Raw genomic sequence first — 71070 nt, forward strand, 5'->3', positions numbered from 1 at the left:
ATGTTTGGATATTTGCTAATTACACAACACATTATTGCTCCTTATTTCAAGCTTAAGACATTCCATCCTTATTTTTATCTATTTCTTAAAATTCGGTTTTTAAAATTTTCGAGTCATTTTATGGGAGTTTAGTGTTTGCATCGTTCAAGTTTGAGACTTGAGTTTTTCGGGTTTGGATTATTTTGATTACTTGCATGAGTCATCTTAAATATAGATTCGAGTTAAATAAATCGGGTTTGTAGACTTTTTATGTTCAAGTTTGGGTTAACTAGGTTAAGTTCTAGTTATTAAGTTCTAGGTTAAGATTTTACTATCTTTTTGAGGGTGGAGAAAAATAAAAATAATTGATAATTGATTTGAATAATATTTTTTTAAAAAAAGTTATAAAATAGTTATTGAATTATTCAAAAGTTTTCATTTAAGTTATTGGGTTATCAAAATCGCTACTACGTGGCCTCTTCTGTTCACATTGCCAACACCAATCAAAAGCTTTCCTTATTATTCTCTTTTACAGTTCAATTTTTTTTTTATGAAATAAATTTAAACGATATGAAACTTGAACTAAAATCTAAACAACTTTCTTTTTCAATCTTCAACATTGACCGTCAGATAAACTTAAGGTATGTTCTTTCACTCGTTGATAGGTACTGATTCACTGTACTAACTATCGAGTTTTTACTTGAGCTTACTAGCTAAACTTTAGAAAAAAAATTAACTACCTAGTGACTTAAATAAATTTTTTTGAATAATTCAATAAATTAAATGAAAACTTTTGAATAATTTAGTAACTATTTTGTAATTTTTTGAAGTTGAGTAACCAAAACATAAACTTATAGTTTATGAGTTTGACTGTAGTTTACCAATAGCTTAATTACGATAATAACAACCGAACTAAAACTCAATTTACGAATATTTCAATAAAAAAATTGGATAAGATAATATATTAATTTAAAGAAGTACAGCTATTAGAATAATGATGGAAAAAGAGAAGAGCACTTGGGGATTTCAAAATCTTCAGCTTTTTGGTTCTATAAACAAAAAATTCTTTTACACAAAAGCATGGTGTTCCACCCTCAACAATCCCAAAACAGATCACTTGTTTCCTTCTCAAAGCAATGCCTTCAACTCTAAACACTCTCTTTTTTCTTATTTCAATTACCTTCCTTTTCTTCCACCACCATTGTTACTCCATTGATGAACAAGGCCAAGCTTTGTTAACATGGAAGAACAGCTTAAACGCCACCAAACCTGCATTAAAATCATGGGATTCATCAGACACTACACCATGCAACTGGTTTGGTGTTCATTGCAATTCCAATGGAGATGTTGTGGAGATAAGCTTGAAATCAATGGAGTTACAAGGCTCATTGCCTTCAAATTTCCAATCTTTGAAATCCTTGAAGACCCTCATACTTTCATCAAACAATCTCAGTGGTGTGATTCCTAAAGAGTTTGGTGATTATAATGAACTCAACCTTATTGATCTTAGTGGGAATTTTCTCACTGGTGAAATCCCAACGGAAATTTGTAAGCTGAAGAAATTGAAGACCTTGGCTTTGGACAGTAACTATCTTGGAGGTAAAATCCCATCAATGATGGGTAATCTTAGTGGTCTTGTTTATTTAACGCTTTATGATAATCAACTCAATGGTGAAATACCAAAGAGTATTGGTGAATTGAAAATGCTTCAAGTGTTTAGAGGTGGTGGGAATAAGGATCTTAATGGTGAATTGCCATTAGAGATTGGGAACTGCACCAGCTTACTGATGTTAGGCCTAGCTGAAACCAGCATTACAGGCAACCTTCCTTCATCAATTGGGATGTTGAAAAGGGTCCAAACTATAGCTATTTATACATCTTTATTATCGGGTTCAATCCCTGAAGAGATTAGTAATTGTAGTGAGCTCCAAAATCTTTACTTGTATCAGAATTCTATATCTGGTTCAATCCCAAGGGGCATTGGTCAGCTTAACAAGCTTCAGAGTTTACTATTATGGCAGAACAGCTTAGTTGGTACCATCCCGGATGAGCTCGGTACCTGTTCGGAGCTGACGGTGGTCGATTTATCTGAGAATCTACTTACAGGTAGCATACCAAGAAGCATTGGGAAACTATTTAAGCTTCAAGAGCTTCAATTGAGTGTTAACCAGTTATCAGGTACAATTCCTTTGGAAATCTTGAACTGTTCGGAGTTGATTAATCTCGAGATAGATAATAATGCATTATCCGGCGAGATTCCGGTCAATATTGGCAAGCTAAAGAGTTTGTCTATATTCTTTGCTTGGCAAAATAAGTTGACCGGTAATGTTCCTGATAGTCTTTCTCAATGCAAAGATCTTCAAGCTCTTGATTTGTCTTATAATAGTCTATCAGGTTCAATCCCAAAAGACATTTTTGGGTTGAAAAACTTCACCAAGTTACTGCTGCTGGCCAACGATTTATCTGGTTTTATTCCACCGGAAATTGGAAACTGTACCAATTTGTATAGGTTGAGGTTAAACGGTAATAGACTTGCAGGGACCATTCCATCAGAGATTGGAAACCTGAAGGGCTTGAACTTTGTTGATTTAAGCGAGAATCGGTTCGTTGGAGGGATTCCTCTGTCGATATCTGGATGTCGAAACCTCGAGTTTCTTGACCTCCATTCGAATGAACTTGCAGGTTCCTTGCCAGATACTCTTCCTACAAGCCTCCAGTATGTTGACATTTCAGACAACAGTCTTACAGGTCAACTGAGTCATAGTATTGGGTCCTTGAGTGAATTGACTAAGCTTAACTTGGGAAAGAATCGACTTGCGGGTCAAATTCCGGCCGAGATATCATCTTGCAGTAAGCTCCAGTTGGTAAACCTGGGTGACAATGGTTTCTTTGGTGAACTCCCAAAGGAGCTAGGCCAGATTCCGGCACTCGAAATCTCTCTGAACCTTAGTTGGAATCGGTTTTCGGGCAAAATCCCATCCGAGTTCTCTGGTCTTACAAAGCTAGCAATACTTGACTTGTCCCATAACAAGTTCTCTGGCAAGTTAGATGTTCTTACAAGTCTTCAAAACCTTGTTTCACTTAATGTCTCCTTCAATGACTTCTCAGGTGAGTTGCCGAATTCATCTTTTTTCCGGAAACTCCCATTAAGTGACCTTGAATCAAACAAAGGCCTATATATCTCCAATGGTGTTGTATCTTCTTCTGATCTTGAACATTCGAGGCATGTTGGACCAGCAGTGAAGCTAGTGATGTCGATCCTCATAAGTGCCAGTGTGATCCTAGTACTACTTGCTATCTTCGCGTTAATCCGTGCTCGATTTTTCAACAATGGCCTTATGGAAGATTATACTTGGGAAGTGACTCTGTATCAGAAACTCGACTTCTCGATCGATGACATAGTCCACAACTTGACATCATCTAACGTGATCGGCACTGGGAGCTCCGGGGTTGTATACAGGGTAACGATTCCGAATGGCGAAACGTTGGCAGTTAAGAAAATGTGGTCATCAGAAGAGTATGGGGCCTTCACTTCTGAAATCGAGACTCTAGGCTCGATCAGGCATAGGAACATTGTAAGGCTTCTCGGTTGGGGTTCGAACACGAATTTGAAGCTACTGTTTTACAATTATCTGCCGAACGGAAGCTTGAGTTCGCTCATTCACAGTGGCGGTAAGGGAGGAGCTGATTGGGAGGCACGTTTTGACATCGTGCTAGGCATAGCACATGCCCTCGCGTATTTGCACCATGATTGTGTGCCTTCAATCTTGCATGGTGACGTTAAAGCCATGAATGTCTTATTAGGTCCTTGCTATGAGCCTTACTTGGCTGACTTTGGGTTAGCTAGAGTTTTGAATAACAATGGTGACGATAATGATAAAGTTTCAAAATCAAGTCCGAGGCCACATTTAGCTGGTTCATATGGATATATGGCTCCAGGTATTTGTTTAAATTTTTTTTTCAATTTTTTCGATCTTTTCGATTAAGCTTTAATTTTTTTTTTATATACAATGGTTACCTTTCAGAACATGCAACAATGCGACGTATTACAGAAAAAAGTGATGTCTATAGTTTTGGTGTCGTTCTATTAGAGGTGTTAACCGGAAGGCACCCACTTGACCCAACTTTACCAGGTGGTGCACACTTGGTTCAATGGGTTCGAGATCATTTGGCTAGCAAGGGAGACCCGAGTGAAATCCTAGACCCAAAGCTCAAAGGAAGGACTGATCCTGCCATGCATGAAACGTTGCAGACATTAGCTGTATCGTTCCTTTGTGTTAGCACCCGACCTGAAGATCGACCGATAATGAAAGATGTCGTTGCAATGCTCAAAGAAATCCGTCATCTTGAAGCATTAAGGTTTGAAACTGACGTTTCAAAGGGAGCCTTAACACAATCACCACCATCCAAAATAGTGGTTGCAGATGGATCATCGAACTGCTCGTTTACTTTCTCCGATGATTCGCTCCAATTTTGAAGATGGGGTTTTCGAGTTGCAGCTATGTTTGTAGATTGTAATAATTAAGTACTTAGCTTTCACCTTATGTAGAATATTAGCATATGTAACCAACAGTAAAACCAAAAACCTATTTGGTTTAATTTGAATTCGATTGTTAGTGTTGGATTTAAGCAATTAGAATTTTATTACAAGAATGAGATTCTGTGTCTCCAAACCTAGCTCAACTCACGTGGTCCCATCTTCCCTACATCACATGTCCATGTGCTGTCTGAAAATGACATTACTTTCAGCAATGCAAAAGCCTAACCTAAGTTTGGAACACTCTGTATGTCCTAATCTGCACAGCACATGCTACTAACAAACTTCAAACTCGGATATAAGAATCGAATACGGGTTATATCATATCTCATACCCGAATAAAAACGTCAAACATAAATGTCGGATATAAAGTCGAACATAAGTGGCAAGATAATTATACATCGAATATACATAGAAAAACAAAATAAGTGTCCCATAATGATATAATGCTCCAACCTGCAAAAGAATTATGATCCACAGATGTTAAAGATAATGCAGCTCCACTAGCAACGGCTACTGTCATTGTCTCAATATTTTGATGTTTTTGTCTCAAGATTTCAAAAAACAACAAACAGACAGATGAAACACATCCACTAATTGCTCAAATTCTTACAAGCTTTTTAATCAAGAATTCATCTATAAGCTAACGACACGGCTGTAAAAAAAAAATGGTCAATCTAATCAATGTCAAGACTCGAGATGGTATCAACAGGTTAGAAATGGCCTATGTTAATTGGAAATGGGTGTGAGCATCAAATACGAGTATTCAAGCATGGATTTTTTTTTTTTTTTTACAAGACATGGGTGTCAGACACGAGTACTCGGAGCAATATAGGTAATCACATCCGGATTAGAGTCTATGGGGCACTATGGTAAGGTTTATGTTAGGAGTTAAGATGAGCTGTTTATCAGGGTTGGCATTTCAAAGAAGTGATCCTATCTATATTTTCCCTGAGATACATTTCAAAATTCAAACAACGGGTATCAAAATCTAAAGTCAAAACCTGGGTGCTGAACCATAACTGAGTAGCTTTTGGTGCCTTTAGGAAGGATACTGAGATTCCAACTTCTTTAAAACAGAACCAATAACACCCCAGTTGAAACCGCGATACTGAAGCCACCGAACAATCCTTGACTTCCGTGTCTCTTTGGGAACATCTCGACCTCGAAGCCATTGCTTCGAGGCCTGAATTAATAGGTGATCCATTGAAAGCTTTGAAAAGCCAAGTCGGGATTCCTGATCATCATTTGAGTCACTATCCCGGCCCTCGAAAACTAGTTTTAACGCATTTTCTGCATCAGCTTCACTTATACCCTTCTTGAACAATGCCTGATTCAACATTTTCATGAGAATTCAAAATTTTTGCTTGAAAACAAAAAAATGCGAGAAATCAACAAGTCATTTTACTTCTTTACCTTAGTTATTTCCGTTTCTTTTATTACAAATAAAACAGTGAATGTACCTGAGAGGTCCTTGTATTCTAGGGGCCTAATCAAATTAGTCCCTCTACTATTAAGTGGATCAATTTAGTCCCTGTAATACTAAAAAGAATCAACTAAGATCAAATTGGAATAGAGTTAATATTTTATTGTTTAAAAGATATCATTTACTGTTTAATAGAGTAACTATCTTTTTAAAGTTTTTGTGGTTCTGTAAATGAAATCTTTTGTTTGGAATTGAACTGCGACTGAAACAAATAACTTTCAAGACATTTTTTTATACAGTAAATGTTAACTGTGCTACTATTTGGACTTATTTGATTCTTTTTAATAGTATAGGGACTAAATTGATCCATTTAATAATAGGACTAATTTGATCCAATCCCTATAATATAAGGACCTCCTAGGTACTTTAACCCAAATGAAACCTAGAGGCTAAATATTATGATCAATTATAAAAACAGCAAGTTCATTGTACATATAGGACTAAAATGGTCAAATTATAGTTTTGGTCTCTCTACTATATTAAAATTTAAGATCTTGTCCCTTATACTTTAATTTTGCATAATTTTGTACTCTTACTTTTGTAATATTATTAGTTAGCCCAAATTATGCCAAATAAATTTAGTACCAGGACTAAATCCCAAATTTTAGTATAGTAGAGGGATCAAAACCAACTTTCTGAGAAACTTAGTACTAGCAACCAAACAAAGCCTTATTTGTCAATATGGTTTTAACATAATTACGAAACAAAAGAAGTTACTCCAAAATTTTAATTCGAAAGAGGAGTGCTTACTTGCTTGATTCTCCTTGGTCCCCAGGTTGATGAAGACCATCTAGATCGAGAAAATGCTTCCGCATACAAACTATCATTGATCAACCCTCTACAATAGGCCAAAATAGTCGAATTAGTTGTTTAACATGCGATAAAATCAAAAGGAATATAATGTAGAAAAAGTTAACTGAATAAATTACATATAGAACCAAATACGACACCCTCGAAAAAGTCAATACGATATCTTTCCTTATAATCCACACACCTATTTTGTAAATCAGTAATCAATGTCTCGACAATATCCAGATCAAATCTCTTGCCAAGCAGTTTCTTTCTCAGTTCAACTGCGGTAAATGCTCTGCAGAAAATGAAGATTGCATTCAGTGAAGAACTAGTGAAAATGAATACACTACATAGGGTAAAAGTACCATGGAGGCCCTTATATTAGGAGTTGGATTATATTTTACCCCCTTTACTAAAAAAAATAGCAAATTAATTCCTGTACATTAAATCAAAGAGCAACTGGTCATTATTTTCATCTATTTTTATTGTTAAAAACTGACCTGACTGATGGAATAACCAGACAATTACACATGGCACACCACGTATACCTTATGCTGACGTACAAGGACCAGTTTTCAACAGTAAAAATAGATGAAAGTTTTAATAAAAGGATCGGTTTGCTCTTTGATCTAACGTACAAGGACTAATTTGCCCATTTTTTTTAATAGAGGGAGCAAAATGCAATATGACCTTTAGTAGAAGGGCCTCCATTATACTTTTAGCGCTACATAGTGAAATAATTAGTGAATTTCATATCCAAGAAATAGCGTGTTAACCTTGCTGCAAGTAATTCAATTGCCGACTTCTCAGCATCTGACATTCTCTTGCAAACTTGTAACGAATTCTTTCTGTTCATGTTTTGTCCTTGAGGCACCTCCTCAACCACCTCTACAGGTTTCACCATTATTTCATCACCTACAAATAGGAGCAATTTAATTTTCCCAAATCAATGTGTAATAACAATTTAAGCCGTATGAATCTAAAAATACTAAGAAGACTAAACTTGGTAATGTGTTTGTGTTTCCATCTTAAAGGCCATCACTAGCCCAAACTAACATATATTACCGTCTGAGCTTCTACAAATGGACATAAAAACAATTCGAGAAGAAAAAGAAAAATCATTACATCCACAAAGCCAGAAACAATAATTTTATTGATGTTCGCACGCACGAGTCAAAGTAAGCCATCAAGAAGTGCAAACTTTATTACCAATGTAAACTTATATAAACTGACATAAATACGACTCGGGAAACCATTCCATCCACAATGCTGTGAGTTTGAAACCCACAATTCTAGCGATGTTTGCATACACCAATCTCGTAAACCATCAATTCTCATGCACAAAACTTGTAAACTATATTACCAGTATAAACTTCTATACATGGACATAAATACAATCCAAAAAGACCATTACATCCGTAATGCTGTGAGTTCAAAATCAACAATTTTATCAGTGTTCACAAACAAGAGTCTCATAAACCATCAATTCCCAATAGCAATCCACTAGGATTAGACACTACAACATGTTCACTATCATTCATACCTTGTTGAACATCATCATGTAATGCAATTTTCTTGAACATTCCGCTTTGTGTTTGTGACTTTTTATCAATAACACTGTCTTCATTGTTTGTAAACTTTCTACCAAATACATTCGAAGCAGCGCTTTTACGAGATTCATTCTTACTCAAACCCTTTGAATGTGAAGAAGTTTCGGGCTCTTCAGTTTCCAAAGATTTCTTTGGTATATACCTTACTGGAACTGATGAACTATATTCCTTCTCTTTCAAACAAAAGATTGCCTTGTTGCCATTCACCCTGAAAAGTCAAAGCTTTAGAACTAGGCAAGTCGGGTCAATCTAGATTGGGCCAAATCGAGTTTTAATATTTTCGGATCATTTCAGTTTGAGTCAGTTTAAGTTATTCGAGTTTTTGGGTTGGGTCATCACGGTTGGGATTATTTCGGGTTCAGGCGACTTCGGATTACACTGACGTTTAATGATCAAATTGGATTAGGTCAACTTAGGGTTCGGATTGATCAAACGTGAAACAGGTGAATCAAAGTACCAATTTTCCTTCACTCACTTTCATTTTCCTACGAAACAAACAGAGAATAGAAAAATAAAAAAAAAAAACCAAAATTTGGAGTGAGAGAGCTTACCAGGGAAAGGAGAAAACTCGAAACTGAAGTGTGGATGAGATTTTGAAGCTAAAATTACCCGCAAAAATCGACATTTTGAGAATCTTCAATTTCAAGTTCAGAGATTTTAGTTCTGTTAAAACTTTAAAATACCTAACCTGAAGTTTGTGTCCGAACGACAGCGAACTGACTGGTAATTTAAACGCGCCCATTTTTATCAACTACGCCTATTATTGGTAAATTTATGATTTGGTTATAAAACTTTAAAAAGTTATAAAATAGTCTCTAAATTATTCACTCGACTATTAAAATTATTGTTGTATTGCCTTTTTTATTCCTATCGTCAGCAATAATCGAAAGCTCTTATTTCCTTTTGTTTTACAATTCATTTTCTATTATGAAACAATTTTAAACATCAATAATCTTTAGACCAAAAGCCAACAACTTTCTTCTTTTATTTTGATACTAACCATCAAAGCAATATAAATCTAACCTGCCAATTCTCGTGGGAAATTCATTGGGTATTTGTTTGTGAAGTAATTGCAAGTAAAGTCATTCATTGTTTTGGATGTTTGTAATTGGGTCCTTGAAGTCCAGTTTTCAATTTTGATAATTTGTCTATTGCTACCAGTTTCGTTCAATCATGTTTTAAAGAGATAATTTATTATTAGTATTTGTTTTATTCATTTATTATTGACTATTACCCTTAATCTGAACGAGAATGTATTGTATAAAATTATGATTATACGTCATCCCTATCACTTTCAAATAGTAGAATAACAAATTTATAGAAAAAATATGAAATCATAGTTTGATACGATCCCTTCTCTAACCTGAACAAAAACAGAGGACTTATAGTGATATATATTTGTAGTAAAACACTATATTGATGCTACAAATGTTTATGCTTTTTCTAGATAGCATGTTATTTGTAAGATATAGAGATCACAGTGCCATACAATAAACTGAAAATAGAACAACAAGGATGTTTAATTTCATGTCTCTGAAACTGTTATCTGCTTTATTAACCCATTGAAAGAACTTGTAGAACCGTCTTCCATAAGACAAAGAGCAGCTTTCTTCTTCAAATCCATAGCTCTCTTTCTGATATCCTTTCCTTCCATATCCACCATTAGTCTTTTTATTGTTCTTTCTATATTCCCTCTTTCTAGATTCTGCAATTCCAGGCCTATTTTCCAAACATTACATATGTAACTTGTGTTCAAGAGTTGGTCGCCAAAGAAAGGTCTGCATAGCATTGGTACCCCTTCACAAATGCTCTCAATGGTTGAATTCCACCCACAGTGGCTCCAAAATCCACCCACTGCACCATGAGCCAACACTTCCTTTTGAGGTGCCCATTTCACAATGCAACCTCTTTCTCCCACACTCTCCTCAAACCCATTTGGCAAAGATTCAATCCATTCTGAGCCACAAACCATACCAGGTCTAACCACCCACAGGAAGGGTTGTTTACTGTTGGATAATCCCCAAGCTGTCTCAATTAGTTCTTGCTTATCAATGTTGGCAATGCTACCAAAGCTCACATAGATGACAGATTTGGGGGCTTGTTTATTAAGCCAAGAGATGCATTTATCATCTTCAGTCAATAATGAGCCGCAAATGGCTGGAGCTAATTTGTGTAATGGTCCTACAATGAAAATTGGAGTAGGAAAGTATTGTCTTACCTTTGACAGTGCTTCTAGTTCCAAAAATTCCATTGAGTTCACAATTATAGCTGATGAGAACTTCATCGCATTTGTGAATGCAGCTCTCACCTCCATGATCGCTTGAGTCGGATTCTGTACTATTAATGCTCGTAAGCGTTGAAGCTGCAGAGCTTGAAGCTCTGGTGATTCAATTCCAGACATTAATTCTGCAACACAAATTTAACCCAGACCAAAATTACGTATGATCATCATGTATACAACTTGTTGCAACCAAATATTAAAGTGGTATGTATACCTTTCTCACCAAGTTGAGGAAGTACCGGAAATAATAGCAATGTTGTAGCCGAACCTGTACGCAAAGTTATCCCGGGTAGCCCCAGATCGTTGACTATAGTTTGAGCACAAAACATGAGTGTATCATAGATGACTGCAGCAATATGGTGATGAGAGTGCAAAATGTTTTCGAGGCATTTTTTTAATGGTGCTGCACAGTTTTTGTTGAGACTCTGCACGGAACCTGCAGCATCTACAGTTGACACTAGAGATTTTTTGAGCTTATCTGCAAGGTCTTCATCTGAGAGTTGAGATTCCTTGATCTTATCTGGTATGGGTACGAAGGTGAATTCGGGGTGGTTTGAAGGGTTAAGAGAGTTCAATTCAGGGTGAACTATAGTAATTGAGAAGCCCTTTGAGTGCAAGATAGTAGCCAGCTGGAGCATGGGAGTTAAGTGGCCTTGGAAGGGTGACATAACAAGCACCAAATGACCGGATTTCTGTTGTTTCTCCATTTTTGTTCTCTCTTTCTCTGGACTTACTGGTGGAAGACTCGAAGGCTAATGGGATCAATAAATAACAAGAAATTAGATATTAAAAACTAATTTTTCCTATATTGGTTTGCTTCTGGAAAAAGTGTCAATCAGCACATCAAATTTGACCCTTGCTCTTTTCAAAAAAGGCCTGCTTTAGTCTTTGTTTGAGTGGAAAATAAACCCAGCATTCGTATGATACGTCCAAAATCAACCCCACATCAATTCTATTAAAAAATTTATGAAAATATTTTTATAAATTTTTTATTTTTAAATCAAAACTTTATTTTAATATAATATTTATATTTTAATTTTGTTATTCTGTTATATATATTGATAATATTATTGATTGAGTTCGTATTACAAGTAAACTTGTTTATGGGTCGGGCCGGGTTGTCTACCTAAAAAATGGAAGGATTTAATTCTAAACTAATTTTGGTGCAATTAGAATTTTTGATATGATATATTAACGTCTTTAAATTTTATTTTACTCACTATTTAATTTATTTAAATTTAATTATAAAATATAAAAAATTATATTTAAATAATAGAATGAATAATCAAGTTGTTTTAAATTAAAGAACAAACAATATCTAAGTTTTGACCCAATTCATTAACAAAAATTATAGATAAGATAAAATAATCATTGAAAATTTGTGTCACTTTGGATTTTTATTTTATTTAAATTATCAGTGATTTTATGTTCAACATATTTTTAGACATAATCGAGATATGATCTTCTAAATATATATACATATAAAACTTAAAGGTACACTCTTTAGGTTTATATTGAGTTCACCTACAAATCCGGACAACATAGATGTAACATACAATTACCAAACTAGACCAAATCAAAACAAATGTTTATAGTTTCCACCGTGAAAGAGAATGATGCCTACTCAGTTTTCCAAGCATATAAAACATAACAAAACTTTGGAACATTTATGTTGCAATCATCATCACTGTTTATGATAGAATTCGAACCTGGTTCACCTGGTATGAAAATAAATAATCCATGGCTTGAACTGGATTTATTATATAACCAGTCATGTACATCCCAGAAAACTTGTATGGATGTTTTGTTAACTGTGACTATTTCATTTCCTCTGAACCTCCAATGAAGGTTCATAACTCGAATAATGGTGGTACCGTCTATGGTAACCCACATTTCGGGATCATCGGGATCGGATAGACAGTTCTCGATTATAATGTCGTGTTCTTGTATCCCTTCACCTAGTTTGGTCTTGGAACAAAAGAGTCTTTTCCCACAAATATGCTCTTGCTTGCACAACAAGGTAGGGTCTATCAAGGAAAGTTTTTTCTTGGTTCTTTTTAAAGCATCTTTTGTCATGTCACCTATAACTAATACCACTTTTTCATCACACACCATTGCTACATAATAGTCTGAGCAAGGCTCGGGGCTAGCATTGAACTTCGTTTCTCGAAAATCCCAGTAAATATCGACCCTTTCGCCATCTATTTCGATGTTTTTCAGACCTTTTTTTCCCCAAAATTGCCATCCATTTAAATCAATCTTGCAGGTATTATGGCTTTGATCATCACAAGGACTTTCTACACTTATAGTAAACGAATGGCTAACTGGGCTTTTGCACCATTTAGCCGTTACTTTGCGGTACAAGTCCCCAATATTGGCACCGTAGATAGAGGTGACTGAACATTGTGCAGCATTATCCGTTGTTACCTGATTCTCCTTCTGTTTCCCCGTTGATGGCGGTGGCCTTGGAATATTAGGTAATGCAGCTCCCTCGAGATTTTTTAACATTGTTGAGGCCCTTGGGACAATAGTGTTTCAAACTTGCAGCTGTTACCAAATGCTCTGGCTATATCCGATATGATCCAAATCTACTTTCTTTTCTGCATGAAGTGGATGAGACATTAGCCTCAAATGTTGCATGAATGTAAGATTTGCATCTAAAATAAGCTATTCTGAGAAAGCTGAAAGCCTGAAACTGACCATATACTAGTAGATAATATATTGAAACCGGTACGTATTAGTGGAATGAAAATTTGCAGATATATGAGTTGAAGAAATGGTTCCATGCTAATGGTTTCGGAGTTAGTAACAATGGAAGTTTAACTTTGCAAATTTTACATCTAAACTGAGGTTGTCAATGTTTATCAATCTTAAACAGAAAATTTTCTGGTTTTTCTCTACCATTACTATTTATAGACCTTTGAACAAGTTTTTTAAAAGCCATCTAAATCAATGTCTAAATTTAGGCAATACTTAAAAACAGTAGTGTACAAGATTGTCTGCAAAAAAACAATGGATGAAAAATAAGTTATCTGGTATTTGGTTTGAAAAACATATGGATGCAATTATTCACTCATAACCGAGTCCGGTTAACATTTTATTCATATAACTTGTGTTTGAAGGTATCCTTGATTATATTTAATGAAATATAGACCTTCTCTCAAGTAAAACAAATCATATATAGATATGTATGTTTTTAAGTGTACATATAATCAGCTTCAATGACATATCTTGATCAGCAAATGCAACCTGGAATTTGGAAACACCAACCTCAGTACTTACTGTACAAAACCTTTAAAAATATATCGAAGTCCAAGAATTTAATTCCCCTATATACTGTAGTATCATCAAGGCAAAACCAAAAATTTCCCACGAGGTGATGACCGGCTCCTTCGAAATTCAGGCATCAAAGTTTTACTTCCATCCTTTGCTTGTCGGTTTTTCTCTCCCAAAAAAGGTTCTACTGCTTGCACTGAGCCCCTGCACATGGTAATACAATGTACGTTATGACTAAATTGATGGTATATCATAACTTACAAATGGAAATTGGTAAAAGAACGCATTGAAAGTACACCTTGGTTCAACATTCTGTGAATTCCTGGTGATGTTCTGTCGAAACCTCTTCGTCTTCAACGCGCTGGATGTAAGAGAGCCAATGAGTGTATTCTCATTTTCTGTCTCGGAGAAGTCGCTTTTTCGAGGCTCCTCTATTTTCTCACCTGTATCTATTTCAGAAAGCAATGTGACTGCTGCATCGGTTTTATGAAGTCTTGTAGGCAGTTGGTGCTTCATTTTAGCTTTGCTCTCAGCCTTGCTTTTCCTAATTCCACCTTGTCTAACATTAAGGGCTTGCCTAAACTGCTCTTCTTCGTGTTCCTGATGCAGTTTCTTCATGCTAAGTTTATCAGAGATGCTATCTTGTTTGGAAATCTCTTGAGAACTTACATGAACCCTGGAGGAGTTGCTATCTGCTGATGGGGTCACGGTTGTACTGGCTAAGGATTTGTTAACCGGTACTCTAGCCGGAAATGGTACTTTTGAGACTGGTTGATTTTCAACTGTGTCAGCCTTGATCCTGCTTCTAATTAAGGCTCCTCTATCAGTGGATAAGGACCTCCGAACAGGAGGAGACGGTGACCTTGCATTTACTACACTCGGTAATCTCTCTTCAGCTAGAATAGGCATCTTAGGAAACGTCTCCTTGTCTGCAAACACGGATGGAAATCTTGACCTCCTTTGCTTACCCAAAGAACAGCTTCTAGCCTGAAAAGGATCCAATATAGCCATAAAATAGATGTAAACAGTTTCATTATTCAACAAACTCCAGTCGAACTTTGAATGTCCAATATTTCTTCAGTTACCTCTGTGATTCTATTATCATCACCACGTCTCGGAGATGATTCAGGCTTACGTCTTGGAATATGGAAAGGTGAAACCGCTCTTGCTCGTTGAGATTCAGTCGCGCTTCGAGCATTTCCACCTTTCAGTTGTTCTACTTCTGCTTCTTTCTTTTCCAATGCAAGTTTAAGATTTGATATCTATAACAATTAAATAAGGTATAAGACAATTTTGCATCCAAACTATATATAACAATGGCACTTAAAAATTTTAATAACTTGCCTCTTCTTTAAGTTCTCGGATTTCACTGGTTTCCTTGTTCGATTTAGCTGCCCCGAGTTCTATGGAAGCAACCCTCTCAGCAAACTTCAGTGTGCTTACTGTCTCTCCAATGGAATTGACTTCAGGACTTATGTGTACAAACATTAATGTTTTAGCTTGACCACCTATCACACAAAAAGAAGATATGAACAACTAAAGAACATAAATTGAAACATATGTATATATATGTGTGTATATATATACCTAAAGAATATTGTAATACTTGAGTAAGCTTGCTATTTCTGTAAGGAATATGTGCACTCTTTTGTGCAAGTGCTGAGATGACATCTCCTAGTGCCGAGAGTGATTTATTTATGTGTTGAGCTTCCTTCAATCTGTCACCTACTGCCTCAGACTTATCCACTCTCTCGCTCCCAGCCAAATCCACCAAATGCAGGCAACCTTTGAGAATAGATCCAGAAACCAACTCTTTACCATACACATGAATAGTCAAAACACTGTGAGAACGGCTACTTCGCTCGTTTAAAGCCGTAGCACCTACAGCACGATTCTTTTGACCTGTTCTCATCAGTTCAAGAACATCTTGAGTACTTGAAACTGGAACCCAACTTGCATCAGGCACATTTAGGCCATTCAACTGAGAATTGTTCCGAATATCCAATGTATGGGTTGTTAAGGTGAACCGTGTGCCAGATTCAATAAAGTTATACAGTTCAACTATATAAACAAGAAGTAAATGTGAAAGGATATCTTCTATTCGAGCCATCCATGACTAATAAATCTCTCACTTGTTCATTGTATATTTCAATCATTTGCACACCAACTTCATATTTAACAAAATCTGCTCTCTCCTTGGATATTTGAAACAGGTCATTTAGAGCACGGTAGTTTACACCCCACGTTTGCTCGGTAGTCAAATCCGGTCCACTCTACAAAGAACAAAGAAAATGAATTGCAATTAAAGCTAGATGAAAGGAAAGAAGACTGTGTGCAGTTGGATACACAAGTACGGTTGACGAATATACCATTGTATATGTCTTTCCTGAGCCAGTTTGTCCGTATGCAAAGATGCAAACGTTAAAGCCGTCTAATACAGATCTGACCAGCGATTGAGTGTCGACATATATTTGTTCTGAGAATAATGCCATCACGATATGAATGTAAGAAGAAAGACGTGATGGATAACAAAGACTTAACCATATTGTATAGGAAAATACCTTGTGAGATGGTTGGTCCAAACACTTTGTTAAAAGAGAATACTTTTCTTGCATCTTTGCCCTGCTTTAAAGGATTGACAATCATGATGTTTCCATTTTCTCCTATGTAATCCACAGTTGATTGTCCGTTTGTTTGGCCTTGCAAAAAGGGCCTCACTCGACAGTAAACTCGTATCGTTCCTGTTTGAACATCATAAAAAGGATTTAAGTCAATAACCATTCATAACAAGAATAGATTCAGCTCATGTATCCAACATCGATGCAAACCTTTGAGGTCTTGGACTTGATTGTAAAGCATACGATTTTCTTCTAATACCTTGTGATAAGAAGAGGATGCCACTTCGAGACCCTTGATATGATGCACTAAAAAAGGAAAAATATACAGTTTCATAATTTTATTCAAAAACATGTTAAAATGAATATGTAATGTCTTTGGTTGTAAGATTCTTACCTAGTCTCTTAAGTTCTTCCTCCCAATTTGAATGAATCTGTTTGACTTCAAGCTTTGTTTGTTGAAAATCTAACTTGATGTCCTAAAATGATATAAAACATAAGGCAACAGGATGTCAGTTGTCTAAGGTATGTTTAGAAGTATTCACGAGCTAATGAATGATAGCAGATCAGTTACTAAGGGAAAAAAGTTTCTAACCTGTATTTCTCTCTGCTGAAGATCAAGAAGGTCTGCATTAACAGCAGAATGACTAACGCTATGGCGAACAATGTCTCGTTTCCCACCACAGATGCAGAACTTGGAGACATCATTTGATGCCAGGCTAGTCTTTTGACCGAGATATAGTGAGATGGCTTCTATAAAATTGGATTTCGATAGAGAATTCATGTCAGCTTTCAAGAGTTTCTTCAGAAACAGCCCAAGCTGGAAAAGAAGCAACAAAAGAAACTATTAGATCATTTCAGCTCAGGGAGAATGAAAATAAGGTATTTGTCTTGTAACTAAAAGCATAGTTACTTGCTTTCCAAGGCATAAATACTAATCGGGACAGTGGCATACTGGCAGTTTAAGTTCGTATTACCTGTGTTCCTTGGTAAACAAGCAATGTTGAGAAGTCCTTCACGATCTTACTGATTAATGTATCTACTAACTGCAAATTTGATCAATAAATCATACCGGACTACATGATAAAACAAAGAACCGACTCGGTTTAGACAGATCGATAATTTGGCAAGGATCTTACCTACCATTGCATTCAAGGGGAATTCTTCAATCCCATTGCTGTCTCTAAGGTAAGCTTGTAGAAGCCAAAGACCAAAGCGATCAAAAAGAAAAGCTAGAGCATTGGCAGTTTTGGACTCCTCAATTGTGACTTCATTAGAGAGATGGAGAAACTCCAATAATTGTTCATATTGCGATGATTCTGACCCATCCAGAGAATCATCGGCACTTTCACTTCCAATCAAGGAAGGTAGTGACCCTTTTGGGAAGGCCGTAATCTTTACAGTTCCTCCATATCTCCAAACTCCAATTCCTCCTGCTTGCTTCCATTCATAATATCCTTTCAGACATAGAATGCAGTCCACAACTTTAGTCATTGAACCACCCTGAAGATTCAAGTTTTCTATATTCATTAAACAGCATACTTGAAGCAAATAGAACCATCAAGATAACAATGCAGAAAGCCGGGAAATTTCGAATCAATCAGAAAAAACATGCTTCTTAAAGAAATAATTGATGGAGCTTGAACTACTTGGATTGCAAAGTAGACCAGGTAGAGAAGTATGCTACGAAGGCTGAAGGACTGAAAGCAGTACATAAGTTTAATACATATCTAAGTTCTAATTTCAAACCTTTTCAACATCAGAAGCTTCAAAGGTCAAGAGCTGCATATCTTTCACAGCTACCAAGAAATTCCTCATGTTTTCAAAATACTGAATAGCAGATTGTGCTGCTCCTTCTGTTGACTGGTCTGGGATTATTGGATTTTCCACTATCTGTATACAAACAAGTTTCATAATCAGAAGCAGTTCAATTTTTTATTTCGAACAATGATAGAACATAATAAAGTTTGTGAAAGAAATGTGACAGCGTTCCATTTGAGAACCTTAAGAACAGCTCCAGGATTGACTTTGTTAAGGACATTGCAAAGGATGAGCCCATTTCGAAGTGCAAGGCAAAATTCTTCTTCAGAGGGTTCTTTGGGCAGGGTTTCTGATGCACCTTGGTCCATCTGTCTCAACCATTCTGCTGCTTGGTACCTCCTTGAAGCTGATTGACATAAAGGATTAATGCAGTTAGTTTTTTTCCTCTGTTACTGGGTCTCAGGTTTGAGTATCCTATACTGATATGTGTCTAACAAGGGTATGTCAGTTTTTTCTATGTGTTTGGAGGATCTTTAAAGCTCATATCCTCATATGTATGTGTTAGATAGGAATATCAGGTATGGATACTAAAAAAACAATGAAGAGCCAGAGAACATAAGTTTTTAGACTCCAAATTTCATTAATCTCCCACAAGCAATATGATCCTAAACCCTAATCACAATTTGGAACAACAATTAAAATACTTTGAGCTATTGCTCCTTTGTTATAGCCTTAAAAGTATTAGAACAATGTGATCCTATGTTACTCGGTCTCGAGAGTATGTGCCCGAACATGGATATGTTTAGAATTTTCCAAGTTGTTTCCATGTATTTAGAGGATCATGAAGACTCATATTTCAAAAACTTTTTTGAAAGTGTTACAAATACAATCAAAGTATCAAAACAAATATATGTCCGAAGAACCATAAGTATCAAACTATTACAACTCGGATTGTCTGACAAATCACAAAGTAGAACCAAACTATTACAACACAACTAGAATAAGAACTGGTACAGTTCAGATTAAAGCCAACAAACTAGACTAACTAGACTAGAACTCGCATATGGAAACTGCACGTGATGGGACTTGGAGACCCACTCATATAATTGCACATGACGGATCTCGAACCTAAATGCACAAGACCCAAAGCCTCCGCCTTTGCCAACCGAGCCATGGCCTCATTGGCAAGATCTTAAAAACTAAACTCTACTCATCTATCATTTCATCTGTAAAATATCATATTATTAACATCAAATACTTCACATGCACTTCTCAATTTACCCTTTGTTCCTTTTGTTTTTACCATCATAATTTTTATTAACTGCTTAATTGATGCTCATCATCTATTTAGCCCCAAAAATAAGGAAAAGAAAAAGATGAAAAAGAGAAAGAGACACACTGATAATAATGAGTTGGAATGTCCCAATACCCTACACCAAAACTAAAGTAACATGCAGAAGTGGGTTTTCTTTTATTTTTTACAAAAGATTTTTAAAAACAAGATCCTAGTTCAAGGATAAGGAAAGGGTTAAAACCACTGAAAAATTCTAACTTCAAACATGTTAGAATGTCACTATTGAACCTAAAACTTTAAGACAATACCTTCATGCAACCCCTTTTCTACTTAAAAATTAAATATACACCTAAAAATCCAATTGATGTGGGTCTAAATCAGCACTATGATGGTATCAACAAGTAATAATACTAATGATAATACCAGAAGCAACTTTCTCAGAGAAAGATATATATTATATATGGATGGATGGAATGCATGGATGGATGTGTGTGTATATGTAGAATATACCTGCTTCTTCAGCTTTTCTTTGAGCTAATTCATTTTCATTGAAGACATCATCAGTGTTTGAAGGCTCAACATTGTTAGAGAGTAAAGCCTTTAAACCTTTGAGATTCTTGGAAGGAGAAGTGAAAATTGAATTAGAGTTGATTAGCTGAGGCATTTTATCAGTCACTTTTTCCCCCAAGAAGAGTTCTTGTGAAAGATTTTGATCACTGGACAAAAAAAAAAAGAAAAAGAAACAACAATGTTGGTAAACAACTTAAAAGATGGTAAGAAAAAAAAATGGAAGAAACCATTTTTCTTAAGTTCTGCTAATAATATATGCTTCAAAGAAAACAAGCAGTTTCAGACAAGACACATAAGAAAGAACACTAACCCTTTGGGAGGTACTGAAACAATGGCAGAAACCCAGAAATCTTGGAGAGAATCACAAGTTGAAGGGTTGAAGCTAATTAGTTTAATTACTTTGAACGATCCAATATATAATATTTTATATATAGATATAGATATAGATATAGATATCTGACAACTGATATATGTATGTATGTGAGGGAGAGTGGAAAAGAACAGAGAGAACAAAGAAAAGAACTCCTCAAATTCAAAGTTCAAACGTTGGTGTCTTCATTTTATTAAAGACGACAAAAAGAAGATTGAATATATATATATATATATATATATATATATATGGTGTTTGTTTAATGTTTTGTGATTATTTAAGCATGTATCAACACCGTTGATTACATTTCTTGATTAATGTTTTGTGATGATTAAGTTTGCCATTGATTTCAAAGCATGAAACAGTAATCCATACAGATGCCAACGTGCATTCAACAAACATAGCTATATGTATTGGATTTAGAAACATCACAAATATTGGACCCTTTAATTTTCTGGATCAAAGGATTATATTTATTTTTGTGAACCAAAAATGTATCCCATAATTTAATTTGGTCATGATATCTCACCACTACTATTTACATTTTTAAAATTTCTAGTCAACAATATAGGGACATCCATAGGGTTTTGGTGAAGAATAACTGAGAGTAGGTGAGAAATGTGAGAAGATTCACCTGAGAATATTAAAATCACCATCACTCATTTCATTTAAGGATAAATTACACTCATTGTCTCTAATTATTATTAATTTTTCATTTTAGTCACTCAATTTCAAAAAGTTTCTTTTATGGAACTGTCAAATACCTTTTATTTAAAAAGTTACAAAATAGTCAAAAGTTTTCATTTAAGTCACTGAATTATTGAAATTGCCAATGTATGACTAATCGAAAGCTCTCATTCTCATTATCTTTTATAGTTCAATATTTTTTCATGAAACTGTTTTGAGCATTTAGATTTTCTTCTCCGATATCTGATGTTAATCGTCAAATACTCTTTATTTAAAAACACCGTACTTTTTCAACTTTTTGAATTGTTTAGAATATTGTATACTGTTGGCCCCAATCTCAAGTATACGTTGGGAAATGAATTTTTAATTTAATTTTATTGTATGCTTTTGGTTGATTTGAAATGAAGAAGAGGCAAATAAAAATATAAAAAAGTAGGGTAAGGTCCAATTTGGAACGTTGGATCCCTCAATTCAAATGATTGCAGAGGGCTTAGCTTTTGTACATTTTGTATCCCCCATTAAAACGTTGGGTCCCTTTGCTTCTCTCATTACCTCTTTACTTTCTGTTTTTTTCTTTGTTTTTGGCTATATATATATAGTTAAAGAAGATCAAAGGTGGGGATGAAATTGAATACAACAAAAACTTGTTTTATAAGCAAGTACAATCAACCCAAAGGAATCAGGGGTTAAAATTTTATGTTGGTATTTAAGGGTGAGGTTAGAATGAATTTTTTTGAACGTCGGGATTAGGTTATATTTTTAGAATTTTTAGAAGGATTAAATCAAAATTTTATTATTTTTAGGACTAAATTATAATTTTATTATGGACTAACTTATAAATTTATAGATTTTGAGGGATTGGCACCTCAAAATCTAAGGTTTGAATACTGATTTTAACATCCCATTAACTTTGATTGTACCAAAAAAAAAATTCAAAATGGTCAAAATAAACATAAATGCAGTTGAGGTAGGTTGATTGAATCAATTTGAATAATTTTAGGTTTGGATTTGAACTATTCTGAGTTCGAAATATTTACGTTTGTTAATTGAGTTTTTCATGTCGAGTTATTTTGGGTTCAGGCAACAATTTTGAGTTTAAATTTAATGAATTTAGGATATTAATTTTCTATAATTAAATTGAGTTGGATCGAACTTGAATTGGAATTGATTAAGTTGAATTTTCGAGTTTAAATTATTTTTTGGATCGAAATTAGTAATTTTTTTAAAAAGAATAGAATAAATATAAAAAGATGAAATAATGATGATCCAAACTTTGTGCTTCAAACATGAGTGACACAATAGCCGGTTGACCCGGTTCTCCAATCAACCGTTCTATTCTTTGTGATTCATAGACAATAACCCAACACAAAAACTATTACTACTAACTTCTTCAATTAATGCTCCAAAATCTCTTTCATCAAACACTATATATATATATATATATATATTCTTTTAGCTTCTCTTGTCTGCCATTGTAACATTCATGTGTTTATGCTCAAATTTATTACAACATTTGATAACCCAAAGAAGTGGATTATCTCTGTAGCATTTTGGGTTACTTTTTATATAATTAGATTGAGTATTAGTTCGATTAGTATACGTAGGTTCGAGTGTGTTGAAACGTATTATCCTCTTATTTATGAGTTGGGGAGAGACTATAGATAATTTTAGACATTGTGTTAAGAAGAGTAGATTTGATCAGAACATATGTCCCTTTTTACTCAAAAAATGGGTAAATTAGCTTATGTATGTTAGATCAAAGAACAAATTGATCATTTCTGTTAAAAATTTCATCAATTTCTACTATTAAAAATTGACGCAGCTGACTGAATAACTAAACAATTACACGAGGTGTGCCACGTGTACCTTATTTTAGTGTATAGCGACTAGTTTTTAACAGTAAAAATGGATGAATTGTTAATAGAATTAATTCTATTAATTACTCGATTTCGAACTGAATAAACCGACAACCGAAATTTTAAAAAACTATTAACCAACCACCAACCGATTAACCAAATTAAATCAGTTCGATGAATTAATTCAATTCTAAATGTGCGTAATTTATAAAAATTAAATATTGCATTATTTTTCATATATTTTTTTTGAAAGAAAAAAGCATGATGGTTTGGGGTCCTCCATTATTCACGCATGACATATATTCTTTTCTATTGGTATTGGTAACATTAATGTTTATATAACTCTAAATTATTTTCTTCATAATTCATGTAATAATTAGATTTTTTAAGATTGATTAGTAGCATGACAAATGTGCAATGTTGTCCTTGATTGTGTTGCCAATGATAGATGATCTTGGGATTAGCTTAGGAAATTGTTTTAGGGCTAGAAATAAATAATTAGACTACAATTGTTTTAGGGATTATTTTAATTTATATATAAAATTTTAATCCCGATTAAAATGGTATTAGTTAAATTTATTAAGTTATTTTATTTTTAAAGTATGATGTAGCAAATTGCTATTTTTACGTGCTAATTACAAAAAGAAAAAAAGCTAGTTAAAGGATTTATCGACTATCACTTATGTCAAGATTAAAATTTTAAAATTTGAGAAGTACAGGGCTAAGAATGATCCAATTAAAAGGTATGAATTAAATCTAAAACTTTACATATAGTATAAGACTAATAACAAAATTTAACCAAGCATATTTAACTATTACTATTCGGGTCAAGACTGAAACTGTAAAATTTAAAAAAATATAGAGTCTAAAATTGACCAAATTAAAATAAATGGACTAAATCTATAATTTATATAAAGTGTAAAGACTAATAGCAAAATTTAACATGAAATTTTACGTTTTCCAACCAAATATAAAAATGTGGAGAAAAAAATTGTTTTAAAAAATGGACCAAAACTAGAAAGTTCCATTATTAGAAAGATATTCAAAGTCGACTTGCTTAATAGCTCAAGTAGCTTAAGCTTGAGAATGACTAAATCGAATTTGTATTTTTTTAAAAAAAATCAAATTATAATAGCTTGGAAGCATATATATATATATCTACGCAAAACCTTAAAAGATGAAATCTGATAAATTTCAGCTTCGAATCTACAATTATTCCCCTACCTCAATACAATCTCTTGCGAAAAAAATAGACTTAATTCATGATTTGACCTCTAAACTATACTCGTTTTTCATTTTGGTATCTGAATTTTTATTAGTCACACTTTAGTATCTAAACTATCATTTCCGTCCCAATTTAGCTAAAAAAAAAAAAAAGGAGTTTCTAACAAGAATGTGACATGTGCCACATTCTTATTAGACATCTGTAATATTTATGGTAAAATTAGATGAAAATGATAGTTTAAGTACAAAATTAAGATAACAAAATTTATGTACCAAATTGGGACACTGATAAAACTCAAAAGCCAAATAGTAAATAAATCCATAAAAAAATGTAATAATGTCTGTTTCCTTATACTTTGGGCAATTTATTGTGAGGAGCTTAGCCCAATCAACACTAAAAAAGGGGCTTAAATAAAATCATAGCTTAATGTAATGGTTCCAAAGTGGGCTAATTCTTTGCTCAATTAACAAGATCAATAGATTTAGATCTCACCATTCGGATATTTGTAATTCTTTTTTATCATTTATATCTGTTTTACGGTTTATATTCGAGATTTATAATTATTTTTCTTAATAATGTCGTCTTTAAAATTCAAAAATATGTTCATGAATGAAGCCATAAATTTTCTTTGGAGGAAGCATTTTTGAGAGAGCTAAAACTGTAATTTCGTCATTGTATTAATGTAAAATTTTACAACTTCAAGAGATTAAACTATAATTTTTTTTTGTTTTTCAAGGACATAATTTAATTTTATATTTTAAGAGGGCCTAAAATAAAATTTTACCATTAAATTAATTAAATTTTTACAAATATTCAAAGGAATAAAGGGACAATTTTTATTTTTGGGAAGCCAAGGTCCCTGCCTAACTCTCTAGCTTCACCCTGCATGCGACCTTTGTTTGAAAGTGTAATTGGATTAGTGGATCAAGAGTTGTCATGCTATAAATTTTAATTTAAAATGCAGAAAATTATTTCTTGAGTTATTAACTTAATGGTTAAGGGAAAGTAAGGAGATGGTGTAATTGGCTTAGAAACCCGAGTTTGATTTCCCTCGCTCATAATTCTTTCTTTTATTCTAGCTTTTTTCCATTCACTCCTAATCAAATTGTCGTATTTCAATCTGATTCAAACACAAAAATCTAATTAATTTAGATAATTAAAAGTTTAATCTTAATTATCAAAAAAGGGTTATCAGTTTTTTTTTAAAATAATCAAACAAACAAAGCCTATTTTATTGAATTTTCTTTCATTTTTTTCTCTTCTTCCCTAGCCATCCCACTCTTCTCTTCTTTCTCTCATATTTTTCTCCCTTTTCCTCTTTGTGCGGTGTCGTTTTGCTTCTTTTTCTCCTTTTCTCCTCTCCATTTGTTGTCGATTTTTGTTGCTATTTTTGCAGCCAATTTATTGCTATTTCCAGCCTCCAAAATCATTCTGTTTTTGCCAAAAATTCCTTTTCTATGCCGCCCTGATCAGCTCTTTTTTGCCGTCGCCTGTAGTGGTTTGCCGCCTTTGATCACCACTTTTGGGGCTGCCATTTTTTCCTTCTTTTGCTGCACTATTTGATACCTTATTCCATCACTTATTCCTTGTTTAGAACAACTCCAAAATTTGTCAATTGAGTGTGCATTCGATCTCTTGTAGGTCGCTGATTTAGATCTAGGAAACAAAAAGTGTAAGTGCGGATTATTTCATTTAAAATTTGCTATTATGGGTCGATTGTTCTAGGGCCTTAGATTGATTTTTACCTACTGACTTTACACTCCAATTCAGCAGTGAAGTTAGATCTTATTCGCACTCTCGCTAGGTGTTGTTTCAGTGTAAGCTAGGTGTTGTTTCAGTGTAAGACTGATCGTTTTTGCGAATCTGAAAATTCATTATTGAAATATTAATTTGGTTGAACCCTTAGAGGTGTTTTAAGGCTGGTCTTAAGTGTAAAATTAATGTTTTAATGTTACTTTTATGTTGTTTTTAGAACAACAATCGTTTAAGGTTTAAGGTATGAAAATGCGGATTTTACGGCGTAGTGCTGCGAGTTGTGAAATTAAGATATGGTTCCTAACTTTGCATAATTGATTGCAAATTGATAATTTAAAATATAATTTGATAAAAAAAAATGCTTGCTGGTCGAGCATGGCCAAATGGCCTAAAAGAAATAAAATGTGTCAAGCAATGTATGTATCCTAAAATATTGACCGAGTGTTTAGGCCCCTTATCAGGATTATTTGTATGCAAAATTTCCATTTATGATTGTCTGTTTGGATGTCATGGTTATGGATTATTGAATGTTGGTTGTGACATATTTTGAAATGATAATATATCATGAATATGGATTAATGGATGCATGCGTAATGCTTGACATTCTATAACACTATTCAATTGTATACTCGTATGACTTGATTGTATTGTATGTCACGTACCAGTGAGATTGTTAAATGGATTGACTAGCTGTATGCAAATTTGAAATTGAATATGTTACTAAAAACATGTATGAATGCCAATGTTACTGTCAAATGAAAAGTATGCAAAGCATACATCGACACTGATTATTGATATGCATGTTAAGCACATCATTGTACCGAGATTGATTTTGGTAGCATGAATTGTTCCATGAGTGTATGTCATTTTGCATCTGATTGACTTTAGGGATTACAATTATGGTAAATCTGATTGAATTTAGGAATATCAATAAGGCTTCGTGAGTGTAATATATTTGAGTTTGATATGGTAAATCTGACGAGTAAGTCCGTAAATATTATTATATTATTCATTAAAATAACATAATTTACCATATCAGAATCAAATATATTATAATATTTGACTCGTAAATATTAAATAATAATATTTACGGACTCACTCGTCAGATTTGTGGCCCTGAAACTATTGTTTTCGGCACCATTGAGAAACGAGTTGTTACAACATTAGCTTTTCTAGAAAAGTAAATCATTTTCTAGAAATTATTTTTAGAAACTATTTTGAGTAAAAAAATTGGAGCCTTATTGATATGAACTCCATGAGATGGCTTTATGGTCTTTGGTTAATACATATATGCACTGATTGATAAATTGCTCTATTCATTATGGTCGTTGTGTTGATGTCCTTGTGTCTTACTGTATTGTTATATGTTTGCTTAAACAACTCTTAAAGTATAGATGACCTAATAAATGAATGTTTTTAAACTAACTCAAAGTACAACCGTGATTTTTCTCTAAAATGAGTCGATTTAATGTCTTCAAAAGTATCGTAAGTTAGCTTAGCCATTTTGGTGGCTAATGTAGCCTTCTGAATCTAGCCATAAAGTCTAGATCAGGTTAGAGAAGTTGACTCATTCTTCATATTAGATTATGGTATACTCATGACTTATACTTGTTTATAGATAGAGCTATTCTCCCGAGGTTGAAGGCCTACTCGAAATTTGAGAAGGTTGGGCTTGAAAACAAGTCTGAGAAAAAAAAATAGTCTCGTTTAAAACATAGGTCAAGCTTGGGCTCAAATGTTCAAGCTCGGCCTAACCCATGAAAACCTCTACACATGATGTGGGTTAAAAAATATTTAAGAAATATATTTATAAAAAAATAAATGAAATTTTGGTTGAAATGGTAAAATTAATATATTGAAAATCATGGCTATAAAGTTCAAATACTATCACATGCATTGTTTTAAAGATTTTACATAAAATATAAAATAACAAAAATACCCTCATAATAATGTTTGTTATTTTTAAAAAAAGAAATGAGTTTTCAATAATTTCTTAACTGAGTCAGGTCTCGATTGATGGGTGACACCTAAAGGTATTCATGGCCCGGGCTTAGGCATGAACTAACACATTTTATGTTTGCCCAAGCCCGAACCGACTCAAAATATGAGCTTAAAATTTTGTCCAAATTCACCTATTTTTGTAAATCTCTAACCCAAACCCATTTTAAGTTCGCATATATATTTATTTAAAAATTTTAAAAATAAATTTATATATTTTTAATTTAATAAATTTATATATAGTCATCTAACATTTTTTATTGTTTACATTTTATGGATTTAATTTTTATGTGTTATAAATTATATAATATATAAAAATAACATAATATAAAATACTAAAAACTTAAAAAAAAAGAAGGTTCGAATCTTGAATGTTCAAACTCGAGCTCGTCTCATATTTTAAACGGGGCTAATTTTTTTTCCAAACCCATTTTTTAAGTATAATATTTTTATCTAAACTCTCCCAAATTTTAATCGGACCTTTAAGCTTGGGTGAATAACTTAACCCATGAACAGTTCTAGTAACATCAACTTAGCTAGCACTTCAAAAATGTATAAATTTTATATATTTTTTTATACAATAACTACTACTAGTACCCAAACTCACCCATAACTGCTAAAACTTTAATTTAGAGGAAAATGTCAGTTTAAGTACACTTTAATCTATATTCTCTTAATTATTATGATAACTACAACACCAATTGAATTAAAATTCAGTTCATTTTATATCTTTTATTTTCATGTCATACCCAAAATTCTGGTGGCCTATACATTTCTTTTTTCTAAATGATATCGATAAAATACCAATACAAGATGAAATTAGATTAGATACATCTACAAGTTTTAAAGTACTAATCTTTAATACAAATCGAGTAGAGTGATAAATCATATTGTACCTTAAAATCATATAAATTTAAATTTTAAAAATAACATTTATCGAACACAACATTAAAAAAAAAAAGAGAAATTAAAAAGGTGATGCAAGCATTAAAAATGGGGAGACAGAAATAGACAGCACAACTGGTTCACCCACCCACAAAATCAAAAGCAGGTGGCTGGGTCTTCAAATAAAATTTTTAGGCAAACGGTCCCTACACCAAGAATTGCCACTCTACTTGAAACTTTGGAAGGGACCCCCTTTTTTCCCTTTAATTAATTTCTTTATATTATGCATGTACACGATATCATTTATATTCAGGATTTATGATGATAGTTTATGTTTGAGATTTGTGATTATTTTTTTAATAATATTATTTTTAAGATTCGAACTTACATACTGTTTTTAAAAATGTAATATGTTTTACCATTTCATCTAATATTTATTAGCTTCAATTAATTTATAACATTAAAATTTTTAAAATTTAAAAAAATATGAATTTTACATTATAAAATACAGAAAAATCATAGAAATTTTATAAATTTTCATAAAATTCTAAAAAGATACTCAAAATTTTGAATGATATTCTTATCTTGTTTTCATATTAATTTTTTTTTCAAAGGGATTGAAATGCTAACCCTTTTAGCAGCAAAGCCAGGTCTATGCAAAGAGAAAGAAAAAGGTTAAAATATGTATGAAGTCTCTACTTTTTAAAATGTAGGAATTAAATTTAGTTTATCTGCTTTTCAGATTTTAAAATTTAAATCTAACTATTAAATTATTATTAAATTCAAGTTAATTACAATTTTTTAATTACATGATTAACAAGTGAGTAAAAATTTAACAAAATATAATTAAGTATTAACAATTAAACTTAAATTTTGAAATCTAAAAATAAAAAACTAAATTCTCGACAATACAAGTACAATAATTAAATTCCTAGCATTTGAAAACCTAGAGGCTTATATATATATGTATGCATGTATGTATTTCAAAGATGTGAATCTGAATGCATAATGTTAAATTCTGACTTTGTTAAGAAAAATGTGGGAGAAGGGGGATTCCATGTAGAACATGAAAATGTATATATATATATATATATATATATATATTAAGATTAAAATATATATGAATAAGTTTTTATACTCTTCGTGAGTTCGGAATTTAGTCCCTATAATTTTTTTTACTTTTGGGACTTTAGTCCTCTATTTTTTTAGATTTTAAAATTCTTAATATAGGCAACAAATGGATTGATTTCAAGTTGCTAGAAATGTCAAATCTTGTAATCTAAAAAGAAGATGTCAAATCTAACATTAATAGATAAATCAGTTAGGAATAATTATAATAATAAAAGATTAAATAAAAAGAGATGGAAGATAGAAGGATGATAATAATAACGATGGTGAGATGAGAAAGAAAGATATTTAATGGAACCCCTTGAAGAATAAGCTTCAATAAATTCCACTAATAGGTTTAATCGACCCTTCAAGCTAGATAACTTGAAAAACCAAAGGGTGAAGAATTTTCACCAACAATCTCGAAGAAAATTAAGTTGAAGGCTCTTATAAGAAAACAAGAAAAGATTTATTCCAAAGGAGAAGAACTCAACGAGTATCTTTATACAAGAGAAAACTACAAAAAGGAGAAACAAATTGCTAAAAACTAGCCTATAAAATATGGATGGCTAAGATTAAAAACAAATCGATGAAAGTAGCCTAAAAATATGGGCAACTATGAAAGGTAACTCTTTATTCCTAAGAAACTTAAAGAAGGAAAGAAAAGACTTGAATGAATTTGACCAGCTTTATGAAAGTTGTGTATGGATCAAATTTACGAGAAAATAAATTAACTTGGGTTAAAAAAAAACTTTTTCCAAACTTTGATGCACTCTTTTCTCTTAGCTTGGAATTGAAGTAGTTGTTTACTTAGTAGGGATTTCCACACATCTTTTGTACCAGTTGGACATTATTTGGGCATTTGTCACTCATGGTCTCTTTTCTCTCAACCTTTTTTACTTTACTACTTTGAACCCTTCACAAAATTTCTTCATTTTCATGTGATCATTGCACACATCTTTGGGATCCAAGGGGGTTAAAGTAAACTTTTTCACATGAAATACTAGGGAGTATCTTTTCAATTTTCCATGGTAAACGACATCTCGACCAAACTACCATGGTCTCCATAATAGTAAATGAACAATATGCATTGGGACTACATCACACCAAACATCATCAGTATAATTTCCAATTTTAAAAGTGATAAGACATTGTTTTACCACTTTTACTTTGGATCTTTCATGAAGCTAGCCACTAGAGACGATATGAATTAGGGTGGTTTTGACAAAGTAATGAAAGGGAGTCCACCAAAAAATTGCTTACCACATTAGCATAATTGCCACTATCAATAATGAGTGAACATAGTTTCCCTTTGTTCAAACAACAAGAATGGAAGATGTTAGTCCGTTGCTCATCAGAATCATCCCTTGCTTGGATATTAAGGGTTAATCGCACAATAAGGCAATTGGACCCTAAAAGATCCTTACCATTAGTAGGAGGTTCCAACACCTCCTCTTCATAATCTTCAACCAAAGTGAGCACATTAAGATCTTCAAAATCAGAATTGAAAGTGTATTCTTCATCGTCTCGAACATGCATAATTCGTTTATTTGGACACTTGTTGTGATAGTGCTCACTCCCATTACACTTAGAGGATTTAATCTCATGAGCTCATTTATGATCTTATGGAGAAAAGATGGCACTCTGCTTAAAAGGGGCATCCTTAAAAGAGATGTCTTATTTCCACTCAAATGGCTTTAGCTCGTCTATTTTCAGCAACATACGATTCCCATGAGTCTGGGAATGTGTCGAACTCTGATAATGAGGAGTAGAGTTTGATCCTCCCCGATTTGATCAAAAACTCGAAAATTGTGCCTTAAATTACCCGATTTGATCAAAAACTCGAAAATTGTGCCTTAAATTACCTTTGAATTTATTGTTCAATCTGAATGGTCTTTTGAAGTGCTTCCTCAAGATCCACACATGTTTGGAGCTCAAGGATATCAAATATGAGAAAATTCAACCCATTCATAAATCGAGCTATGTTAGTCTCCTCTTCTTCAGAGATATTTGTTCAAATCATAAGCAATTACATTAACTTTAAGTATTCATCAACAGACTTTGTGCCTTGAGCAAGATGTTGAAGTTTTCATTGATTTTCTTTATGATAAAATGACGGAACAAATCTCTTTCTCATTTCATCTCATCCTAAGACTTAATCGATCTTTCACGGTTCATTCGTTGATTCAACAACAATTGAGTCCAATAACACAAGGCATAATCAGAAAATTCTAAGGCTGCCAATTGTACCTTTTGCTATTCTAGACACTTGTAATAGGCAAACATGAGCCTGGTATTGCTTTCCTAATTATAGTATGCATTTAGATCCTTCTTCCCTTTGAAGGAGGGAATCAAAAACTTTGGTTTAACAACACAATCTTATGGCGCAAAGAGGCCAAGAAAAAGCTTGACACCAAATATTTGAAGTTGCACGGAGGAAGGAAACTACAACTATCATTGTACCTACTAACAAAAGAAACAAGAAAGTGTTAGATAACGTAATAGAAGTAAAGAAAACTAAAACAAATGAAAACTTAAGACTAAAAGTAAAAGGAAATAAGATTTAACAAAAAAAACTCAAAATTGTGAAGCAACTTAAAATTTTCGTTCAAGGTGTTCCCAATGTACTAAAATCACAAAAAATTACAAGATACCTCCTCATATGGTGAAAACCAGCTCTAGAAATTTTGGGCTTGAAATGTGTTATGAATTTTCTTTTGTTTTTCTCATTTTTTTTTGAGGATTTTTTTATTTTTTTGTACAATTTTTTTTCAATGTAATAAAACTAAAAACTAGTGAGAAAAATTTGGGGTTCAAAAGAATAAGTTTACCCCACTTTTGGAATAAAACGAACCAAATTTTGGTATAAAACAATTTCTTTGGGAGGCACCCAAGTAACAAAAATTAAGAATATAGTTTTAGCATACTAAAAACGTATCAGAATCTGATATCAACCGATAGCTAGAGGGCAGTAAATAGATTGATTTCAAGTTGCTAGAAATGCTTAGAGTTCTGAATTTGAAATTTAAACAAACAAACAAATAAAAAGAATGAAAATAAAATAGATTTGAAAAGAAAGAGATTGAAATTTAACCAATGTGTGATAGATTTTTGAAGAAGAAAAGTCGAATCTTGTTCTCCACAAAGATGATGCCAAATTTTAGAAAAACTTTTAGAATTTTAAGTACGTTTTAATTTCTTAAAGATTCTTTTTTTCAAAATTTAAGAATTTTTAAAGATTTAATTAGTTTTTTTTATTTTAATAATTTAAAAATTCAAAAATTCCTTTTAGATTATTTTATAATTTAGGTATTTTAAGTTTTTTAGAATTTTAATTTTTTATAATTATAATGTGTGGAAAAATATTTTCCTATAGTTTCAATAATTAAATTATGATATTTTTTAATAGTTTTAGAAATTCTTGAAAAAAATTAAACTTATCCTTAAAAATTAAATTTATTTTAGCTATAGTTTATTAAATTGGGATAAATATAAAATTTGATACATGAACTTTGATTTGATGCAATTATACATATGAAACTTGAATTGTAGTTCATATATATCTACTAAACTTTGATTTTGATTCAGTTGTATACATTTAAAGAAATGAATACATATATTTATTTTATATTGAATTGATATAATATATTTGTGTATGCAATATATTAACACAAAATCGTGTTAATTTCAATTATAATGTTACAGTTTTGTGAAATTTGAATAAAACTAAAATTTCATTTATATAAAAATAAAAAATTAAAATTCATATATAATTTTAATATTTATTCTAATTACTCGCTTCATCATCCCATTACTAAATTATGAAATAATAAAATCTTATAATTATTTTAATGATTAAAAGACTAAAAATCCTTTAGATAAACGATACGTTTAATTACATAAAAATAGGATAAAATTAAATATCGCAGTCAAAATAAATCCCATCCAGAGGAGCCATATAGAGAAGGCGATGAATACGGGAAAGACAGCTGTGAGAATAATAATTGAAGATTCGATAGGGAGTAGGGACCCACCTTTGAAAGGAAACACCCAGCCGTTGAAGGATGGGCCATACACCTGCCACTGGGGCCCACTGCTAACTGAAATAAAATCTACACCAATCAAATCCTTCATGTTTTCCACGTGTACTTCCCTCTCAAGGGGGCGGTGCTTTTATTGAGATGGTAAATGAGTTGGCTGAATTTTGAATAATATGTCGGATTTGAAATGGTAAAATTACTATAGAGGCCCATATATTATAAGTTTAATTACATTTTACTCTTTTTATTTAAAAATTGAATAAATTAGTCTCTGTATGTGATATAAAAGAACAAATTAATCTTTTGTTAAAAACTAATCAATATAATAATTTAAATATATAGATATAACTGACCTTTTGCATAAATTACTCAAATTGATAAAACTCAAAAACAATCAACTAGACTTGAGATCTGAAATCTAAAATGTAAAGAACTAAATTTCTAGAAATAAAAATATAAAGATTAAATTTTAAATTGTCGAGAAGTATAACAACTTATGATATATTTTAACCTAAACTAATTTACTTGGTGAAATGGAGGAGTTAAAGCACATGTTTTTTTGCATATGAAAAATGAGTGACTTTGAATGTAATTGATTGTATATATCCAATAGAATTGATCTATATATGGTAAATAAAAGTGTAAATTATAAAATAGTCACTTTTTGTTTGCTTAAGATTATATTTTAATTATTTATATTTGAAATGTTACGTTTTAACCACTTTAATTGTTGTTTTCTTACGAAGTAGTCATTCCGTCGTTAAGTTTCGTTACCTTCCTAACAACAATCCTATGTGACAGTTCAAATGGGTTTTAAATGCCAACTTGAATGTCCAACTAAGGTGATAATAGTTTTTTAGTCAAAATGAAAAAGAAAATTAAAAAGAGAAGAACGATTTTTATTTTCAAGTTCAAGGTGTAATTAATTTAAAATTTTTAATTAATTAAATTTATTTAATTAAAAACCTATTCTCGTCCCAATTGAACATCCAAGTTGACATTTAAAACTCATTTTGATTATCATTAGGGAGGTAATGGTGTTTAACAATAGAGTGACTACTATGTAACAAAACAATAACCTTAAGTGACTAAAACGTAATATTTTAAACATAAATGATTAAAATATAATCTGAGGCAAACAAAAATGATTATTTTTATAATTTACCCAAAATAAAAATATCATTTTGATTAAAAATTAAAACTTTAGGGTCCAAAATGCAAATTCAAATTCAAATACAAATTGCTTACACAAAACCTCTCACTCACTCTTAAACTGTATAAATACCTTGAACTAAAATCAATTTCCCCATACATCTCACCACCACTCTCTAAAAAAGAACATTTTTTTCCCTCTCCCTCCCTCTAATAATCCATTGAATCTGGTAATTTCAATTCAATAATCCTCATTTTACTAGTTAATCTTTTTTTTTTACTTGGTTTTTTCTTTGTTCTGCTTTAAGTGATCTAGTAAATATATAACCTTTGCTTGAAATTCACTATTTTCTCTTTTGTTTTTGCTTGTGTTTAGTGTGTTGATTTTGATCTGGGTATTTTTAATTCTTTCAAAAAGTGTTAGGGTTTATGAAGAGATTATATAGATGCTAGATTCACCTGATTGAAGCTAAGACTCTTGTTTTTTGGTGGTGGATTTTACTTGAATGTTGTTAAGTATAACTCTGTTTAGAGATTTGATTCATGTGTGGTGCTTGTGTTTGAATGTTTGTGAGTGATCTTTATTGGGGTTGTTTCTATGATGATTCAGCTTCTTAATGAATTTACTGTAACGGGGTTGTTTGCAATATGAATGGACTAAGATTCAATTCAATCAAGCAAGATAGTCCATGTTGGATTTAGCTTATATAATATTCTATCTTATATATTTGTTTTCTCTTATATTATGTGTAGGCTTAAGGATATGGGTTCTGCAGCAGTTGAGGATATGATAGAGGCTTCTTCTGGGGTGCATTTTTCTGGGTTCCACATGGATGGTTTGGATTCTAGACATATCAAGAAGCCTATGATTTCACCGGCTACTGAAAATATGCATAATCAACCTTTTCTTATCGGTAAGTTCAAAAATATTGTTCTTGTATTACTTATGTTGTTTTTTAGATGCAATGATGATCCAAAGTTGTTTAAGATTGATGAAAAAAACTCTATGGACATCCAAGCACCTCTTTAATTTTTATTTTTTGAAGAAACGATTACCATAATATTATATAGTATTTGTTGAGGGTGGATTGGCTCCTTTGGGAGAAGTCTTCGAAGAGTTGTTCTTTAGAACCCAGAACCCCCAACAATCGAAGATATTGTCCCCGTGTTCGGGTTTTGCCCTCAGCTTCTGTGAAGAGCCGGTTCGCAGATGGGAATGCCTTAGTTGGTGAAGATAGGTACGGGCAAGACTCAGGAAATGTGTCAATATAGGGTGTGAGAATAATAATGGAGGGACCTGGGCGCGGGCAGGATGGCATGAACCACCAACCAAGGCTTAATGGCAACATGTTTGCAAACATGGTACAACTTGCCTAGAGGACGACACTTTGAAGACTTCTCTCGAAGAGTCGATATACCCTCAACAATTTTCTACAAAATATCACCTCTTTTCGTTTTCATTGGCCCAAGATGCAAGCCTTGTTGATTATACCATGTGGTATTTGGTTAATGAATTGGTTTCTTTCAATTACTTAGAGCTTTTTTCCTTTAGATTTCTATCTTATTTAACTTTGGCTATTATTTTTTGGTTCAGGAGTTGCTGGTGGAGCAGCGTCCGGTAAGACTACAGTCTGTGATATGATTATTCAGCAACTTCATGATCAACGTGTGGTATTAGTTAATCAGGTAATTTCTCCAAAGTTCCAAATGTAGCTTTATTAAGAGTTATTGAATAACTTAAGCTCTCTAAAGTGTCAGATGTTGTCACGCATTCCCTTAGCCACTTGTTTCGATATTTATTTTCCTCTTAAATTCATTTAAATTAGATACTTTTTATCTGTCGCGAATCGTATTTGGTCAGTCGGATACATTTTTAACATAAGCAATGTGCCAGGATTCCTTTTATCACAAACTCACTGAAGAGGAACTTGCTAGAGTTCATGAATACAACTTTGACCATCCTGGTGAGACTTTTTCTGTAACAGATATCCAAAGCATTCAGAAAAGAAAACAATGACCTGCTGATATATTTTTTATGCTTATAAACTGACAAAAACTCGTACTTTATCTCTTTCATCAGTTGGTCTTTAGGAAATGTGACTGTTTTACGTGTGCATGTTGTTTGGTCTCTGTTTGTTTCGGATTTTATTGATGTCGTATTGGCTCTTTCCTGCAGATGCATTTGACACAGAGAAATTATTAGATTCTATAGATAACTTAAGGCATGGCCGAGCAGTAGATATTCCAAAATATGATTTCAAAAGTTATAAGCATGATGTTTTTCCTGTAAGAAGGGTAAGGTCTCACAATGTTCAAAATGTATGTCTTGGCCACTGTCTTAATGTGGCCGGCATCTTTGTTGTTTTTGGAAGTATATGAACTCTTTTGATGATAAAATTTTTCTGCAGGTTAATCCTTCAGATGTTATAATTTTGGAAGGGATGCTTATTTTCCATGATCCCCGCGTCCGAGAGTTGATGAACATGAAAATATTTGTTGATACAGGTTAATCTATTAAACTTTAACAACACTAAGAGAACTCATTTGTATGCTTTGTTTGATGTAAAATAACTATCGATAACTTATATAGAAGTATATTGCCGAAATCTTTAAATGGAATAACTTGCATGTATTAGGGAACATACCAATCGCGTTACTTTGTCGGTGTTACTGAGTTTGGGCTATTACTTCACATTGAAAAAATTTCAGTGCAGATGCTGATGTGCGACTGGCAAGAAGAATAAGGCGTGATACTGTTGGGAAGAGCAGAGATATTGGTGCTGTCCTTGATCAGGTCCAAATGTGCTTCCCTATATATTTTGGCATATATAAGATTGTTTCTATCTCGTTTACTACTGTGTCGGATTTGTATTCTTTTGGTGGTGCTACTCTTTTCAGCTGATATTTACATGCAATTAATTTTTAATGCAGTATTCAAAATTTGTGAAGCCAGCTTTTGATGATTTTATACTTCCAACAAAGAAATATGCAGATATCATCATTCCCCGAGGAGGAGATAATCATGTAGCAATTGATTTGATTGTACAACATATTAGGACGAAGCTTGGCCAGCATGATCTCTGTAAAATCTACCCGAATCTATATGTCATTCAATCAACCTTTCAGGTATGTTTTCTTCGATTAACTAAGGTTGTAAATTTTTTACTGCATGCATTGAGCTCCAAATGTTAAAGCTAATGATTATTTATTTATTTATGCAGATACGAGGCATGCATACCCTTATTCGTGACTCTCAAACAACGAAACATGACTTTGTTTTTTACGCTGATCGACTGATTCGTCTGGTGGGTGATGTAATTAATTAGTCTTGTGGTTTCTTCAAATGGTTTTGATTCTCACTCATATAAGGCTCCTCCTTTTCTAGGTTGTTGAACATGGGCTGGGACATCTGCCATTTACAGAGAAGCAGGTGATCACTCCTACAGGTAAGCTGAAGTTACTTCATCTAGTACTCGGCCTCCTATAAAGTACTTTTCGGTTTATAGGAACTTTGACTACCATTTTTCTCGTTGTAATGTTCTCTGAAATTGAGTTTTGCACAAACAAATTAGATTTTATGCTATGGACTATAGCAAGTTCGAAGCAATCATAAATTATTATATTGGTGTTATTGTGCATGCAGGGTCTGTATATACAGGTGTGGATTTCTGTAAGAGATTATGTGGAGTCTCTATTATTCGGAGGTACAATTCTGGTCTAATATCTTAAAGCACTTCGTAAATAACTCCATTGCTTGTGTGATTTATAACTTGCTTGGAATATTTCAAGGAGATGGGAATGTTTTCGAAAGAGCAAAAATAATAGGGAGTAATGGTTAGAAATTAAGGTGTCGGTCATTCCTTTTGCCGTAGACAAACTTAAATTAAAACAAATACAATTGTAGTTTACTGTGATTGAGTGTCGGGAGTTGGAAAAATATTTCAGATAGCTCTTAGGAGAGGTGTAAGTGGGTGGTGTCTATCAATGTTCTTCACTTATACGAATGTACTTTGTTTAAACCATTAAGTACTTACCGTTTGACATTTAATGATAGTGGTGAGAGTATGGAGAATGCTTTGCGAGCATGTTGCAAAGGTATCAAGATTGGCAAGATTCTTATTCATAGGGAAGGTGACAATGGTCAACAGGTTCGTAAACTTGATATATCTTCTTCCACAAGCAAGAAATTTTGTTCTTTTGCCTACTTTCTTTCTCACTCTTTCTTTCGTGCTTTTATGTTTGATTAGCTTATCTATGAAAAATTACCACAAGACATCTCCAAAAGACATGTGCTACTACTGGATCCTATTCTAGGCACAGGTTCGTTCTTGTGCTAACCGAGAACTAAAACCCCATAAAGGACACCATTAAGCTAGAAGTTTGTTTCGATAATCATGCGGTTTTAACATATTGCAAACTATTCTACACAGGCAATTCAGCTGTCCAAGCTATTTCATTGCTTATAAAAAAGGGTGTACCAGAGTCCAACATCATATTTCTCAATCTCATATCTGTAAGTTATCTCTTACGATTACTATCTCATGGCTGTCATGTTATATTTTCGTATCATCTATGCACTATAACCATATCACTCGATTCCACAGGCACCCCAAGGTGTACATATGGTCTGCAAAAGCTTCCCAAGACTAAAGATCGTGACATCCGAGATTGATATTGGTTTAAACAAAGATTTCTGTGTTATCCCCGGAATGGGTGAGTTTGGAGACCGATATTTCGGAACAGATGATGATGATGACCAGAAAGTGGTGGCCTCTATGCAACAGTCATGTTGAGCTTCACATTTATCAGTTTTGAAACAATTTTGACTTCATTAGACCAAAGAGTTGCCATTGTTGAATTCATTTTCTTTTTCTTTCTTGAATCGTTTTGAGTCACACTAGGGGGTGCCATTTACATTTATTTATATATATATCATTTGATGATAATACATGAAAAAGGGTCAAATTTGTTAGGATCATAGTCAACCCCCTCACACACACAGAAAACAACTTTATGAATGATTAGCATCATATGTGTATTTACAAAACCCAGTTGTTTTTTTTTTAATAAAAAAATTGAGATTTCATTATATATGTATATTGTATGGTACTTGAGAGTATCCTTTCCAATTTTACACAAAGAGTTTTAACAATAACTACAATAGTTGGGCATAAAATAGTATGATTTAAACTTGAAACTAGAAAAATGAGAAAAAATTCATGTAAAAAATACGATCTCTTTAAAATAAACGAAAAATTTTTCTTCTCTTTAGTAAAAACAAGTCATAGAAGTCCTTAAATATTACCAATTGAATCAATTTGTTATTAACTCATATGCTAAAACGTCCGTAAAAAAAAAAAACCAAACATAACATAAGTGTTATAAAATGTTAGAAAAATTCTAACAAGCTCAACATTTAATATTGAAAATTTCTAACAAGCTCAACATTTAATGTATATTTTTAGGTTAAGAGTAATTAGTCACTATTGAATATATTCAATTATGATTTATCCTAAGAGTAATTCAAATTATTATTTTAATCAAATTATTTTGGTTGATGGATTTGGGAATATATTACTAATATCTTTTTCGTTATTGGGACCATATTATTGTTATGAAGCTATAGAAATTTACTTTTATATATATAGAATACGATGAGAGTTGGGGAAGATGCCTTTATTTTCTGGGAGAGTTTAAAAGGAGGAAAAAAAAAATGATGAGAAGGGGAAGTCCAATTTACATGATATTATCGTCCCATTATCCATTATTCCATATTACAAGGACGAACTCAATCCAGAATATGAACCATAAAAGAAAATATTTATTAAACTGATTACAGGAATACCAGTTATCTTACCTATTATCCAAAGAGGAATCCTTTCAGTAGTATCGGCCATTTATCCCGCTTCCCTCCGCATTTCATCAAGTGAAATAAGACACGTTAAGACAACTAACAATCAATTGCTCTAAGTTTTCACGTAGCCCTTATATAGTCTTAGTAGAGTTATTCCTTTTCAAAGTTAACTGAGTCGGAGTTTGTAAACTAGCTTAGGTTCGCAATGTGGTTAGTTCCATTTGGAGGCACATATTTAGCTCTCATGAATACACGGTTAAGTTCATGAGGAACACTATAAGGTCTGCGAAACCCACTACACAAGGTATAATAATATATATATATATATTCAGTATTGCCCTAAAATGTGAAAGTGGATTGTTTTATAGGAGGCTCGTAATTGGGGGAAAGTGATGAATTTAGATCAGGGTCCGATGTGAAAATGAGACCAATAATTTATTTATCACGACCATTTAAAGTTCAAATTCGAAAGATTTGAATCCAAAATAATTTAAATTTAAAAATATCAAAACATAAAATTAATTAGAATAAACTAATTTTAAAATTTTAAAATCCAATAAACTAATCCAAATTAATCCGATTTAAAACCATAGTATTATTGGTATCAAAGCATTACAATTGTAGAAATTTGCATATACCTATTTTGAGGATTTCACAAAAAGAGAAAATGAACTATTTTTTGTTTTTTATATTCTTATAGAAACCTAGGCACATGTGATATGGGAGGGGTCTACTTTGAAGATGGATTTTTATTTTTAGAATGAGAATTAAATTGATAAAATGTGTAAAGTTGAAGGACTAAATTTATTGATTTTTTAAAAATTAAGACGAAATTGGTATAATCTATAAACATTGAAGAGTTAAATTTGTTATAATGATTTAATAGAGTAACGAAGAAAATATCAAATGTCAATAACGTTAATGATTAAAATAAATTTTTTAAATCAGGTGACCAAAACAAAAACACGCTAATAATTGTTAATAACGTTAATGATTAAAATAATTTTTTTAAATCGGGTGACCAAAACAGAAACACGCTAATAACTGGGTGACTATTAATATAGTTTACCAATTATTTCTATATTTATCTTAGATAACATGAGATTTATATAAATTATAGTTTCAAAAGACTTGTACTATTCTCACAAGTACTCACAGAGGCGATTCTAGGAGGGGTTGGCATGAGCCCGACCCCCTCTAAAATAAAAAAAATTGTCGTTTAGACCTTCTAATTTTTTTTTAAATTTTAAATTAGTAAAAGTAAAATTATATTTTGGTCCCCTTAAAATTATGAAAATTTAATTTAATACTTTAAAATTATAAAGATATAGACTATAAAAAATTAAAATTTCATTCGCCCCATAAAAAATTATTTTGACTTTGCCCTTTAGTACTCAATTGGGTAACTAATGCAACTACATTTTAGTATCATATTCGATTTTAAAAACTTGAGCATCAAACCCGAATCTTTCGAACTTAAAATTAGCCCAAATACATAAAAAAAAAATCAAATCAAAATTATCAAAAAAGGTAAGTAATGAAGGAAAAATAAAGAAATAGTTGTAATTCTTGTTTTTGTGAAAGTTTACAAGGTTTTTCTTTACATAAAAATTGACAAATTCTATATTCAAACACAGGAAATGTATTATTATTATTATTATTATGATTTCATCTTTTAGTTTTGCAAATATGTGAAACTAAAACACCAGTTGGTGGACTAGACATCAGCAATTCACATCTAGCATGTAACCAATAAGAAAAATGGATCAAACCCATATGAGCTCTCACTTTGAATGTTCCTCTTATGAAATAAGTAACCCTATTACTCAACACTTGTTTCTGCAATTCCACACCCAAATTCTGTGGCAAATACACTAAGCTTGATATAAAATGAACTGCTTCAACCCTAACTTCACCACTCCTTTGATAAAATGGTTGAACAGCTTGTGTTGATATCAGCCTATCATGAAAATAAAGCTCTATAACCAAATATTCAAACCTCACATCGATTCTCTTGTTTGGGTTTGAAAAATTGGCTAAGAAAGTGAAATCACCATTGAAATATTCTGGGGTATCGAAGTATATACCATTAAGACTTGCATTTGGTGTGTCGAATAATGGGATTCTTGGTCTCATTGATAAGAAGATGATTAAAGTTGCTACTCCGAATAAGATGAGGATGACGCTAAAGATCAAACATATTATTGCACAACACCATATTAATGGATTTGTTCGTCGTGGATGAGGTTGTCGGAGGAGTGATTTTCGTACAAGTGTTGTTGTGTTGTCGTTGTCGGTGTCGGTGTCGGGGTTTGTTTTGTTTGAAGATGGAGCTTCTTGTTGTTGGGTTATTGTTGGTTTTGATATTACGATTTGGGATAGGGAGATTGGAGTGGAATATTTTGTTGACGGTGGTGTTGGAGATGGTGACGGAGATTGCGGTGGTGGTGGAGGAGGAGGTGAAGGTAAGGGGGAAAGCATGGTTCAAGGAAGATGGGTAAAAGACAAACTTGTTTAATGAATTAAAAAAAAAGAGGGCATGTATGTTTGCTTAAATATATTGAGAATTATAGTGGAAAATGATTGACATAATATGATAATGGTGATAAAAAAGTTAAAGCATTAGATAATATTAAAGAAAATATAAATTTTACTTATGGTAAATTTTAATACGTTTACGATTATAGTTCCTCCTTAACTCATAATTAGGAGAATAATGCGCTTCAGCGCACTCGAATCTACGTCCTCTTACATTGACAATAATATCCATGTCAATCGAATTTTGACTAAACCTATTAATTAATGAACAAAGTTAGGTTTTGGGTATGAGTTATTATAAGTTTTAAAAGTGTTGGGTTATTTCAGTTTAAGTTAATTTTGAGTATGAATCATTTCAAGTTTTCGGGTTAAGATGGTTTCAAGTTCAATTTAATATTGAGTTTGGGTGGAAGAGATTTTTATAATTAAGTTCCTTTTAATCTTTCAATTTCGTTTTACGATTCATATTAAGAGTTCGAAACTATCCCTTTTTAAGAGCACAATACATCTTATTATTGAACTCAATACTTATCGATACTTTTTAAAATTGAGTTAAATTAGATTGAATTTATCGTGCTGGGGTTGGTATAATTATGATAAAAAGAAATACATTAGAAAAACATGAAAATAATTTCTAGAAAAAAACCTTGATTAAGGAAAGCAAAGAGAAGGGAAAAAAGGAAAAGAAAGAAGCTTTTGAAAATATATGAGTGGATGTAGGGACCAATGTAGCATAAAAATAATGTATAGAGATTGGGAAAAGCAAGAGATTAGATTTAAAGAAATAAAAACAGCAGGGAATTGTGTTTGAATTTGCTTTTGCTTTTCAAATTGGCAGCAATCTTTGGACTGTTCATATATTATATTATTTTCAAACAAAAGTGTTGTGCTTAGTGGTTAAGGTTGCTACTATGAGCATGGGGCAGGGCAAGCAGTGACTCAATGATGTTATTGTCTGCTAAATCAATGGCTATGGTTCTACTTTTGTCACACTTTCTGCCTTCAATTCAATCCCATGTTAAGAAAACTAATTTAACTGTAATCAGTGTGTTTCATTTTCATATCAATGGGTTGGTATTAATTAGGACTGACACAAACTCGACGATTCGGATTCTTGTCAAACAGGTATTTAATAAATTTATTAAAAGAAAGTAAGAAATTTCTAGTGGGAATTTTCTTGTTGTGGGATTTACTGAGCAAGACTGTATGAACCTTTAACATTAAGGATTTAGGGTTGATAGTCAAAGATATAACAAAAGTGGTATCACTTAAAAAGGGAATTGTCAAAGAAATTCTTATTGCTTTAAGGCTTGAAAAAAAAAGAAGAAAATGGAATTACAATCAATTTACCATCAAAAGGTTCTCGTTTGGTGGTAGGAATGAAGTCAGAAAATCATTTTAGGGGTCGAAACTAAGTTGTAATTTTTACGATAGTAAAAATATAATTTCACCATTTTAATAGCTATATATTTATAATTTTTAAAGGATTAAATTATAATTTTATTATTTTTAGGGGGCAAAGTACAATTTTACCTTTACTATCCTGTCCGGGAGAAAAAAAAGAGTTCTCCTCCTTGTGTTTTTGTCTTAGTTAAATTTTGCTATTAGTCTTTGTACTTTGTAAAAGTTATGGATTTAATCTTTATATTTTAATTTGATATTTTTAATCTTTATATTTTTATTTTTAAAATTAATTAAATAAATTATCTTTTATCTTAAAAAAGATAAATGGAATTCTTTTTGTTGTGATATAAATCTTAATTTTATATTATTGAAATACTAATAAATTTATATCTCAAAATCGAGTAATTTAAATAATTGTGAAAGTGTAATTTTATGGATATAAAATGTAATTTTAGCCTTAATAAAATATTTCTCTAATATTTAAAATATAAGAACAAAATATTATTTTAATATTAAAAATATAAGAATAATTATCTTAATTAAAGTGACTAAATTGAAAAAAGAAATAGATAGATCGAATCGAGACAAACTCTATTGTAGAGTGATCTTAAATGTGGTTTACCTTATTATTAGTTAAATTTATTCAATTAATCAACCCTAACTAAATTAAAATATTGTTAAAACAAAATTGATATTGAAATGTTTAAAGTTGTAAACCGAATGATAATTTGATCGTAGTTACTCCGGTAATGAATGTGACACCTTATAACTCAGATCCAATGATTGAAACGAATTTAGGTTGTTACACGTTATTTTTATTCAATTAATCAGCCCTAACTAAAATTAAATAATTGTTAAAAGAAAATTAATCTAGTATTAAAAAAACATGAAATTAATTAATCTTTAGGTCACTTTTTATAATAATCCTAATATAAATCAACCTCTTTATGAGATTTACTCAAAATAAAACTCAAAAAAATGTTTTAAAATTCTTTAAGTAAATTTTATAATAATCCTAATAAAACTAACCTTATCATATAAACTAAACATACTCAGAGAAAAGATTGTATGAAATAGGGGCACCATGTCATTCCGTTTCTCATTCTATTTTTTTAAGCCTAAAGCCTAAACCCAGAATCCGAACCCTAAACCTAAACCTAAACTCGAACCTTAAACCCTAAACTCTAAACCTTGAACCCTAAACTTGGTCTTTTGGTTTAAGGTTTGGGTTCAAGGTTCAAGGTTCAAGGCTAAGGTTCTAGGTTCAGGGTTCAAGTTAAAAAAAATTTCAAAATCGAAAAAAATATTATAATAAAAAAGGTTCGAGTTCAAGGTTCAAGGTTCAGGTTTCATGTTCGGGGTTCAATGAGATTGGAAAACAAATGTTAAATTGTCATTAAATAATTGGAAAGGGATACAAGATGATGTGGCGCTTTTGTTTCATACAATCCTTTGTCACATATTCAAATAAAAGATTTACTCATAATAAAACTTAACAATACATAAAAAAGCATGAAATTAATGAACTTTAAATATTTTTTTTATAATAATCCTAACAGGATCGATCTCCCCGTATTGAATGGCTCTAACAAATTTGAAAGAATTAAAAGTACAATTCTAAGATTTGCTGGACCATGACTTTATACGTCCCACTATATCGCTATGGGGAGCTCTAGTCCTCTTTGTTAAAAAGAAAGATGGTTCAATGCGACTTTGTATTGATTTTGGACAACTGAATAAGTTGACATTCGAGTACCAATACCCTTTGCCTCGTATTGATTATCTGTTTGACTAGTTAAAAGAAGCTTTATTCTTTTTTAAGATTGATCTGAGGTCGGAATATTATTAGTTAAAGGTGAAAGATAGTAATGTGCCGAAAACAGTGTTCTGTACACGACATGGCCGTTATAAATTTCTAGTGATGTCATTTGGATTGACTAACACTCTTATGGCATTTATAGATCTCATGAGTCGCATATTCCAGCCTTATCTGGACCAATTAATGGTAGTATTTATTGATGACATCTAAAATATTTATTCGAGATCTGAAGCCGAGTGCGAGAAGCACCTTAGAATTGTTTTACAAGCCTTGCGAGAGAAACAACTATATGGGAAGCTAAGCAAATGTGAATTTTGGTTATATGAGGTTATATTTTTGGGACATATTGTTTCAGAAAAAGGGATCTGTGTTGATTTGAAGAAAATTGAAGCTATTGTGTAGTGGAAAGCCCCGAAAAATGTGTCAAAGATCCGTAACTTCCTTGGTTTGGCCGATTATTATCAAAGATTCATGAATGGTTTTTTAAGGAAAGCTATGCCAAAGGCGAAATTATTACAAAAGAACACATCGTTCATATGGAACTGTAACATCCTGAAATAGGGTCTAGGAGTTTGGGCCAGCGAACCATTATTGTCTATTAAGGGCTGAGATTGATTGGTTAACAATTAGGGACTGGATTGTGAAAAGAGTAAAAGTAAGAGTAGTTGGATAGTTATTTGTCCAAAGAGTTGAGGAAACAATTTCATTTCTTAATTGAAACAGAGTCATGCACGTAAGACTTATTTTGTCATTAGGAGATCCTTACGTTCTAAAATAGCTTAGTTGCATATGAATTAAAACTTTACCAATGAACGTTTTAAACCTCTGTAGATACCAAAGCCCTTCTATTAGCCAAACCTTCATTGAATTCTTTCTCTCTATTTTCTGTCCAGTTTCTGCAAATAAAAAACCAAGTCTTTTTTTCTTAAAGATTCAAGGTAAGACTCTATTTCTCTATTGAGTTAGACGTTTAGAAGTAATTTTAGAACTTTTAAGTAAGTACGCAATAAAGGAAACTAGGTTTGCCAAAAGACCAATATGTGCAAACTTAGGTTCGCTTGTGTTTACGAATGAGTTTTAGTGTGCTTTGACTGTTAGTGACTTGTGTGTAATGTGTTTGTGAAGTTGAGAACTTGACAGAGCCATCTACAAATAAAGACAAGGGAAAGGCGAAGCTTGTTTAAAGCTTTCAGTGAATGGGTGAGTGTTTAGGGTACGCTGTTAGTATGTGCGGACCGTAGTGTTAATCAGGAGTTTAGGGCTTTACCCTAAGTTCTGAGAGTAAGTTTTCTCTAAAAATCTATTTTATTATTGTGATTAAATATGTGATTATATGAACAATGATATGCGAGCTAAATATGAATAGTGTTTTGCGAGCTCTACGAATTGCGAACTCTATGTGATTATATGTTTTGTGAGCTTCTCTTAAATTGCGAGCTCTATGTGTTTGTAAATATTTTGATACTATAATCTTTGTAAAAATGCTGAATATAATGATATGAATATACATTGGCGCCTCTTGGCGGATTCTTTATACGGACAGATATCAAGTATTTTTCTCTACTGATGTCACTTTTGGCAGATTCTTAGGATGACAGATTTTGTAATTTGATCTTCATACCGATTTTACCTTCGTTGATTACCCAAATCCCAACGATTACCACCTTTGGCGGATTCTCAACAGATTCAGACGGCTCACAACTCCCAGGCAGATTGAATCCTTTGGTTCGCTCAAATCACAAGTACACACTGATGGTTGCTATACTTCGTAGTACCTGAGAACTCCAATTTCCAGTACACCGGGTTGTCTGATCTGCTAGACTTTTATTACGAGCGCGTAACTCACAGAGCCGTAGAGTAGCTCCTCCAGAAGAATATCCAGGCTATGCCACAAAGACGACTGAGTAGAGTACGCCTTAAAAGCCGTGCTGAACAAATATAAACCTCAGACAATTAGTCATGCGTCAATGCAGGAAAAAGAACGTTACTATCAAAGTTATGCTTTGATTCACAGAAGAAGTATGAATACAAGGTATTGTGTTAAATATCACATCACTCGTTGAAGTAAATATTCGTATCCAAGCTCAAATTTCTGACATTTCAACTGGACTTAGTACTTTTTTCAAGCTGCTCCAATCAAAGGGAACTGGACTTATTTCGCTAGCAAGTAATATCTACTTCTCCTAGCTTCTAATATCTTAAGTTGTGGAAAGGCTAATTGAGGAGAAAAATATGAACCTTGGCAACAAACGAAAGCGTAGGATCCACTACTTGCTTAGTGACTGCCATAATAAACTCCTCACAAGTTGCCTTTAAGCTTTTCATCGGTTCCTGCATGTAAACGAGCACAGAAGACATCTTATGCTAATGATAAAAGCAGAACCCTGCTGTCAAGCCTTGAGATTACTAGATAACAGAATCATAGTTTAGGAAAGCAACAGTTGCTGAATGCTGAATGGCATTAATTAATGGTCAATTATAACTAAAATAATGCCCAAGACAATGAGTAGTTTTGACAAAAGGGGAGAAAAGAGGAAAAGGTGGGATGCAGCAGTGAAATAGTATAATAATGTTTTGGGAGAAAAGACAATCATTTGCTTCATATTTTACTCACTAACTTTTCACAAACTCTGCAGTTTTTCATTTCCTAGACCTGAGAATTAATGTTTTGGGTTGAGGATTATTTTAGCAGCACTTGCACCCAAGATGGCACATGCCACTTCGACTCATTGAGGACTGTAAATAAAGATATCAAAAGGTAACCTTCTTGCATCTACTTGGCTTTCCAAAACACAGGGAGATAAGGTCCTTGCTAATGATGTTGATCAGACCAGTCAAATAACGAGGTCTGACCTCTAAGTATGCGTCTCAGGTGCTCCTGTCCTTGACATTTGAAAAGAAAATGTAAAATATGAATGAAATTTCAGAAATGGAACAACCTAAACAACAAAGGAATCAAAAGAAAATAAGTCTTATACTTTTTTTTTTGTCCTACTATCATGCTGAAACAAAAAAAAAAAAAAAACAAGCTTCCTCCGAGTCAACTGGTGCTATCTGCAAGGCCAAAATCCATTAAAACTAACATCTTATTAAAAAGAGGGGTAAGAAAGATAACCTGTTCCCTTAATATCAAAAGATGCTTTATAAGGAATAGTTGCCCATCCATCGGTGTGGATGTCTTTGCAATTAGTTTGCTTGCTTTCCATGTACAATTGAAAGATTAAAGAGGGAGAAAAGTAAATAGCTAGAAAACCAACCAAGCCCATGGCATGTTAAAGAGGGAATAAGCCTTCAAATTCATCATAGAAGGGAAAACATGATTTCGTTAAAAAAAACACTCTAGTAAAAGATATGGTTTTCTCCAATGGTGAATACCAAGTTTTGAATACATCTGGGTTTGCATCAATGCAATTAGTAGGGAAAGAGAAATTCAAGCAGACATGAGCGATGTACTACTAATGTTGCCAATGTCAATATCCAGATATGTCGAAGATGCAGTAATTGACACAACATACTTCACTAAGTTACAGGATAATCCAAGTCTTCGTTAATCGGGATATAATTTGCAATCTGAGTAAGAAAGAATATGTTCAGTGTTGAGATGTGTGACATTAACAACAGAGAAAAAGGAAAAAAATAAAGGAGCGGATGATGTCTTGACAAAGAGCAGAGAAGAAGAAGAAGATTAATGGAAAATGGAGTACCGTCGCTTCAAAAAGTGTCTTTAAAATATATATCGAGGTTAATTCGAATTCCGGCCTAATTTGGGTTGAGTTATTATATATTTTATTATAAATTGTATAACAATTTCTCTCAACTTATTTAAGACGATTTATAAAGTGAGTCTTATAAGATAAACTTAGACGCGTGAAACATGTACTTGAGGGCTTCCTACATAAGTTTTAACTCGAAACTTTACTTAGTAGAGTAGTTTTCGTTGTTTGACGGTGTGGTACAGAAGTTAAATGGCTATTTGAGAAATGGTTTTAAGAAAACAGACTGTGCTGTATTTTCCATAAGTAAAAATCTGTACCTCACCTTATCGAAGAAATTAGCTAGCTTTAAAAATGATAGTTGTGATCGTAAATCAGTGAACTATTAGAACATCGAATATCGCGATATTAAATAAATGGACCATAAAAATGACAGCCACAATATTAAATTAAACGAACTGCTAGAATATTGAAGGTCGCGATCTTAAATCGAGCAAACAGTAAAAATGACAACCGTGGTTTTAAATCGAAGGAACTGTTAGAATATTGAAGATTGTTATCTTAAATCGAGCGAACCGTAAAAATGAAAGTCGCGATATTAAATCAAGTGAATTGTTAGAATATCGAAGATCGCTATCTTAAATCGAGCAAACCGTAAAAATGACAATCGCAACAGGAAATCAAGCAATGGAAAGTTGCAATCTTAAATTAGTGGACCGTGAAAATGACAGTTGAACTAAATCCTGAGGCATCGTGCCTAAAAAGTTATTAGGTACCCTATCTCCTTCATCTCTCCAATATGTGACGGAATAGGACCTCGCAATCTGTTTCCACTGAGGTTAAGCTTAAGCAGAGAAACTGTTGGTGTTATGAACAATGAGCAGCCTTTAAACACAGTGGCTTGAGCAACAAGGCTCGAGACTTGGCAAGCAAACAAACAGAAATTTGCTTAAGAACAGAAAAGAAAAGCAAGAAAAGAGAGAGTATTTTTGAATGAAAAGATGATATTTTTCATTTAAAATGAATAATGGCATAATGCCAATGCATAAGCCAAGCATTCAGCTTGTCAAAATCAGTATATGGTCACTTGAACACTACCTACTACCACTAAAACATAGAAACTTGGTAAATCAAGCTTGTACACATGAACAAAGCTGAGTTAACAGCTCAATCACCATCAACTTACATCAAACATAAACCTAACATAGTTCAAAATGAATTAAGTTACATTTCATCAAACTAAAGTAACAAAATGAACAAAAAATCAACAGCTGCACTTGCTTCAGTAGCTTCTGCATGATTCGGCTTGCATGGCCAGCTTCTTGACTGCTCTTGGTGCTACATGCTGACCAAACTTCAACAGAATCCATGTCAGTGAATGATGTAGGAATTGAGGCGACAACTTCATCGCTCGCTTAACTCAATTTTTTCAAGCATTTGTAAGTGTGACCCATGTTTAAAGGAGTTCACCTACGATTTTGTTGTTGCTAGCATCAAAGATCAAACCACATAACCTTAGACAAGGATCAAAAGAATATACAGAAAGATTACCTTCAAAATTGTTCCCATTCAACCAGAAAACATAATTAAGCTTAGGAAACAGAGTATATAAAGAAATGACAAAAGGGAGGAACTGAGCCAGTGAACTGATTCCTACCGAAATCATGTAATTCACTCAACAAAAATGGAGAAGGACCAGAACCAACATTTATGAAAGCATTCCTATAAAAGAAAGAAGAGTACAATCCAACCAGATCCATATATGACATTGACAACCCAGTTACCCAAGTTGGACGAAATTGAATCTGAAAGTCCACTACTTGCAAGATGGAGATGCATTAGACTCCCACAATTTTCGCTTAACTCATTTGGAATTTCACCATTGAACTTATTGAAAGAAAACTCAACAAGTTGCAAACTTGTAATAGGCCCAAAAATTGCAGAAATGGTTCCGTTCAATTGAATCCTCGAACTTTATCACTTTCCACTGTTGATTCCGATGTAGAGAGTTGAAGTACAGAACATGTAGAATTGAGGTTAGGAACACTTTTCACTATTGCTTTTCACTACTGTTTTTGATGCATTGATTCCTCTTTCAAAGCTAAAATCGCTTTCACTTTACAAGCATCGAACAATGGAAATATCAATAGATGAAACCATGATATTTTCCCAAGAAAGTATCACCAGAGGTAAAGATGGCATTTTCCCAAATTTGGAATTGAAGTGATCAAGAAAATTGTACACAGCATTTGCGAAGCATGAAAAATGGGATTGGCAAGCAGTACAGAAATACAAAAAGAAATGATTGAATTCCAATCTCAGTAACTAAAATCTAACATTTCACACTAAAAAACGAAGCAGGAAATGGAATTAATGGAGAAAATTGAATCAAGAAAGAAAAAAAAGACTCAATTGGAGTAATAAAAAACATATCCAATCCAAAATACAAGCTTGGGACACTAAACTAGTGGTTTACACCTTTCTTGTTTCACAGTATGCGAGTGAGCAAGGACTCATTAGATCCGGAACCGAGTAAACAAAAGATAATTGAGCCATGAGGCTGTTGGAGTGCCCCATACTCTAAAAGTCTGAAGTAGAAGTTGAACCCTTATAAAACTAAGTAGAATGTTCTAGGAGCTCTAAAATAATCCATCCTAGTATAGCAATTAATGGGGTGAGGTGGAAATGTTCTAGAATTTGATCTAGACCATCCATTTAGATAATTTGTAACCGTTGGATAAAAAAAGGCTTGCCTATATAAGTAGAGGTAGAACAAAAAATGTACTAAAACAAGTGGGAAGGGAGAAGAGAGAAAAAGAAATTGAAGTTTGACAAAGTTGCTACTTGAATCACAACTTTTTTTCCATTAGTACTCACAAAACCTTTTGACCCACTCCCCGTAACAATAAAAAGGAAAAAAATTAAAGATGACCTTCCAATTCATCATCCCATGTTTTTTTTTCTTTTTGTTTCACTAAAACAACTTTCAAAATTTCAACATTCAACTCACGCTCTGTTCTAGCATAACACCATGCATCCACGCATGCAAGAACTGTGGCTCAGTGTTTAATGCCATACAATGGATTGCAAAGAAGATTGCAAAATATCTATTGCTAGACCAGTTATTCTTAAAATCTACTCCTTTCTCATTCCCTATAATTGGCAAACCATCTATCGGTAGACCAATTATTCTTAAAACATCGCCTAAACCCATAAAAAGCTTCGTGTCTTCTCTTCCAAAGGCAAAGCATCTTTCACTCATACAATAATTGTCTACCACTGCTGTTATAAATGGCAGGTTGTGTTTTGAAGGTCTTCTGAGCTTCATTAAATTCTCAAAGCCTGTTCCATTCAGTTTCGCCAAAACATTTGGATGAAAACTGAACTACTCTGGCGAAAGATTTTCAGCACTTTCGGCAACATCAGCAATAAATCTTCAAAACAATTTAAGTGCATGTGAGCACCAAGTTATCAACAAGATTAATTTAGAACAAAAATTTGATGTGGCTATTGCAATTTGGGTGGATAATAAATCTACTATTGCAATCACAAAAAATCCAATCCTGCATGAAAGAACTAAACATATTAATGTGAAATTTCATGCAATTAGAGAAGCTGAGAGGCTTGGAGAAGTTAATGTGATGTATTGCAAATCTGAAGATCAGATGTTCTAATTAAGGCTGTTTCTAGGCCTAGATTAGAATTTCTAAAGACGTTGCAATCACCAAAATCCAGTCCAGCATGAAAGAACTAAACATATTCCTTACATAAAGATTAAACAAAAACATGTGAAAAGTACAAAAATGCATGTGAGCATCAACTTATCAACAAGACTGATTTAGAACAGAAACCTGATGAGGCTATTGTAATTTGGGTGGATAATAAATCTTTTTTGTTCTTAAATGTTATTTTCTTATTGTTTTCTCCCTATTTTGCTACCATATTACTATGATGTTGCTACTATTTTATTGTTATTGTTTGGATATTGTATAAAACTTATTTTTTTATTAATTTTGTTATTATTTTAAAGTCATTTGTTAATTTTGTTATTACTTTAGAGGTATTTTCTTGTTAAGTTGCATCTATCTTAGTGTTATTTAAGTTTACATATTTTTAAAATTTATTTTCAATTTGTTAGAAAATATTTATTTTGATTTTTTAGTATTTTGATGTATTATATATATTTAAAATTATATAAAATAATATAAAAATTAATATGTATGGGTTGAGCTTGGGCAAAATTTTAGGCCATTTTGGGCTGGCCTAGCCTGAGCCCAATGAATGGGCCTAAATTTTTAGTTGAACTCGACCCAAACTCGGCCCGGCCCGACCTATGAGCACCTCTAGTACACCCCATGGTTTAATAATAAGTCTCCCAAAATTTTAAAAGACTTGAATTTGATATTCAAACATATCATTTCTTTGATCTTTGGATGAAAGTTTCGGTGTTCAACAAGGGATATGACTTTTGGTGGAATTCTGGATTGAGATTTGGAGCAACATGATGGGATGTAAGAGGTGTAGAAGATGAAGAGGATGGTCTATACATCATGGTGAGTTTGGGCCAAAAAACTCTTTTGTAAGCAAAGATTTTAGTTTTGGGCTTAGAAAGGAAATCAACAAGAACATTTTCCTTTCCTTTTATGTACTTGGTGTCGAATTTGAATTGTGAAAACCATTCAGCCCATCAAAAGAGTTGAGGATGAGGGAATATTTTCTGTTTAAATTTGAGTATTTTGGGAAAAGAAGACATGCCTATTTCAACAAGAAAATGATATCCTGTAAGATGAAATTTAAATTTTGTAATACCTTTTTTGACCGCCAGAATCTCCTTGAAAGTAGAGTGGTGCTTCTGAGAACCTTCCACTTTTGTAACCACAGATATGTCTCTTGCCATTTCTTTCTTCAAATAAAATTGCACTCCAGTATTTATCACTAGCATCTGTCTGTAAGATCCTTTTCCCATTAGAAGGAATTTGGAGTGGTGGCAGATTTTGCGTCAATTCTTTTAATCTTTGAACAGCTCTGGTTTGAGAGGATAACCATGATGGAGGTTCCTTCTTAAGCATCTTTCTCAAGTGATTAATATACTTAGAAACTTTAAGAATAAAATCTATAAGATAATTAACAATCCCTAAAAATTGTTGTACCTCTAACAGAAATATTCTTGAGTCTTTGACCTTTAATCTGAAATACGAGGGTGATATGGTCTTTGATCACAGTAGCATGCAATGCTTGGTCAAGCTCGGCTGGGATGCATTCAGTCAAAGTGTGAGTCAAAGACCAAGCACTACATGCTACTATGATCAAAGACCATCTCAGCCTCATATTTCAAATTGAAGGTCAAAGGCTCAAGAATATTTCTGCTAGAATCGAACTCCAGATTGCAATCTTCCTTTCCCTCCCTTTTCTCAATCATTCTTAATCTAGCTTTTTGGTTCTCTTCGAGTTGATTTAATGTTTTAGTTTCAATCAGCCTTGTAGTTATGCTTAATTTTTATACGTTAAATTTCTCATTGCCTTTCTGGTCACTTCAGGTTCCTATGGCAAGTGGAAGTGGACGTACAAGACAGTCACTCCTACAAAGGCCATTGCAAAATCAGTTGTAAGATGAAAAATCCATGGCCTGTGTATGTCAGAATTTCAAATTGATGCTCATTTATGGTTTCTTGTATAACTTTTTATACTCAATTTTTGAAAATAATATTACAGGTGTATCTACTGAAGCCTAATAATGTGGCCCCAGAGCACTTTGAGAAATTGGTCAACCTCTTGGATTAGTTAGTTTACCAACATTTTTAAATGCTTTAGTACTGCTTTTAAGTTATATGTTCTACTCAATTGGTTCTATTTATTGCTTCTCATTTCTGTTTTTTATTTGTTTTATTTGCAGATATTAGTATATTACCATCCCTCTAATGGTGGTAGGTGGACATATTCATTGCAGGGTTTTGTTATATTTGGTGATTACATTTCAATACAGGTCAGCATGGGTCGGGTTAGCTGGGTCGTCTGAAATGTGAGAGGGTTTAGGTAAAAATATAGGCTCGAAAAATAGGTTTGGACAAAAAAATAAAGCTTGTTTAAAAAATAGGCCGGGCCTCGAGTAAGACATTTTTTGCCCGGGCTCGGCCTGAATTAACTAAAGGACAAAAAAATATAATTTTTTAAATATGATTTTTTTGTTATTTTCTCCCTATTTTGCTACTATTTTACTATTATGTTGCTAGTATTTTGTTATTATTATTTAGATATTGTATAAAACTTATTTTATTGTTAATTTTATTATTATTTTAAAGACATTTGTTTGTTAAGTTGCATCTATCTTAGTGTTATATACATATTTTTAAAATTTATTTTCAATTTGTTGGGAAATATTTATTTTGATATTTTTAATATTTTTATGTATTATATATATTTTAAAATCATATAAAAATAATATAAAAATTAATATGAGTGGGCTGGGTTGAGCCAGAGTTTTAGCATTTTTATCCGGATTGGGCTTGGGCAAATTTTAAAGCTCATTTTTTGGATCAGGCCTGAGTCTAACAAAACGGGCCTTAAATTTTAGTCGAGCTCAACCCAAACACTGCCCGACCCGACTCATGCTCACCTCTACATTCCAAAAGCACTTACAGCATGAGCAGCAGTAAGAATCTTCTGACAACATTGTGTATGTCTTTTGTATTTGGAAATTGGGATGTGTTCCACTTATATGCTGCGATTCCAGGAACACAGATAATGATATTCAGACTGAGCTTTACTTGGGAAAATTAGAAAGGACTGCTTTTGTTAACGTGCTGCTGAGGCTAATTGATCGTGGTCAGCATAGCAAAAGCGAACATCTTTCTAAGACTGTTGCTACATTAAAAAAACAGAATTCGATAATTATCTTAATTAGAGAGACTAAATTAGAAAATAGAATTCGATAAATTAAAATAAAAAACTCTATTTTAAAATGTTCTTAAATTTAATTTTCCTTATTATTATTCATTAATTTTATTCAATTAATCAATCCTAACTAAAATTAAAATATTGTTAAATAAAAATTAATCCATTTATTAAAATAAAATAAAATAAAATAATCTTTAGCTCACTCTTTATAATAATCCTAACATAAATCAGCTTCTTTGATAATAATCCTAATATAAATCAACATATTTAAATAAGAAATTTACCCAAAACATATAACCCAATTTACTCTTCTTCTTCTTTTTTTTTGTTCTTTCATCATCATAGGGTTTTCATCCATCTAAGTAGTAAGCTGTATTCTCGTTTTATAGCTCCATAAACTTGTATACATGGAGATGAAGAATAGACAAGAAGATGAAGAAAGTAGCATCTTGTCGGAGCTTCCCGAAGACATCATGGTTGAAATCCTTGCTAAAATCCCAACAAAGTTTCTCTACAAGACATTCAGGTGTGTATATAAATCATGGTATCGATTGATAAGTAGCACCGAGTTCATGAACAAGACTGCCATTCATCATAAACAAGGAATATTCATCCAATCCGTCCGGTACTTCCGTAGTACTACCAACACAAGTTTCTTGCAGATGGATGGTCTTAACTTCAACTTAACTAATCTTGGCTCTTCAATGGGAATTATTAGGTCCAGTTGCAATGGTCTGGTTCTAGTATACGAGCCAATATCAAAGGAAGTTAATAATCTGTGTGTTAAGAACTTGTTGACAGGCCCCCCTAGTTTAACTCTTCCAAATTGCCTTTCTGGTTGTACGCACAAGCATGGATATCATGGCCGAGCACCAGGGCGCATCTTGCACACCTATTGTGGCTCAGCATTAGGGTTCGACCCACTTAAAAAGGTATACAAAGTGGTGCACATTAATAATGATGGATATGGAATCGAAGTGTTCACCATTGGTTACGATAAGACATGGAGAAAGGTTCCACTTCCATGGCCTGTTGAAAAACCACGTCGTAGAGATTTAGATAAGTTTGAAGATATGAAGTTCTTTTGGAGGGATCCTGTATCAATAAAGGGTCAAGTATTTCACTGGTTTGTTGATTCAGAAAAGTATATATTCTCCATGGATATAAGCAATGAAAAGGTGAGTAAAACCAAACTTCCATACATTGGGAAAACAATAATGAAGGAACATTATGATTTAGTAGCCATGGATGAGAAGCTTGCTTTTGTGTATAAAGGTACCAAGTCCAAAATCGATGTATGGGTTTTGAATGATTTGGGAAGACAGGTTTGGTCAATGGCACATTCCATCGTTGCTAATTGGGAGGAAGAAAAGAAGTTGCCCCATTTTATGAAACTAGTTGCAGTTGCCACCTGGAGAAATGGTGAGGTGATAATGTTCAAGGCCATAGAGAACTTCGTTTGGCACCATCATGATTTCATTTATTTGTATGATACGAAGAGCAAGGAGATGAAGGAATTCAAGATGAAATTGCAATACGCAACAGAGTTCATACCCCATAGAAGCAGCCTTGTTAGTTGGATGACTGAGATGGATTGATTTATCTGCAAAAATAAGCAAAAATTTTCCCTCTAGATCCTGTTTTGGGTCACTTTAACTTAGGCAATTTGGTTGTTTTTATAAATTACTTTTGGAATTTAGATTTTGTGATTAGGTTTATTTTAGTATTTGAACTTGATAACCTATCCATTTTTATCCAAAACTTAAAATATAGAAAAGTTTTCAACCACCGGCCCGTTTCGGTTATTATACACTAAATATGACATTATGAGATTTTACCACATCATCACTTAAAAATTAAAAAAAAATAAGTTGATGATATGATATAATCTTATAATATCATATTCAGTGTTTAATAATTGAACTAGTGATTAAATATGTCAGACAACTATTTCTCGATTCAACAAATTTAATTTGTTTGAACATTGAACCAAAAATAATTAAAAAAATCATCAAAATCTAAAGCAATAATTAACAAAAATATTTTTTGTCCTTATCTTCGATTTTTACCAATTTAGAGCAGTTTTCGAACTTTTCAAGTTTACTTGGAACCTTAAACCTACTCCAGAATAGCTATAGGTGAGACTATTGTTAGTGACCAAATAAATGGGCTCAAACCCATACTTAATAGCACAGGCCGACACCCTAATAACACAAATATTCTCAACAGACTGAGCATACCGGCTATTAGCCCAAAGAATAATGGGAGGCCCAAGAGCATCACATGGAATCTTCATCTCCACTAGCGTGGAATGCTTATACACATCACCCTCCTTGCTCCTTCATGAATTAACAAGACAAGCTTCTGCCAACTCAAATCCTTTAGCAGAATGAAACATGATTTAATGCCCTTCAAGATGCAGAGGGATCCGGGTACAAGCCAGAGCAACCTCAAGCAAGCATTACAAAGATTTATAAATACCAATATCCGGGTACATCTACCGGGTATGGCCACAGACCAGACTTCTCACCATTTTACTATTTTCTTCAGGCTTTATTAACTTAGAAGGTGCCTTGGAGTATAGACTATGGTGCCCTCTAATTTGTTTCCTATCTTGCAAATCATCTAGTAAAAACCATAAGCACATAAAAGTAAAAAGCGATACAAAGAAGAAACAACAAAATCAAGCTTTGCTAACGTAGCTCAGACACAATGATCCTATGTCTCTGCCAATGAGTACTTGAGTAAGCTTATTCGATTTCCTAGCATACAAAGTCACACACTTCACAAAGGAAACGAACCTATATATAGTGTCGATCAACAAGATAAAACCAACTTGATAAGCCTTGATAAATAGATGATAAGTCCCTTGAATCAAGGCTTCAAAATCAAATGCAATCAATAATGATAAAGCATCAATGCTTATTAAGCTGCTCATGATAATCTTGTCAAAAATTTAGTGCATGTTACATAAAATTATTTTTCTGGTTTGTTTTTAATTTTTACTCAATCAAATAATCACAACGGAAAATTAAAATTTTAGAATTCATGGTTGACCGCTCAAATGCTATGTGTTGATATGTTAAGGAACGATACATATATAATAGATTTTGATATTTAAGCTCACCTTATTGTTGTGATTTTCCATGCTACATAAATTTTATAAAGTTATTTAGTTTGAATTGTTAATTAGTAAATTGAGGTAAGTTTTTATTTTATTACCTATGAACTAACTAAGCATTTGAAATACTTACCTAGTTGTTTTTCCTTCTTTGTAGAAAGTTGATTTGCGGAACTCATCGATCGGATCACCATGAAGCTCACAGCATCCCTCTATCAACTTGGTAGCCTTTTGCTCATTTTGTAGGACGATATTATGGCATGTACATTGGTGTTATATTATGTGATATCTTGTGAATGGATGGTTTTGGTCTAAACTTTGGTTAATGTTGATTTAAGATGATAATATCCACGTAAGCACAATTGTATGATTTTGCTATATGATAAGCCTTATATGTGAATCATTATGAATGGTTCATCTGATTGTGTAAATAGTATGATTTGAACATGGAAATGACATAGTGAATGATGATTTGAATGTCTTGAAAGCATGGGAGATTTGCTTGTATTTTATCAAGTGGTTTGATGTGTTTTAGTGTTATATTAAGACATGTTGAATTGATTGAATTTAGAAATGATTAAATGATTGATTTGGCTGATATTTTGGTTGGTTTTGTGCAGGAATTGAGGTGCAATTTTGCACCCAATGGATCATTGGCATAGATGGCTTGAAATTAATAGGTATCAAGTGACCTAATTTGTGCCAAAAACAGTCCTTGTCCTGACGATCACATTTCCTCGTCGCAACGTCAAGCAGTAATATGTGATGTCACAATGTCAAGTGACATGATGTCGTGATGTGATAAACTGTTCAGCAATGTCACGACGTAGAGAAAATGACGTCACGAGGTAGGACCTAAATTTTTAAAATTTTACAATTTGGTCCTATTTCATGCTTGGGCCATCAAAAGAGCTTTTGTAAGCTCGATTAATGCTCGGATTTAGTTTTGAACCATATTATGAAAGTATTTAAGTCATAAATGTTTGTTTGATTGGTATATTTATTGTGTTTTGACAAAAGTTGCTCCGACAACTATTGAGACATCCTGTAGTTCGGACCCAGCGATCGGGTTAGGCAAGTGTGTTACAATTTAATACCGCTTAGTATTAGTAAAATATTAAATAACCAGTGAGCTAATATTTTCTTTCATTTTGCTTTGCGTGCAAAAACCACTAATGACGATATACAAAAAGTATTAATGTAATTCATGGGTAATTTTATTAATCTAATCTGTTTGAAAAAAATACAAGTGTACATAAACAAAATTACTACACGTAGTACACCAGCTCCAAAATTTTATCTAATATGGTACATGTATTTAACAAAAGTTATAGATTTTGGTACCTGAAAGTAACAATATTAACTTTTTAGTGTTTAATTCAAGTTTTAAAGTTGATTTGATAAAAATTCATGAGCTAATAATATTAGAAATTAACTTGGACTAAATTAATTTAAACTCAAAATGATCAAAATTTGAAGTGATTAGAACCCAAAATGAGCCAAACCGGTAATGAACTAATGCATGGAACCTGATCCACAAGCATGAATGTCCAAAACTCAAAACAAACTGAAACTTAAGTCGCTTAAACTTGAAATTGATTTGAACAAAAAATATTTAAATATTTTCAAAACCCTAAACCCTAAATTATTATATTAACATTTAGCAAAAAAAATGAAATCTAATAATATTTTTTTCATTAAATCTATTAATCGACCGAATCAATCAAAGTCGGTCCAATTATTTCGATAACTTATTTATTACAATGTCCAAAACTACTTATAGCCCCTTCTCAACTCTTAAATAAGAAGACAATGCATTTCAGCGCACTCGAACCCACATTCCCTTATACTGGCAACAATACCCATACCAATCGAGTTAAGACTAAATCGACAGTTCATCAACCCATTTTAAGTCTTGACCACCTAATTATTCAACCTTAAAGTATACAAAAGGACAACAATACAACATTAGCACACAAACTTAGAATTTATTAATATTTAGCACCAACTTTCCTGTACCGAAAGGAGAATTTTCGTACTGACTCGAATATTTTAAATGTCAAAGTTTGCAATGACTTTATTGGGAAACAAATTGATTGATTTCGAACAAAAAAACAAAGCAGCAGGGAAAAGGGACATTTGCTGAATTTTGCCCCTAACTCCACGACCAAGGCCTTGAAAACGAAGTATCCTTCTAAACTTTCATTCTATTCCGATTTAATTCATATATTTTAAAAGTTAAAAATTTGATTATCGTATATTTTAAATTTAAATATTTTAGCCCAATCATCATTATTGACAATTTCCGTCTGTATTTGTCAACTTAACATTAGGGGAGAAGCCAAAATTTTTCTTTTTTGGGAGAAGGATCGAAATTAAGTTATATATTTTATGAGAACTAAAATGCAATTTTACAATCTTAATAACTTATACCTTCATAATTTTTAAATGACTAAATCAAAAGTTTATTTTTTTAGAGGTAAAGTGTAATTTTATCTTTTATTAAGCCAAAAGTGAAATTTTATATTTTAAGGGAGGTCGAGGATCTTGCTAACCCTCTAATACCACCCGACTTAACATTTTATTTTTCATTAATCATACGAGAATAGCCTAATGAATAATTTAAAATACTTAAATTGGATTCAATCATTATCAAATAATTGGAATTTAAATATTTTTGTACTTGCTTGGGTAGTTAATTAATGCAATCAAAATTGATTTTTTTCTTAAAAGGAATTCCTGTGATTTTTCTAATTTCTTAAAATGTGTATAACATTTGTTTTATATATGTACATACTAGTTTCTGTCCCATGTGATGTAGGCTTTGCTGGTTTATTTTATAAAATTATTATTTAAATAAAAATATTAATTAAATTATTGATGAAAAATAGTTAAAATATATAAAAATTTCAAAATTATACCTAATCTTCTGAAATATAGTATATTTATAATATTATGAATATAATTTATAATAAAATAATAATAATAACATAAAAAATTGAAAATTGTTATTAATTAAAATAATACATAACAAAATTTAATAGAAAATTATTAGTATTTTATTAAAAATTTTAAATATATAATTTTAATTGAAGAATTATTTTAATATTTTTAATTCATTTGATTTTCATTTAATTGAATAAAGTTAATATTTTAAAATTTTAAATACATAATTTTATTTATCATACCAAAATATAAAAATAGAATCTAAATAGAATAAAAATATTAATAACTCTCAACTATAAATGTTTTAAAGAGCTTAAACGAAAATAAAATTTAAATATCATATTTTTGTTAAATTAGATAAATCACGGTTCCGTTTGTTTCACTGAAAATGGCTTTCGGAAATTGACTTACTTTTCTGGGAAAGCTAATATTTTCTAGTGTTTGGATGAATCTGTATAAAATATTTTCTGTTGTTTGATAGATTTCCTGAAAATTTTTCATAAAAGTTGTTTTCAATTAAACAAACATACATTTGGGATTTCTAATAAGTAGTGAATTGGATTACAAAGTGATGTTAAGGTGAAATTATAGTAAATAATGAATCTTCATGATGTTAAGGATTAAATTGTAAAATTTATAATTAAAAAAGAGAAGCGATATGCATGAAATTTTGTTATGTGAAATAAGATATTATAATGAAATATTTGCTTAAACTGCTTATATGGTGAAAAATAAATTACATGGCAATAGGGACTGAATTGAAAATTGTATAAAAGTTTAAGTGTGAAACAATTTAATACGAGAACAAGGAAATTATGATAAAAGTTTAATGAATGTGTTACGAGATGATGAAATATGCATAAGTATAGTAAAAGTGAAATTGTATGGTGACAAGGACTAAATTGTTAAACTTGAGAAAATATTTGGATGAAATAAAAGATATGTGAAACAAGATATTGAGATAAATTATGTGATTAAAGTGCAACAAGAAAGAAAATTTATTTAATATGATTAATTAGTGAATATTGAACTTTTATGACAAAAAGGGACTAAATTAAAAAGTTATGAAAGTTTATAAAAAAATATTTGATAAGTGAAGAATGTAGTAGAGAATGTAACATTCCGGTACTTTGACCCGATATTCGGGTCAGGTATGGGAGTGTTACAGTGAATAGAGCTTTCTTAGTTTAGAAAATGTCTTACAGAATAAAATTTGGTAAGCCATTTTACGGGAATAAGAGGGTAATTTTACATAAACTGGAAAATCTTTTACGCATTTGCTTTGAAATTATATATGAACAATACTAAGAATTGAGTGGTGTTTATTTGATAAGTTAATGATTTTTTCTTTTATATTTTTTTATAGATTTAATATATAATTTGGTATCTGAATTTGACACTTTTTAATGTGGTATTTTTATTATTTTGTCGAATATAGTATATGTATTTGAAAAAGTTATACATTTTGGTACTTGAAAGTAACAATGTTAACTTTTTAGTGTTTAATTCAGGTTTTAGAGTTGATCTAATGAAAATTGTAATAAGCTAATAATATTAGAAATTAACTTTTATTAAATCAATCCTAAAATTCAAATAAAATTACAGATATTGGGCCATATTTGATGAATGAAACGCAAAACTAAACGAATTCACAACCAACATTAAATTTATTCTATATTAACAAAATCATGAAAAATTCAAAACCTAATAGTATTAGCAATTAACTTTCATTAAATCAACTTCAAACCCGAATTAAACACTAAAAAGTTAACATTGTTACCTTTGAATATCAAAATATATAACTTGTTTCAAATACAAGTATCAAACTGGACCAAAAAAATAGCACAGATACTACATTAGAAAAATGTCAAAATCAGATAATGAATGATATACTAAGCTTTTTTTATATTTTATGTTATTAAATGATGATAAGATTTTGTTACTTATATGAAATGGAAATTTACTATATTATCATTAAAAAATATATAAAAGCTCAGAAAATATTATTTTCTTGTATATGATATAATTATCGATACCAAAAGAGGAATGGGACGACTTTATTGGAAGGAGTAACCTCAAACTTTAAACATAAACCGTAAAATAAATATAAAAATTATCAAAAAGTTATTAATTCAATTTAATTTAGTTTAACATAATCTTGCATTGTCTCCTAAAAAAAGTTAGTTGTTTTTGCATCACATTTATATTTATTATAAAGTCCTTAATTGAATTGGTATCTCGGGTTAACCGGTTGTCAACTCAATTAAGAAAAGACAAAGATACCCTTACTTTCAAGTTAAGCCATGTGATGCTATGGACTAACTGTCATGATCATGAATTAGCCAAAGGTCTTATAGTAAATACTACTGGTTGATAAATTAGAGTGGTAGTTAGGCATTACATGTGAACATGGACTATTACAATCAAGCCAAAAGCATTTAAGAATTAATATTTCTTAGATATTATTACCAGGGGCGAACAAATATTTAGGGGTGGCCGAATGAAATTTTAATTTTTTATAGTCTTTATCTTTATAACTTTAAAATGATAAATCGAATTTTTATAATTTTAAAGGGGGCCAAAGTATAATTTTATCTTTACTAATTTAAAATTTTAAAAAAAATTCAAGGGCCTAAAGAGAAATTTTCTATTTTAGAGGGGCCAAGGCCCCTGCCAGCCCCCGTATCCACCTCTGATTATTACATATAGAAATGTAAAATATGTGTAATGATATTCTTCCCTCATTTCAAAAAAAATTTGAATCATCGGTTGAATATTAGTTCAATTGATATGAGCATTATTATCAATGCAGGAGGACGTGAGTTGGTATTATCTTCCTATTTATGAGTTGGGGTGAGTAAAACTCGAATCGATTCAATTCGAAAAAATAAAAAAATTTTGAATTTCGAGTTAACTGAATTGAGTTATTCGAATTTCAAATAAGTAATTTGAATTTCGAGTTCGAATTGAGTTGAATTTTACAATTCGAACAATAGATGTGTGTAAATACCCTTTTGGTCCCTATCAATTTTGAAAATGAGCAAATTGGTCTCTCTCAACAAAAATTATAAAATAATTTTCAAAAATTTAAAATAATTTTTAAAATTAAAAATATTTATACAAATTTCACAAAAACTCTAAAAATATATAAAGAAAGTTAAAAATTAAAATTTCTAGAATAATAATTTTGGGACCTAAATAAGTTAATTAATAATTGAGTTTTTCATACCAAGGTATTTTTTAATTTTTCTTTGAAAAATTTCAATATATATGGTTTCAAACTTATATGCTCTAACGTGGATTTAGTTATACTGTAACAAAATTTTAATTTGACATGTTTAATTTTTTTTAATTTAACTCAAGCAATTTCACTCAATTCGACTCGACCCGAACTTCATTTCACCCGACTCAATTTGAAAAAATTTTAAATCAAGTTAGGATGATAAAATAGGACTCATCAACTTGATTAACTCGAAATTTTTTCACTCAATTCGATCGAATGCTCACCTCTAACCATGGGTTTGTGTTAAAAAAAATAGATATGAGCGGAACCTATGAGATTGTTCAAAAAATATCTGAATATCATAATTTGTAACTTGATTGTAAATGTTGAACTAATAGATTGATTAAATAGATTAATTTGATGGTTCAATCATATATATCAAATAGAAAAAGAGAATCGATCAAAACAAAAAATCGAGAATAAAAAATTAATTGAGGAAAAAATTGAGTTTTTATTGATAATATATATTTTTTATTTTTAACAAAAAAAAATTGTGTCTAGACTATCTAAAAAGATAATTATTCTGTCAAACCCGACCCCTTTCAATTACAATGACCAAACTTTCCAAGATGCCCCACATGTTTTTATATTTTCTTTTCCTTTTAATTGTCTTAATCTTCCTATTAAATAGAGATTGCAAAGTTAGTTAAATCATAACTGCAGACAACAAAGAAATTTCCTCTCCACTTTCCATCAAAAACAACAAATTTTTGTTAATGACCCAATAGTTGAATTTATTAATATAATTTTACTTGTATGTAAAATTTTGAATCGATCTGACATCTTTATCGTATCGATCTAAAACATTTTATATATTAATGTATATTTAATTATTGAATATATATATTTTTACATAAAATAAATAGTTAGAAACTTAATTTTAATTTACATCAATTATGATATACATTATCTATATGAATGAAATGTTAAATTCAATGGTTGGATAATTACAATATTAATCGCACAAAAAGATATAAAAATCTGTAAAATTTAGTTTTACACTTATATAAGTGAATATATATATATATATATATATATATTTGGCTCCCTTGGTTAAATGCTAAATTTTCACTTTTAATCCTTTTCAAAAAACTATTAGTTCAATTTAGTTTTGTTTTAACTTTTTTTGGTGAATTACGAGAAGAGGGTAAAGTCTTAACAATAACACTATTAGTGCGATTTAAACCCAGGACACACTATGAAAATGAAACCTCAACCTCGGAAAACACACCCAACATCAGAACCACACAACACTATAATCAAAACACAACATCCCAAGTAAATAACATGTCTTACCACTCGAAAAACAATCACCAATTAGCAATTAACCCTAAAAAACAAAAGAAGGAATTGTTTCCGACAAAGACTAGGTTGCTTGAATTGTCAAACAAGTTTTTTTTTTTTTTTTTTTTTTTTTACATTTTTCCATCTGTAAATTGATGTGAAACAAGAAGAAGACTTGTTCTAAGTCAAGCCAAAACATTAAAGAAAAAACCTATTCCTCACGCTATATTGACTCAAATGTAAATGCCAAATGTGTAACTTATGATTTTTCTATTACTTAACTGAATGAGAACCAGAAGTCCCAACTAGTCTTATCCGGTTCGGTTTTTAAGTATAGTTTCTCACTACTTTGCCTTATAAATAAGCAGGTTTAGTGTCTCTTTTTTTTATTCATTCTAAGTCATACATATTTCATAGAATTTCTTCATTGGAAAGCTGCTTCTAATCACATATGAAGGTGAGCTTTTCTTTCTTTTTCTCCCATAACTCAATACCATATCTATAAGGGAATATATATATATATATATATATATATATATATATAATATTGTTACAACTTATATAGACATGTACATATAATATAAGATTGATGGAACTCATATATATATATATATATATGTGTGTGTGTGTGTGTTTTATATGTAATTAATAATGCAGCAAAAGATGGTTCTGAAGGTGCAAATGAACTGTGAGAAATGTCGAGCACAGGCTTTGAAGATTGCTGCTGCTACACAAGGTTGGCAATGGCGTCTAAATTCTGACTTCATTTTATGCTTATATATATATGGGTTAATTCCCCCCCAAAGTCCCCAAACTATATGTTAAATTTTAAACTAGTCCCTAAACTTCAACACATTATCGTTCCAATCAGGTCTTTCCGTCAATCTAGTAGGTAACTTTGCGTTAAATATCATCTTTGATCAAATTATGTGGTTAAAACTGTTTATTAATGCCAAAGTTGAGGAATAAGTAGATAGAAGGACTTGATTGGAACGATATTATAATTTGAAGATTCAATTGGGACATTTTGAAGTTCAGGATCAATTAGAATTGGTAAAATGTAAAATTAAGCCCTTAGTGTTTACATCTTTAGTCAATTTAACCCTTATTCTTTTTTTTTAAAGTTAAATTTGTTCCTCAACATTTTAAAATAAGTCAAATTTGACCATCAATAGTTTCAAAAAGAATCAAATTGTTGTTTTTTTCTAAACTTAAATACTAACTAAAACGTTAAGTCTTTAAACATGGAAGCTCACATGGCAATTCACGTATATTTCAAGCTTTTTCTTTTATGAATTTTTGTGAATTTTTATATTTTGAATATTTTTATAATTTTTAAATTATTTATTGAAGTGACATATAAGACCGATAGTGTCATGGCAGCATGAAGTACATAGAGGCAGCCATGCAATTTGTCATGCTAACATCGTTAAAAAAATTAATGTTATAATCAACATTTCCATTAAAAAAAAAGCGATTGACTGTTTTTGAAAGGTTAATGGCTAATTTTAGCTTTAAAAAAATAATAGTCAAATCAAAAAATGATATAAACGTTGAAAGCTAAATTTACCATTAAAACTTGACCCAACTTCTAATCTGGGGCAAATTCAGAGGGCAGGTTGAGGCCTTTGCCCTTTGAATAAAATGGTAGGATTTTGTTTTTAGTCCTTTTATAAATTTACTAATTCAATTTATGCCATTTTAATGTACAATTTTGTACTTCAACCCCAACAAACATGCATGGAATTTTGGTTTTGTGGATGAACAGGTGTGACTCACATAGCAATACAAGGGAAAGAAAAAGATGAACTAATGGTAACCGGAGACGAAGTGGATTCAGTTAAGTTGACTCGTTGTTTAAGAAAGAAGCTTCACCATGCTACCATATTGACCATAGAAGTAATAAAAGAGAAGAAAGAAGAGAAAAAAGATGATGAAAAATATACCTCGCCTTATTATGTATGTTATCCCCCATATCCCATGCCTCCACAAATTATGGTTCAAGATCCATGCCAAAGCCAAGCATGTTCCATCATGTGATGCATTACTTATCCATCATGTTTATGTTACTCCATTCCCGATCTAAACAGAATTATACTCAGACTGTAAAATGGATGAAAAATAAAATAAAATCTATGTTACTCGAGATAGGATGAATGGAGGATACAAATATGTATTTGATATGATTATAAATTGGAATAAAGGTCAATTGAGTCTTTACTCGATTGACATTCGTATTATTGTCATAGAAGGAAGGCTCTAGGGATTTGCTTTTATATATCGTAGTATACAGATAACAACAAAATAGTAGCAATATAATGGCTAAACAACAACAAAAAGCAGCAGGGTTTTTTTTTGGCAAAATCGAGTCGGGCCAAAAAATATTACCCGAGGCCCTATCTGTTTAGAAAAAATCTTATTTTTTTTACCAAGCTTTCCCCCTTTTTAAACGGAGACTTGACCCATTATCAGGTCTAACTAAAAGGTTGAACGGTACAAGTAAATTGAATAATAATAATAATAATAATAATAATAATTTGAGTGGAAGAAGGAAGAAAAATTAAAAGAATAATATTTTCAAGGTATATTAGTCATTTTATCATTTTTTTAATTTTAATTAGAAATATAAATAATAAATAAGATATTTTGATTGGATTAATAGTAGTCCTTAGATAAAAGTTTCAATGGTTAAATCCTAGCCATTGATTAAGTAATAAAATGAATAAAGAAATAAAGAAACAACTAGAAGATAGAAGAGAGAGCATTCTCTTCTCTATAAGGACCAATTTGTAAAATTTTAAATTCTAAAGATTGAGTAGAAAAATCTGAAAAATTGAATTAGCACTAAATTATATGATTATGAAAGAAAATTGGAAAGTTAAGCATAAAATATGTTAGAATTAAGTGACCCAAATTCTTATTTAAATAAAATACGATG

The 71070-nt window shown here is 31.9% G+C and overlaps 8 protein-coding genes and 1 long non-coding RNA gene across 13 annotated transcripts; 3 read left to right on the top strand and 6 right to left on the bottom strand.

The window, feature by feature from the left end:
* The first annotated feature begins 960 nt into the window (after nt 1-960).
* On the top strand, nt 961-4632 carry LOC108489330 (LRR receptor-like serine/threonine-protein kinase RGI3). The gene is made up of 2 exons (XM_017793790.2): nt 961-3918; nt 4005-4632. Exons 1-2 carry the CDS (start codon nt 1116-1118, stop codon nt 4454-4456), a joined length of 3255 nt encoding a protein of 1084 aa, XP_017649279.1. The 5' UTR covers nt 961-1115; the 3' UTR covers nt 4457-4632.
* On the bottom strand, nt 4209-9166 carry LOC108489331 (uncharacterized). Of its 3 annotated transcripts, none has more exons than XM_053028221.1 (7): nt 8956-9166; nt 8338-8612; nt 7571-7709; nt 6997-7089; nt 6753-6840; nt 5540-5846; nt 4209-4972 (listed from the first exon to the last, which is right to left on the bottom strand). In XM_053028221.1, the coding sequence occupies exons 1-6, from the start codon at nt 9144-9146 to the stop codon at nt 5559-5561; spliced, it is 1074 nt and encodes a 357-aa protein (XP_052884181.1). In that variant the 5' UTR covers nt 9147-9166; the 3' UTR covers nt 4209-4972; nt 5540-5558. The 3 variants fall into 3 exon arrangements, with proteins under 3 accessions (XP_052884181.1, XP_017649281.2, XP_017649280.2); XM_017793792.2 differs by having other exon boundaries at nt 5521-5846; XM_017793791.2 differs by having other exon boundaries at nt 4816-5846.
* Nucleotides 9167-9718: 552 nt separating this feature from the next.
* Nucleotides 9719-11524, bottom strand: LOC108487290 (UDP-glucose iridoid glucosyltransferase-like). Its single transcript, XM_017791592.2, has 2 exons — nt 10900-11524; nt 9719-10810 (listed from the first exon to the last, which is right to left on the bottom strand). The coding sequence occupies exons 1-2, from the start codon at nt 11390-11392 to the stop codon at nt 9930-9932; spliced, it is 1374 nt and encodes a 457-aa protein (XP_017647081.1). The 5' UTR covers nt 11393-11524; the 3' UTR covers nt 9719-9929.
* A 631-nt stretch (nt 11525-12155) lies between these two features.
* LOC108487946 (uncharacterized) lies at nt 12156-13616 on the bottom strand. The gene is made up of 2 exons (XM_017792279.2): nt 13386-13616; nt 12156-13285 (listed from the first exon to the last, which is right to left on the bottom strand). The coding sequence occupies exon 2, from the start codon at nt 13191-13193 to the stop codon at nt 12306-12308; it is 888 nt and encodes a 295-aa protein (XP_017647768.1). The 5' UTR covers nt 13194-13285; nt 13386-13616; the 3' UTR covers nt 12156-12305.
* A 224-nt stretch (nt 13617-13840) lies between these two features.
* On the bottom strand, nt 13841-20769 carry LOC108487376 (kinesin-like protein KIN-14F). The gene is given in 17 exon segments (XM_053028944.1): nt 13841-14165; nt 14260-14948; nt 15047-15223; nt 15306-15469; nt 15549-16048; nt 16050-16234; nt 16331-16437; nt 16523-16702; nt 16790-16885; nt 16974-17055; nt 17172-17396; nt 17554-17622; nt 17720-18079; nt 18326-18469; nt 18580-18743; nt 20142-20347; nt 20512-20769. Coding segments are annotated over 16 exon segments (3429 nt in total). The 5' UTR covers nt 20296-20347; nt 20512-20769; the 3' UTR covers nt 13841-14032.
* A 14610-nt stretch (nt 20770-35379) lies between these two features.
* Nucleotides 35380-40367, top strand: LOC108487040 (uridine kinase-like protein 3). Its single transcript, XM_017791254.2, has 15 exons — nt 35380-35506; nt 36030-36190; nt 36871-36962; nt 37171-37240; nt 37453-37571; nt 37685-37781; nt 37991-38070; nt 38208-38402; nt 38498-38581; nt 38662-38722; nt 38920-38980; nt 39331-39424; nt 39524-39596; nt 39707-39789; nt 39881-40367. Exons 2-15 carry the CDS (start codon nt 36040-36042, stop codon nt 40067-40069), a joined length of 1449 nt encoding a protein of 482 aa, XP_017646743.1. The 5' UTR covers nt 35380-35506; nt 36030-36039; the 3' UTR covers nt 40070-40367.
* A 2382-nt stretch (nt 40368-42749) lies between these two features.
* LOC108488757 (NDR1/HIN1-like protein 10) lies at nt 42750-43720 on the bottom strand. Its single transcript, XM_017793041.2, has one exon. The coding sequence runs from the start codon at nt 43609-43611 to the stop codon at nt 42799-42801; it is 813 nt and encodes a 270-aa protein (XP_017648530.1). The 5' UTR covers nt 43612-43720; the 3' UTR covers nt 42750-42798.
* Nucleotides 43721-48363: 4643 nt separating this feature from the next.
* On the bottom strand, nt 48364-49809 carry LOC128292687 (uncharacterized). Its single transcript, XR_008282630.1, has 3 exons — nt 49655-49809; nt 49130-49222; nt 48364-48819 (listed from the first exon to the last, which is right to left on the bottom strand). It is a non-coding gene; the product is annotated as an uncharacterized LOC128292687 (long non-coding RNA).
* An 18638-nt stretch (nt 49810-68447) lies between these two features.
* LOC108488967 (heavy metal-associated isoprenylated plant protein 47-like) lies at nt 68448-70383 on the top strand. 3 transcript variants are annotated; one of them, XM_053028954.1, is made up of 3 exons: nt 68448-68589; nt 68808-68868; nt 69901-70383. In XM_053028954.1, exons 1-3 carry the CDS (start codon nt 68584-68586, stop codon nt 70170-70172), a joined length of 339 nt encoding a protein of 112 aa, XP_052884914.1. In that variant the 5' UTR covers nt 68448-68583; the 3' UTR covers nt 70173-70383. The 3 variants fall into 3 exon arrangements, with proteins under 3 accessions (XP_052884914.1, XP_052884913.1, XP_017648707.1); XM_053028953.1 differs by having other exon boundaries at nt 68461-68589; nt 68796-68868; XM_017793218.2 differs by having other exon boundaries at nt 68470-68589; nt 68790-68868.
* Nucleotides 70384-71070: the final 687 nt, after the last annotated feature.

This window comes from Gossypium arboreum, chromosome 5 (genome assembly GCF_025698485.1).
Source record: "Gossypium arboreum isolate Shixiya-1 chromosome 5, ASM2569848v2, whole genome shotgun sequence".
Taxonomy (NCBI): domain Eukaryota; kingdom Viridiplantae; phylum Streptophyta; class Magnoliopsida; order Malvales; family Malvaceae; genus Gossypium; species Gossypium arboreum.

Bases quoted from the DNA above. Each gene is read 5' to 3' on its own strand.
- LOC108489330 (XM_017793790.2), top strand. From the start codon at position 1,116: ATGCCTTCAACTCTAAACACTCTCTTTTTTCTTATTTCAATTACCTTC. The intron at 3,919-4,004 runs GTATTTGTTTAA...GTTACCTTTCAG, and splicing joins ATATGGATATATGGCTCCAG to AACATGCAACAATGCGACGT.
- LOC108489331 (XM_053028221.1), bottom strand. From the start codon at position 9,146: ATGGGCGCGTTTAAATTACCAGTCAGTTCGCTGTCGTTCGGACACAAA. The intron at 7,710-8,337 runs GTATGAATGATA...TCCTATTTGTAG, and splicing joins ACATGATGATGTTCAACAAG to GTGATGAAATAATGGTGAAA. The intron at 5,847-6,752 runs GTAAGCACTCCT...ATGTTGAATCAG, and splicing joins GACCAAGGAGAATCAAGCAA to GCATTGTTCAAGAAGGGTAT.
- LOC108487290 (XM_017791592.2), bottom strand. From the start codon at position 11,392: ATGGAGAAACAACAGAAATCCGGTCATTTGGTGCTTGTTATGTCACCC. The intron at 10,811-10,899 runs GTATACATACCA...TTTGTGTTGCAG, and splicing joins TCCTCAACTTGGTGAGAAAG to AATTAATGTCTGGAATTGAA.
- LOC108487946 (XM_017792279.2), bottom strand. From the start codon at position 13,193: ATGTTAAAAAATCTCGAGGGAGCTGCATTACCTAATATTCCAAGGCCA.
- LOC108487040 (XM_017791254.2), top strand. From the start codon at position 36,040: ATGGGTTCTGCAGCAGTTGAGGATATGATAGAGGCTTCTTCTGGGGTG. The intron at 36,191-36,870 runs GTAAGTTCAAAA...TTTTTGGTTCAG, and splicing joins TAATCAACCTTTTCTTATCG to GAGTTGCTGGTGGAGCAGCG. The intron at 38,582-38,661 runs GTGGGTGATGTA...CTCCTTTTCTAG, and splicing joins CTGATCGACTGATTCGTCTG to GTTGTTGAACATGGGCTGGG.
- LOC108488757 (XM_017793041.2), bottom strand. From the start codon at position 43,611: ATGCTTTCCCCCTTACCTTCACCTCCTCCTCCACCACCACCGCAATCT.
- LOC108488967 (XM_017793218.2), top strand. The intron at 68,869-69,900 runs GTTGGCAATGGC...GTGGATGAACAG, and splicing joins GATTGCTGCTGCTACACAAG to GTGTGACTCACATAGCAATA.